General features: G+C 42.3%; 2 protein-coding genes across 2 annotated transcripts; one reads left to right on the plus strand and one right to left on the minus strand.

Moving 5' to 3' along the window:
• Positions 1-1,998: 1,998 nt before the first annotated feature.
• On the plus strand, positions 1,999-14,702 carry ggctb (gamma-glutamylcyclotransferase b; the record flags this gene model as incomplete). Its single annotated transcript, XM_080858660.1, has 5 exons — positions 1,999-2,071; positions 12,581-12,702; positions 12,896-13,041; positions 13,307-13,439; positions 14,538-14,702. 5 exons carry the CDS (start codon positions 1,999-2,001, stop codon positions 14,700-14,702), a joined length of 639 nt encoding a protein of 212 aa, XP_080714786.1.
• A 14,295-nt stretch (positions 14,703-28,997) lies between these two features.
• LOC308380603 (uncharacterized protein) lies at positions 28,998-30,415 on the minus strand (the record flags this gene model as incomplete). Its single annotated transcript, XM_080858012.1, has 2 exons — positions 28,998-29,081; positions 29,852-30,415. 2 exons carry the CDS (start codon positions 30,413-30,415, stop codon positions 28,998-29,000), a joined length of 648 nt encoding a protein of 215 aa, XP_080714138.1.
• Between the last annotated feature and the right edge of the window lie 21,916 nt (positions 30,416-52,331).

The raw sequence follows: 52,331 nt of genomic DNA on the forward strand, positions 1-52,331 counted from the left end.
AGACAAACTTATGTAACTGTGCCTCTTAAAGCTGTTTTTACTTAATGTGTTTGGACGTGACCAGACAATGACTCTTCAGGAGAGCCCTGACCAAATGTCCTTTCAATCAGCTTTCTCTTTTTCCTTTATTTTCTAAATTGATTCATAATTTTCAAGCCAGCAGAGGGGAGGGAGACTAAAACCGGAATGAGGCTGGCAAAGCCTTTAACTGTCAGCGGAAGTGCACCTGTTTACTTATCCCTCCACCTGCAAATCCAGCCCCTCTGTCAGAAGGGTGAGAGGAGAGTATGTAATCTTGGCTTGACCAGCGTGGGAACAGAGACCTGTGTCGGTGCTGCCTGAGTGAAAAACAGCCTGTGACCGATGTAGCCCCGAGCAACCATGACAGCACCCTTCTCAGCCAGATGAAATAGAGATGTGTGGCAGTGGTTGGGCTTTTTTGTGAATGAACAGAAGCACTCCAAGCACTGCAAGAGCACTCTTTGTGAAAGAGGTTGTGGGAGATTTAATAGGCTGTCAGCCTTTATTTACTTGCAGTAAATGTAAATGTACTGGACTCAAAACTCAGCAACAGTTAAAATTCTAATTCAGAATGAGATTCTTGATGCGAATATAAAATCACTGAAATGATATTTGCCCAGTTAGGACTGATAAATGAACTGGTTATAATGTGTTACATTTACAATACCTTGAACTGTGCGACTGCAATTAAGGTGCATTTGGTAATCATGCTTTATCACTTGCTCACTCTCTTGACACAAGCAGTTGTGTAGTACAGTACAAACACAACTTAGCACTGCCACCAACTGGCTGAAGACGATTACAAATCTCACCACTAAAGAAATCCAGCAATCATCAAAAATAAAGTCATCATTGTAATTTGCTCAGATAAATATATATTTAACTTGTAAGTTATAGTTTTAAATGTTAGGTACAGGTATTTCTGAGTAATTGTAAAATGAATGTGTTTGTGTAAAACTAACAAATAGAAAAAGATAACCGGAATCTAGGTAATTCTTTTAAAAAGGGTAAACATTAAAAAGTATCTGACAACAGACAGTGGGTATTTAATGACTGTTCGCCAATAGTTCTATGTGTCAAGTTAAACATGAATATAGCTCAAACTACATGTTTTTACCCTCATTATGAATCTAAAGATGACTGACTATGAACTTGGTGAGTAAGTCAGAATATAGAACAAAGACACCCAACAACTCTTAACTGAAGGCTGCATTGCTTTTCAGAGAATCAGTAAAGTTAGTTTTTTGTCACAGAACACGCCTGTATCCTGTGTGTAAGCTTACAAAAAAATATTTCCACTCACTATATCTGAATTTATATGTTTGGAAAATCCTGCCAACAGCATTTGTATTTAATCAATGCCGCCCATTGGGAGAGAGAAGGAATGGACAGATGATGGTGCAGTTAAACTAAAGCAGTTGGACCAGTAAAGACGCATACAGACTGCTGATCCCATTAAAAGCAATGACACTCATGAACACCATACCACATTAAATGCATTACTATAAGTTGCATTTACACTTTAAAGTTCTTGTCAATCTTGCAATTCCAATGCAAAGGGAGTAAGAGAGTTAATCTTGAGGAATGCCACTTAACTCTAAACAACATTAAAACGAGCAATACAACTACACTTACTTTTTTTATTCTTGTAAAAGGACATTTATTTAAAGATACTTAATTTAAATGAGATTTAATCAATATATCTGTCACAAGCCTTCAGGCGAATTGAAATGTCAGGAGTGTAGTTTCCCCTCAGCCCTGGTAAGTAATCTAGACTTTAAAAAGGGGGTTGGATTCATTGGTGTCAGTCTTTAGGATACCACCCACCCAGCGATTTCCATTGGTGGATAATTTCACCCCACGGGGCGCCGAAGACACCCAGATGGATAAACGGATCCGCCTCCCCGGCCATATAGGTTCCCTTTTGCTGTCGTCCTCCACCTCACTCAGGTGAAAAGCACTCCTGAGACAGAAACGATGTTCGCCGGTAATTCACGCATCAGCTTTGCCATGCTGCTGGCACTGGGACTTCTGTTCGTGCCCATTTTAGGTGAGTGACTGTCATGCGGCACTTTTTAAAGCATTTTTAGCACTTATCCATACAGAGACATATGGAAACTACTCAGTTGCAGTTGTAGGCTACCTCAGGCCTGCCCGCAAGAGGCATTGCAATGGGAACACTGAAAAACTAGAACTAAAAATTCTTCTTTTATAAGTCTTTCCAGGTGCACACTTGCCAAACCTGTTCATCAGCAAAAGTGTATTGTAAACATCTACAGCAGTAGGCAATATTGATGCCTTATCGAGTAGTTGGTAAACACGTCTGGTATTTATGGAATAATTTGAAATCTTAGATTTACTGTAGCAGGCAGTCTATAGTTCGTGAGGCTAGAGCTTTTAAACTTAAAATCGTCTGACAACAAATCAAACCACCATCATAGCAACATCTTAAGAGTTTTGGAAATAGGACTTCAATTACAACATTACTTAACACTTAAACTATCTATAGATAAGTGTAATCACGAGGGGAGAGACAACTCCGTAACCATTGATTAGGTCAACATACCAGCATAATTGAATTTCAGTCTTCCTCCCGTGGCAGAGTTCCAATTATTTGTAGATTGAAAGAATAAGAACATCAAGATGTAGGCTAATATACAAGGCAGGGTTTTTCCAAAGCTTTCTTAACGGGACGTCATTGTAAATTAATTTATACCAATTTGTACATTGACGTTTCAAGGTGTTTCCCAGGACCTCCTTAGCTAAGTAGTCTATAGCCTACCTTCTGTAAGAAATACTTTTGTAAAGTTGATCTGGACCATTCAGGTCTTTGTGCTCATGCACATCAGATCACTGTGGGAGGGAAATTTTCAGCATGTGGAAGTCCTCACACAGCCCTGGATGTGATACAGCTCTGGGCATTGGGTGGAAGAGGAAATAACTGCATGGGAGATGTGGATTGCCTTCCTTGAAGTAACCCAAGCCTTCAGTGAGCTCATGCAGATGCAAGGGGATGTGAGTGAGTGAGCTGTCCAAGTCAACGTTGGAGCGCTTTGTGGTGCTGATGAACGTCAGGACAAAAGACACCATTGAGGTGAATTAGAAAACACCTCTTCACCCAGAAATCCAGAGCTCTGGGGAACATCCCACCCTAGAAGTCTGTGCTAGAGCAACACATTAAGCGGGTCACCTATCAGGCCAGTGTCTGGAGCAAAGCTTTAGTGCCTGACCCCGACTTGCCTTGATTGGGTGACGGAAGCAACAGTATGGCAGCCTCTGTGGACCACCCCACCAGAAGCCTTACAGAGCTGCTTCAAACCTATCCATTGTGGCTGCTCCCCCATTTTAGCTATAGTGTTCCTTCACACAGTTTTCAGATTAAATAAATGTTATAGAGCCTAAAAATGTTGTGTCAGTGTCTAGACTTATGCACTGACTGCGATGCCTTACCAAGATATGAGTTGCATTACATTTTGTGCTTCAGTAGAGAAAAATCGTTGTATAAATGAATAAGCTACTTTTTCATCCTTTGTGAATACAACCCTTTCAGTAACATCCCTAAGGGACACTGTTCAGGCAACCCAGTCTTGGAGTATCTTCTAATCCAACAAACTGGGGTGGGTTTACCAATTACAATGTATCTTAGCATTTTACCATGACTTGAAAGGTAAGTCTTACTAAAGTTGTTTTCTTTACACTTTTCCTGTGGTTTTCCAAGACATTTCTTAAGAGGTCCCCTAAGATAACAATTTTACCTTAAAGGGGATGTGCTGTACAAACAGTGTCATTTTCTACAGTTTCTTTACAGTTATTGAAGTAAACTGTCATTGGTGAAAACAAGTGGTTACTTTGAAATGCTGGATTTCAATCGTCAATTATCCTTAGAAAAGGTTAATACCCCAAAAGATCTACAAATAGGGCCAGGTTGAAAAATCCTGAAGTTTTCCTTTAACAGGCTGAATCCTGTTTCTGGGATCACTTTTTGGCATTGCCGTAGTTTTGACCATGCGTGATAAATCAGATTGGAGGTGACACAGGAGACTGAAGTCAAAAAGAGAAAGAAAAGAAAACACAAATTGAATATGTACTCAAATAAATGTGAATATATAAGTAAGTGAAGTATAAGTTTGGTTCGTGATAGCAACCAATCCTTATGACTGCAAACCATAGCAACATTAACAGACAAGCTAGACACACCGTGCAGAAACAGTGTTTTTAATAAGGTGTATTTTTTACTTCTAAAACTCCTTCAGCTCAACAGTGTCAACATATTAAGGGACAAGTTATGTCAAATGAATAAACTAGAAGAGCTCTTGGAGAGTGTACCTCTACCAAGGCCAAGTGAAACTAAATTTGTGCAATGGATTCTTGTAATGGAATGTAACTTGGCTCATGCTACACTTTTCCATTAAAGAATTTCCATTAAACAATTTGACATTTTTCCAGGTATGGTTTTATAGGCAACTAGTTTTGGTACCATCCTTTAATTCTTTTAATCTCCCTCTGGAACGAAATACTGTTTTCTGATTGGCTAATGGGGTGTTCATTAAGTTGACAACCAACGTAACGTTTTTTGTTTTTTACAGCTAGGTAGTGGATACATGGTTTCAATCTAGTTAACATCGAAAACAGAAATGGAGGATTTTGTAATTAACTTTAATATTCTCGGGAGCAAAACATTTGACCAATGTTGGAGGAGGAATTTGACATTTTTGGGTGTTGTAAACGGGAGATAAGCGGGATAACGGCCTTCGAGCTATACAGTTCTACAGAGATAATGGACTTCGCGGAGAAACTGCACTCCGCTGCGCGTCATGGAGTTCTTTGCCCCGCATCGTCCATTATCTTTGTAGAACTGTACAGCTCGTCGGCCGTTATCCCTAACTTGATAGCATATGGTCATGTAAAGGACATATAAACACCTGTGTCTTTGCCATTAGCCATCCAGGATATGCCCTATGTAGTTCTGTGTTCTGGCCTGAACACCCTGCAAAAATGGAAGAACCTGACCTTGCCAGCTATACTCCCAAAAGACACCAGTTAGTGTGTTCGCAAGCGTCTATCAGTGTCAACTGAGCTGTTGGTGATGTTTGCAAGGTTTTTGCATGCCCTTTAGGTAGTTAGCGTGCTAGTTTTGGAACATAACTCCTTATTGCTGCCTGAAGTTTGATGAAAATTGTGCTGCGTAATCCTGCATACAAACAAACTGAAATGAAAACTTATCTCCCTCTGGAACGAAATACTGTTTTCTGATTGGCTAATGGGGTGTACATTAAGTTCGTATAACCGGACACCTTGGACAAAGTCCCAGTAGAAAAGTTAAATCGCGTTCCATATCAATGCTCTTGAATGGTTACCATTGACAACCAACGTACCAGGCACTACTTTCTCACTACTTTCTCTAACGGGAGCACTAGGCTTCAAATCAAGAATTCATTAGGTTATTATGCATATTAAGTTTCCTAAAGATAAAGGAAATTCTAAATAATAATAATAATAAAATATAGCTGCAAGCAGCGATGGCGGTTTCCTCCTCCAAACATTACGAACCAGGGAAAAATTTAATTTTGTGACAATTTGTCACTGTATAGAAAAATCCATGCTGCAGACTTGCCAATGGGATAAAACATTTCAAATGCAATACTGTGCTCGAAGGCTGTGAAATTTGGCACACTCATTAAGGACAGTCCCTTCTTTATTCACACCAAGTTTCATGTCTCTCATTAGATTCATGCTGCAGACTTACCAATGGGATATTACATTTCAAATGCAATACTGTGCTAGAAGACTGTGAAATTTGGCACACTCATTAAGGACAGTCCCTTCTTTATTCACACCAAGTTTCATGTCTCTCATTAGATTCATGCTGCAGACTTACCAATGGGATATTACATTTCAAATGCAATACTGTGCTAGAAGGCTGTGAAATTTGGCAAACCCATTAAGGACAGTATCTTCTTTATTCACACCAAGTTTCATGTCCCTCATTAGACCACTCTAGCGCCACCAACGGGTCAAAGTTGGACTTGTGTTAACACACGCAACTTTTGAACCGTATGACCGATTTTCAAAAATGAGGTACCATTGGATTCCCTGGATCAAGACAAACTAGAATGCGTTTCGTGAACGAACTGCGAGAGTGTGCTTGCTCTGTTGCTGCCTTGACAGAGTGAACAAGTGCCTTGGAATTGGGGCAGGTGTCAGCTGTGCGCGCCTACCACACACACTCTCCCTGCTGGATGAGTATGCACAAATGAGTGCATGAGTGAGTATGCATGAGTGAGTATGCACGAGTGAGTATGCATGAGTGAGTAAACATGAGTGAGTATGCATGAGTGAGTAAACATGAGTGAGTATGCATGAGTGAGTATGCATTAGTGAGTATGCATCAGCGAGTAAACATGAGTGAGTATGCATGAGTGAATATGCATGAGTGAGTATGCATGGGTAAGAAAACATGAGTGAGTATGCATGAGTGAGTATGCATGAGTGAGTATGCATGAGTGAGTATGCACGAGTGATTATGCATGAGTAAGTATGCATGCGTGAGTGAACATGAGTGAGTATGCATGATTGAGTAAACATGAGTGAGTATGCATGAGTGAGTATGCACAAGTGAGTATGCATGAGTGAGTATGCATGAGTGAGTGTGCATGAGTGAGTAAACATGAGTGAGTATGCATGAGTCAGTATGCATGAGTGAGTATGCATGAGTGAGTATGCATGAGTGAGTAGACATGAGTGAGTATGCATGAGTGAGTAGAGCCCTGGTATGGAAGGTGTCTCTTAATATTCCTAGTTATACAGATGAATGGAGAGGGACAGAGAGAGAAGAGGAGCCATGAGACCTTGGCGCAGGTGTCAGTGAAGCACAGGTGCACGCCAGTTTAATGACCCTATTATGATGTCATAATGGCACAGAGTTCTGCCATGCAAGTCTATGGGGAAAAAAGGTGATTGAAAAAGAGGAATAAAAAAGGAGTGGCAAGGCGTACCGTCACGAAAAGATATAGCAGGTTGCACCGGATCGGGCCGGACGTTTCGGTGTTTGAACGGCTTCTGTACCTCGAAAGGGCGAGACGTAGTTAGCTGCAAGAAAAACGGGGAGAATAAAGAAAGAAAGAAAGAAAACTTGACAAGAACAATACTGTGCTTCCCTTCGGGCAAGCACACTAATTAAACACACTCTATGGCGTCAATTTCACTCAAATATTTGCGGACATATGACTTCACTTCCTGTTTGGCGCCTTTTCTGCTGAATTTGAGTGGCTATACCGGACAAACGGTTGTGAGGATTAAAATTCTGTTTGATAACTTTTGTGAGGCGAGGTCTGAAGATCCTCTCTGGTGATTTTGAAGAGGATTTGTCAAAAATTGTAGGAGGAGTAGGCTTCCAAAGGTTTTTGATAAAACCGGAAATTGAAGATAATCCATTTAACCTGAAATTGAAGCCAAAGGATGTATGTAATTCTCCTTGATCCAGGGAATCCAATGGTACCTCATTTTTGAAAATCAGTCATATGGTTCAAAAGTTGCGTGTGTTACAAAAGTCCAAGTTTGACCTGTTGGGGGCGCTAGAGTGGTATAATGAGAGACATGAAACTTGGTATTAATAAAGAAGGGACTGTCCTTAATGAGTGTGCCAAATTTCACAAAAAGATCTCAAATATTTGCTGACATATGACTTCACTTCCTGTTTAGCGGCTTTTCTGCTGAATTTGAATGGCTGTACCGGACAAACGTTTGTGAGGATCAAAATTCTGTTGATAACTTTTGTGAGGCTAGGTCTGAAGATCATCTCTGGTGATTTTGAAGAAGATTTACCAAAAATTGTAGGAGGAGTAGGCTTTCAAAGGTTTTTGATAAAACCGGAAATAGCGGAAAATCTATATAACCGGAAATTGACGTCATGGGGTGGGTTTAATTCATCTTGATCCAGGGAATCCAATGGTACCTTATTTTTGAAAATCGGTCATACGGTTCAAAAGTTGCGTGTGTTACAAAAGTCCAACTTTGACCTGTTGGTGGCGCTAGAGTGGTGTAATGAGAGCCATGAAACTTGGTGTGAATGAAGAAGGGACTGTCCTTAATGAGTGTGCCAAATTTCACAAAAAGTAGGAAACCTAAAAAAAAAATTGGGAGATAAGCGGGATAACGGCCTTCGAGCTGTACAGTTCTACAAAGATAATGGACTTCGCGGAGTGGAGTTCTTTGCCCCGCATCGTCCATTACCTTTGTAGAACTGTACAGCTCGTCAGCTGTTATCCCTTACATAACCTCCTTGGTGGAAGTCATTAAACATATAAGGGTTTGGTTGTGGTATTACTGCAATCCTCAAGGTAAGGAGGAAAGGTGGTAAGGACATTTCTATACCACTGCAGCCCTAGTCTAGGACATTTCTATACCACTGCAGCCCTAGTCTAGGCCATCCTTATGAAAGTATGTCTTACAGGAGGTAGGATACCTTAGCAAAGAGCATTCTGGAAAACACTTGGAAATGTTGGAAATGTTGGAGCTGAAGGTATAACTAACGAGTGGCATAGCATTAAGAAGGCTATGGGAAACGCACCCCTGAGTTAGATCTGCCCCCACCAAAAAACTCTACAGTGCCGCTTGAAAGTATGTGAACCCTTTGAGCAGTTTAGAGTTTTCTGTTGTTTTACAATGATTTTTCAATTTTTTCATCACCAATTTTCCATAGATGAAATGATATTTTTATCAATTGCATGCTCTTGTTTAGAGGTAATTGTGTGAGTAGCCAAAAAACTACATTATTAGTGTAGAAATTAGTGAAATTAGTGTATGTGCAAAAGTAAGTGAACCCCCAGCTGCATTGGTGAAGTCAAGTAGGTAACAGATTCGGTGGAACACATTTGGGTGCTTAATTAGTCAATTAAGCAAACCAATCAAATGAGACATCCTTAGGAAAAGGGTTGGGCAACACAGATTACAAGAGAGAGGAAACCAACCAAACTACTGTAGCGCCAAGGTGTACCCACACAGACCAACAATGTCGAGAGGAAAGGTGATATCCGAGGACATCAGGAAGAAGGTACTGACAGCCCATCAGTCTTGGGAAAGCTATAAGACCATCTCCAAAAGATTCCAGCTCCATCCATCCACTGTAAGACAAATCATTTACAAATGGAGGGCATTCAACACGACTGCATCTCTGCCTAGAAGTGGACGCTCATCAAGACCATCACCAAGAAGCACCAGAAGAAGAATAAATCAGGTAAAAGCCAACCCACACATCACCTCTAAAGAGTTGCGGTCCTCTCTGGCAGCATCTGGGGTAAATGTACATGCGTCTGCAATCAGACGGAAATTGTTGTCTTTTCTCCAAACAAAGCGGTTTTGATCGTGACCAAATAATTCCATTTTGAACTCATCTGAATGGACTTCCAGAAGGCCACTGGATTGTCCAAGTGCTCTCTTGCAAAGTTGAAACGGGCAGCTTTGTTCTTTTTGAGAGCAGAGGCTTCCAAACCCAACCATGAATGTCATGTCTATTCAATTGTCCTCTCTCTTTTAATTTGTGTTGCCCAACCCTTTTCCTAAGGATGTCTAATTTGATTGGTTTGCTTAATTGACTAATTAAGCACCCAAATATGTTTCTCCGAATCTGTTACCTGCTTGACTTTACCAATGCAGCTGGGGGTTCACTCACTTTTGCACATACACTTAATCTATGTTTTCATGTAGTTTTTTGGCTACTTACACAAATCCCTCTAAACAAGTACATGCAATTGATAAACATAAACCTGGCATTTCTTTTTTGGAAAATTGGTCATGAAAAATCATGTTAAAAGAACAAAAGACTCTTAACTGCTTCAGGGGTTCACATACTTTCAAGCGACACTGTATTTAAATGCTGTATTTCTGACAACTTTAAACCCACTATGACAATTATGGGGTGCCATTACATGCTCTGTTATCCTGCTCAGTTTCTGCACATTTAGCAAAGCCAAAAAATGGACTACACTTTTCAACGGTTACTTTTTCAAATACCTAAAGAGAAGTTGATACAATAACTTTTTCAAGAGTAATGTTCTGCATTTATGGTAAATTATAAAATAAAATCGTGTTAAATGTGAATGGTAAATGTTCAATCTAAATGTAAATTCTAGATATAAATGTTTTATGGTAAAAGTTAAATGATCAATCTAAATGTAGGACTTGGTTTAACTGAATAATACATCAAATATGTGTGTAACTGCCATTTTTACACTGTTACACAGTGGAGGCGCGGCCAATTACCGTATGTGCTGTAATATTCAGTTACATCAAGTCCTACGTTTAGATTGATCATTTAACATTTGCATTTACCATATAAAATTTATATTTAACATGGCTTTACATTTGTATTTTACATTGAACACGTATTGCAGACGGCAATATATTCTTTCATAATTTAACATCACTCCAGAACATTTCTTTTTGAAAATAATTTCCATGAATTTCTCTCTAAATGCTTGAAAAAGTGCAACAATTTACAAATAGCTCCCCACTCACAATATACCCACATCTGAATGTATGTTCAATTACGGCGTGTGTAGGATTAAACATGCGCTTACCCAGTCTGGTGCTACATTTGACATTATTATCGACTACGGATTGAGTAACCCACACAATATTAAACTAGAGCTATGAATTTCCACTAAACCGAATGACAGTTCAACGACAGAATATCACTAAGGAACGCATGGCTACGCACGTGATGGCGCCCTCAAGTGTCGCATCATACCCACTTTATGAAATTCCTCCGATGAGGACACCAGATAACCAAATTACTAAAGGCTGCTATTATTGGACTAGTAGGCGAAATTCAGAACCACACAGGTGTGTTCAAAATAATGGTGGCGCACTTTTGCGTCATAATATAACATAGTATAACCCATAGTCTAGCTGGTTCAAGAGAACTTTTTGAAAAATCAGCTTACCTCCAAGTTGAAGCATGAAATCCAGAAAATAAATATCCTTGTAAACTCTGGCACATCAGCAGTTTCGTGAATTCAGAGCTGTTAAAATGTGATAAACTGGCAAGAAAAACGTCAAGTTAAACATTATTAAATAAGTGCTTTTGTTTCCTTAAAATGTTTACTAAGTTAACTACTGCCACAAGGCAAGGTGTCCCACCAAGTCCGCCTCTCTGAGATTTATGCCACAGTTTATGCTTTCTAAGCTGATAACAGACCGCGGAATATTTTTGGGGTTTTTCCACTCTCCCCGGCTGCAGAAGCACATGCGTTATAGCCATGAAGCTATTGGTTCCTTCGCTCCTTTGCTTCATCATTGAAATGCTCTGTACAGTAGCCTACACACACGCTTGACTCTGTTGTTGTGGTGGTAGGGGGCGCGGTCTCTCATTTGGTGGGAGAGAAATAGCGGTGGTTTCTGATACCCTTCGTTACATAACTCGGTATTATGACAGGCAGGTGAACAAAAGAATATGGGCCACGCTGTCGCTGGTGTTGCCCGGTGTAAACAAGGCTATTTGCTATACTTGCTCATTTATACAAAATGTCTTGCCCTTTTATTTGTTTTCATACGGAGACAAGAATGTAGGCCACTATTGTCATGTTTATTTTTGGACTCTTGTATTCATGGGATGGTTCACGTGGGACTGTGAACAGTGCTATTTTTGCGTGTTCATGTTCAGTGTATGCAATTTACCTTTGTTTTCCTCTGACCCAAAATAACGAGGGGGCACTCCTAAACAAAGGGTCAGATTAGCATTACTGCTATTCATTTAACTGTCTGAGCTGAATAAAAATACAAACAAATAGATCATAAAAACTTCACAAAAAGATGCCACAAGAATAGAGGTCAGAATTTATACTTTATAGGCTTTATGGGAATTTAGACATTCTAAATTCAGAATTTAGGTAGACTGTTATAGGAGTTGGTGCATTTAAAGCTGGTGTGATACTTCTTCACAGCACCCTGAAGTGAGATTACCTCATGAGCTGTCGTAGTTTGTGCAATCATGCGAATAAACTGACAGCACTGATCTATATTTGTCTTGGTCGGACTATATTTGGAATATTTGAAAGGGTGTGTTTTACACAGCCAGACTATTTGTGCATTCCTCAGAGAGACAGATATAGCCCCAGACACAGACAGAGAGACATCACAACCCAGGACTGCAGTTGCTCACTTGTCTCCACTAGAGGCCCAAAGTGACTGAGCACAAATTACCTGCCTCATTCAGCCCTTGTACAGACAGGCAGACATGGTGCAAAAGCCACTGTTGGCTGCCCAGCACATTGTGCAGTCAGGGGTCAGGCATTGTGGATTAGCATGAGAATGGTGCGTCAGGGACACGTCAGTATAAAAGCAAGGGAACAAACAATGTTTCATCTTTGTCTCGCAATTGGTGCTCCATGTCCTCGCCGGCTGGGTGTGCGATAGCCACAAGCCCTGCTAATTGTGTGGCTGCTGACGCCTCTCTCTCTCTCCCTCCTCCTCCTCTTCCTTCTCCCTCTCCTTCACCTCTGTAACATTCTCACCCTGTCTCTCTTCCTCCTCTTCATCATCCTCCTCCCTCTCCCTCTAGAGGCCTCTGGTGAGATGGATAACAGCACCTTCTTGTACTTTGCTTATGGGAGCAATCTGCTTAAGGAGAGGCTACAGTTGAGGAACCCCTCTGCCACGGTCCACTGCATCGGCAGGCTGAAGGTAAGGTCTTGGTTTTTCTTCTTGAAAGTGGTGGGATTTTTCATGAGAGAAATCCCCCCCCCCCCCCCATCCCTTCTGCTTCCTTAAAGTTTTCCCCAAGACTCCTTTCCCTGTCCGGAGTGCCTGTGACATGACTGTATTAAATGCAGTGACGTTGTCTTTTTCATATGATCTGCTTTTCTTCTTCTTCTAGGACTATAAATTGGCCTTCGGTAACCACAAGGGTTTGGCCAGTGACCGCTGGCATGGGGGTGTGGCCACGATAGAGCATAGTCTGGAGGATGAGGTTTGGGGGGTGGTATGGAGGATGAACATTTCCGACCTAGAGTCCTTAGACAGGTAGGGCTCCTCCGCATGCTCCTGGTTACAAACCTCTACACCACCGGGGATAACTTAAGAGTGATTTTGAATGCGAAATGTCAACTGCCTCGAATAAACTTTGAGCTGATTATAATTAGCATGTTGCACCCTGATGAATGAGTTTCATGACGCAGGTTAGGCGCGTTAGGTGCCTAGCCGGCTCTGGAGCACCCATAGGGGCTTTGTGATGTAAGGTGGTCTTTGATGTATGTGTAATATGATGTAACCCTGTGTGTCTGGTCAGGCAGGAGAGTGTGAAGCTTGGAGCCTACAGCCCAGCGGAGGTGTCTGTGTGGACCCTCGGACAGGAGCTTAACTGCCGGACGTACATCATGAACAGCTGTGTGTACGCTCCTCCCTCTCCACAGTATCTGAAGGTAGTAGTCGCTTCGCTGTCACTTCGTCTGTTTCACTGTCACTTCACTCCTTTCCAGCCGTCACTAGGGCCCCTCTCCACTGGATGTCTTGCCGAGGCGAGAGGCGGTCAGAAGTGGTCTGCTTGGAGGACTAGGCTAATCATTGATGGTTTATGATGGTTCAGTTCTGAGACACAGAACAACATTCTCTGTAATGTGACGTCAATCCCTTAAGTTGACTGTCAATAGACTAGACCAGTATTAACACTGCTGGAAAAGGACAATGTTCCTGTACTTTTTTGTTTTGTTTCTGGTGTTTGCCCCTGTTCGGTCTCTGCTTTTGTGGTGGATGGACAAAAGGGCACAAATTGCAACTGGGACATTGGCTGCAAGGGAGGGGGGTCTGGGGTTAGTCATTCAGCCAAGCCCCACTCCAAACATCACACCCACTGCATGCTGAAGCCTCTGGAATTTGCATTTTGCTATCATATTTGGATTTTAGCAGCACGTCCCAAGCCTTTTTTGCTGACTCTTTAAATTGTTGCCAGCAATGGTACACGCCAATCCATGTGTCTGATTGCCCAGATAAAAAAACGGAAAAGGGTAAAAAATATGACCTTTCTGGAAATTTCCTTTCCAGTTCCTCTTCATTGGGATTTAAAAGTGCCAAATAATCATGGCAGCAAGAGTGGCAAGCCTGGCTTTGTGTAGCCAGCTTTGTGCTCTATCGTGTGCATGCGAGACTCATGCGGCGGACGCTCACATATTGTTCTCTCCCTTGTGTTCTGCTGGTCTGGGTATGTGCACTGTACGCTCGCATGAAATGCATATTTATAGGCATGCGGTCGCCACTCTCTCTCTGTTTTGTTTTCCGTTTTGCATGTTTGTCTGTGTGTCGTATTTAGTGGTCATACTTCAACATTTATGTGAAGGTATGCAAACAGGTTTATTAAAATGACCAGTATGATGTTTCTACACACATTAAATACATTTCATTGAATTCTGCTGAACTTGAGAATCAGGATTATGTTAAAAGCCTAGAGATAGAATATTTACTGAATGTGAATCTATTGCCATTAGAGATGATTAAGCTGCAGCCCTTTTCTTACGGTCCCCTAGGTGATCGTCATGGGAGCTGAGCAAAATGGCTTGCCTAAGGACTACCAGGAGAAACTCCGATCCATTGAGACCAACAAGTATGAGGGGCCACTTCCCGTGATGATGGAGGTCGAGCGTGCCATGAAGAGATCAAAGGAGAGAGCGAACCATCGGTCAGATGCGTAGCTCTGCGATCAAGCACATATCCCTGTTCACCAGTATCCAGAGAGAGAAACTTGAGCGTTTTAGTCAGCACTGAGAAGTCTTTTTTCAGGGGAAACACACAGAGAACGCTGGCAGACTTTTACGTAATTCTTAAATTTGTTTTAAAGTGTCTTAAAAAAAAAGACCTCTCTGAGGCACAGAAACCAGAGGGTTCTTGCACAGAACCTTGATTCCATGTACATTTAAAACTGGGTTTAAAGGGATTTTCTTTCTTTTGAAAAGGGTAAAAACAGATCTTCCATCCACAGAACCTTTGGCTTGGTCATAATAGCCTGGTCAGGAACGCAAATGCCAATCAAACCTTTGTATACTGTAGTAGTAAAGTAAAAATAAAGTATCATAGGATGTTCTGTCAGTAAATTAAGTGTCTATTGTTGCTTATCAACTTTACATCTTCAGAGGATCCTGATAGACAGCATCTCTCTCCCTCTCTACCCCCCTCTCTCTCTCTTTCTTTCTCTCTCTCTCCAGTGAGTATTGATACATTGCACTCCATTCCCATAAGTCATTCTGCACAGATATTTATAGTTCTGTAAAAAAAAAAGAATAATATGATTGTTATTGTAACACTTGTGTAGAATATCTCTAGTCAACATCAACGTTTCATATCAACCAACCAATTCTACTACTTGATATTGTAACAAAGCTGGCTCTTGGCCTATTTACAAGAACTGAAAGTACACCAATTTACCAAAAACACAAAGGTTCAATAATCAAAGTTCAAATTACCACACCGGTCCAATTCACACAAAGTTCCAATAAAAAGTACAAGTTTTCACAAAGATCCAATACATGCAATCAAAGTCCGCTCTCGCAGTACATGCAGTCAACAGGTTACTATCTTGCTCTCTTTCTCTCATGCTCCCGAACTCTAGCCTGGTGACACCAGCCTACGTATTTCCGCCTGAATTGATTTCAAGCTCATACTCAGTCTGGCCTAACCCCGTTGACAATCGTCTCCAGGACTCAAAATTTTGTAGGACCAATCAGCGAACAGTTCAGAGCTGTGACGCAAAACTCGCCTTGGAGGAAAAGACACGAAAAGCTATCGGAAAAGTTGTCTCAACTCTCGAGAACATCAGAAAATTAAAAGGAGAACAAGAGTATTTTCTTGTAAGTTTTATGATTGGAAAGGACGTCGTAGCTCTTCTCCCAACTGGCTTTGGGAAGAGTTTAATCTACCGAATGCTTACTAAACGTTGCTGATTGGTTAAGGGAACTCCAATGATTTTAAACCTCAAGATAAGCACCCGCCCATCTCGGAAACCAAAATGCATTGGGTTGGCCCAGACTGAAAGACGGAATGAAATGGCACCTGGAAGGAGAGAGAGTGAACCACAGCCTGCACAGCCAATCAACCAATTTACACACAATCATACCGACAAAACAGGCAGAACAGATGAGCCCAAAGGGGTTCGTCACAATATACCTATCTAAAAGGTCCTTACTTTTGTGGCAAAATGAATGATTGCAATGTATCAACATTGTTTGGCTTGCATTGCACCTACAGTAGTGTTTCTCTGGTGCTAAGAAAACTGTTCTTGCACTAACAGCTAGAGGTGCTGTTTTGTCTCTGTTGCCCTCTACAGGTGGAAAGTTTGCATTACACCAGTAATGGAGTGGAATTTTCCATCAGAGGGTCTGTGCCCAATATTATCAGAATAGATTGTAATTTTATCCAAAACGGTTCACACAACCAATTTTAAACATTGTTGACTATTTTAATTTAAAATTTGTAAAGAACAGATGAACCCATCTACGTCAAATTTGTGGAGAAAGACATACAATCATACTATACTATAGCTATATAGACTTTATCATTTCATTTAAAAACCTGTAAAAAAATTAAATAATCTAAAACTCGGTGAAGAGCAGCTAGTGCCTTGGAATAGATCCAAACAATTAAAAGGAACAAATAACAAGAATGACTACAGCTACAATCAGTGTGTAAATCTAATCAACGTTTCAGTAGCGTTCCACTGATGATTCCTCAAGGCTGTGACAGGCATGTGTTCCACACATTGCGAGGTAAGGTGCTGCACAATGACTGTTGTCAGCTGTCAGTGGAGCAGTACATAGCCTCATAAAAAGGCTGAGTGTGTTCAGGGTCCTTACTGAAGAGTCCATTGTCATCCGCTTGTACACTTAATAGCCTCTTTATGCCCCCGACGAGGTTTTGTCACAATACTTCATTGTGTTGCCTTGAAGAATCCACACTCTGTTGAAAAGCACAGTGCAGACCTCTGGGATAGAGGAAGTGCTGTGCGGATGGTCCCTGGAGCTCATAGATTTATGAGCTATGTGTTACATGAAGGCTGGAGCATGTGTTGGTACATGAGATACAAATTGTTCTTTTTTTTAAACAGCATTTGGTGTAATCACATACGAGTTCAACATTGTACATCTTGTGCTATCCTATGGGTTTTCCATCACAGGGAGATTAATATCTAGGACTTTTACATGTCACACTTTATGCTCTGAGCATTTCAGTGTAACATATCACACTCTCTGCTCTGAGCACTTGCTTGCCAATGAATCATGCTATTATGTGATTCATGAAGGCTTTACCTGTGGCCTACTCGGTGAGATCCACTAACTAGATCTGTTTATAGAGAGATGAAACACATTAACATAAATGTTAAATACAGCAAATTCTAAATAATTATGCATTCCAAGAAATAAACTGAGCTTCCACAGATCAATGAAATATTCAGCCCTAGAAACATTTAGAATAATTGAATACACTTTTTAAAGCATTTATTATAAGTTAACTAAAGTGTGTTAACAAAGGAGGGTAGCAATTAAGTCTTCTAGTTACAATTGGTATTGGGAGGATCTAGTGTATTTATAGGGAATCCTTTTTTCAACTTGGGCCCTATTTTTAGATCTTTTTGGGTCCAAATGTTTACTAAGGACAATTGATGATTGAAATTGGAAAGTTAAAACATAAACGCAAAACTGCTACACAATGGAATCCTATGAGGCAAGCCAGCACGTCCAAGTAAACCACTTGTTCTCTCCAATGACAAGCTCGTAAATATTACTATATGGGTCTAACAACATGGAAAGGATCCCTAAAGAATCGTACCACCTGCAGTTTTTTACTGCGATAACTGCACAGAAACAGCTGGAAATTACTGTTTGACTATCTTGATTATCTGGTCTCTGACGTAGCACCCCGATGGACCTGTAGTCGATTGTCGAAGGAGGCGCTCTCCTTTGAGTGCCCAATCCATCATGGCATGGTAGGCCAATCGACTACAGGCACTAAATGAATCTAAATACGTATTACAAAATAGAGTTTCTGAAGAGTGCCACAGTAATCTGCAATCAACACAATGACAGTTCTTTGTTTTTTTCCCATTATATCCGTGTGACTTTCTCAAGGGTGTTTTAAAGCTGAGGTGTCTGTGTGTGTGTGTGTGTGTGTGTCCCAGATGATTGCTGTTCCGCAGTGTGGGGGCAGACAGACACCCTCAGAGAAGACCAGTGGCATTATGGGAAGACACAGTGAGAGTCCTTTTCAGTCAGTCATACTTCAGTAACACTAATGACATGGTTCACATGGAATTAAATGAAGCGTGGCCCCTATATAACAGCAGATATGTAATAATAGCCTTTCCGCACGCATGCTTTCATACATTCAGAGTGCTCAGTGAGAGAGCGCGTAATCCTTCCCACCTCACAGCCATGAGCAAAACAACATTTTGAAGAATAGAGCAAGAGACATAATAGTGGTGTCCTCAAGAGAGTGGAACAACATTATTAGGTCAGTAGTAAAGATTATTTTTCTATAAATACTGGGCCAACTCGATAAAAGCCAACAAACTTGCCTTGGAAATACAAACAACAGCACAGTCAGAACTAATAAAAGCAACATTGTATGCTGACCAGCTGTATTTTGACAGAATATTAGCAGTTTTTTGTAATAAAAAGTTTTCTTATGTTTTTGTAGGATTTTGTTTTGGCACACACCATAATGAGAAAAGCCAGGGAGGCTAGAGGGAATTATTTTCCATCAAAATTAATTTGAAATTGTTATAAAAACTAGTCCCCAAACAGTAGAAATAAACACATAATGTGCCTACCAGGAAGCAATTTTGGACAACTTTCCCTCATTCAGAATCCCCATAAGACATATCAAGATGTTTAGGTGCATTGAGAAAAAACACTGGCAATACCTAAATCCTCCGATGGAGGGCAGTGTTGCTCCACACTGTGTCTCCCCTGCTATGATGTCCTCTGGTAGAGGAGCCCCTGGCCCTCATTGTGAGGGGATCAGTCCTAATGTAATAAACTGTGTCCTCTCCCTGTTCTCACAGAGGTCAGCACCCACACGTTACTCATTCCCCTTCGCCTCTCTCTCTCCACCCAGCCATACCACCTTACAGCGGGCTACTGTGGAATGTGTGTATTTAGATGCTTGCGTGTCTTGATACACCTCTACGACCTGACTAATATCACCTGTACAACAGGCACGCTTACAGCAGAGAGAGTCACTGGAAGTTCCAGACAGAAAATGAGAAAAGGTGGTTTCAGCAGCAAATTCCTGATCTGGCATTAGCATAGTCATCAGATCTCTCAGATCACTTCAAACTCCTCAATGTGCCCGTTGAGATTACGAGTCAGAAAAACGGCAACATCAAACGCACCTGGTGCTCTGTGACTGGTCTGTTTCTGGCTCTGTGACTGGTCTGTTTCTGGTCCTGTGACTAGTCTGTCTCTGTCTCTGTCTGTGCAGCACTGATGAGGCATCAAAAGCTCAGTCTGCATCAGAAGACGTGCCCTTCAGCAAAGGTCTCCAAGAAAGCAAACAATGCATAATCTTCTATTACTGTGAGCACACTGAGAGTGTGAACGCCCTGAAGGCTATAACATTAGGATACAAAAGCAATAATGTGCAATCTCTCAACCCCCCCTCAAGCCAATCGGGTATTCATAGAACACACCACTTACCCCATCTGCACCCCCCACCCCGACTTTTGTCTTTGGCCCCATATTCCTTTCACTGCTCTGATGGCGTGTAATTTCTCTGGCATTAGTCCCCCTGATGGATGTTGAATTAAAGGACGGAGAGATGGAAGGATGAAGAGGTATCAAAGGCCTCATTTGCCAGAAGCCAAGTGTCTTTAAAAGTGTGTGGGGAGGACCACGTTCATCTGTCTTTCGATTTGCTGTAAATGAAAGTCTAATGCTTTCTAATGATGGCTGCTGTAGTGGCGACGCAACAGACACCACTGCTGGGATGAGATAACAGCATGAGTGATTGAGATGCGGTTGCTGGCTAGATTATACCCCACAATCCGTCCCCACCTTCACAGGTCATCATGGAAATGTAGAAGTGTCCCTGACAAGTGTCCACACATCCACACTAACACACACACACATGCGCACACGCACGTGCACGCACACGCCCACGCCCACGCATGCACGTGCACACACACACGCACACACGCACACGCGCACACACGCACACTCGCACACACACACACACACACACACACACACACACAAACACACACACACACACACACACACACACACACACACACACACACACACACACGCACACACAAACAAATACACACACATACACATGCATGTGAAAACAGGAACTCAAGCACGCACACTCAAAATCGCACACACATGTACATCACAGACACGCACACACACACACACACACAAACACACTCACACACACACACACACACACACACACACACACACACAGGCACATTATACTCACACAAATGATCCTCACTGTACACACACCCCGTCACTTTGTAATGAAGCCAGCGTCCTCTCCTGTCTCTGTGACATTGGGCTACACTGGGAGTACTGATGGGTGATGCCCAGACAGATCACCCACCCACCGCAGTCACAAATACACACCTCCATCTAATTCATATGCACGCCAGGGCCTGTTTGCATGTGTGTGTGTGTGTTTGTGTGTGTGTGTGTGTGTGTGTGTGTGTGTGTGTGTGTGTGTGTGTGTGTGTGTGTGTGTGTGTGTGTGTGTGTGTGTGTGTGTGTGGCAGATTGAAAGTGAGTGTTGGGCTGGGGACCTTGCTTCCTTCATTGATAATTGGGTTGACCTTCAGTGGGGCTTTTGAAGCAGCGTTTTCCTCGGACTGCTCTAACATTGCACATCCTGTTTTGAACTTCGCTGCTGCGATGAATACATGACTCTTTACCAGCCGTTGCAGTTTGAGACATTAACACATCACTCCAGAAACGTCATTACTCTGCTGAGCCCCGTCTGGTGTGCTTTAGCCTCTTGTTGCTAACAGAAGCCAAGAAGGTGGAACGTAAGGGAGATACCCTTTCCAAAACTTGTAAGGCCGTAATAACTAGTTTGTGAAAGACCCAGAGAAACACAAATATCCGACGAGGCAAATTCCTGGTCGATTTGGGAATCGCTGCTGCACGCATTTTTTAGGCCTCGAAAAGAGGACATGTCCGGGTAAAAGAGGACGCCTTGTCACCCCATGTTAAAGCCAAAGCCTGTTCATGACACAACCTCTGGCCTTTCTGAAGCGCTGAAACACAGGGGGCCCTCATTTCACTGGAAACTGGCAACAAGCAAACTAACTAACTAAAGCTAATTTAATAACTAATTTAGTACCATGAGCAGGATCCAATGTGCAAACATGGGTGGGTCAGCGCAATGCTCTCACATGCCACACGATAGCTTTCGTTCATGGGCGACGGACTTCACTCGTTGCTTGTTGCCCGTCAATGAAATAAGGGCCCTTGAAGTGTCTGAGAGCTGAATAAGGCTGAGCGAGTTGCCACGCTCTCTTCACAGGAAACGTTTGAGAAAATGTTAGTAGACAATTATTCAATGGTGTCATGTACTGAGACTTCAGGAGGAACTGGATGACATTTGTGAAGTGGATTCAATGACATTACAATGTTCCCAAAAAGCATGTTTGACCACAGAGGTGAATCATAAACAGCCTGATCTCTGAAATCTCTTTGGAAAGACATTAATAATCTTATCTCCATGACCATAGCAGTGTCCATGACTACCTCTCGAAGGTAATCGTGTCTGTTTCAAGAGGTTAAAACAGCAGTTTAGGTGACACTGAAAACAAGGCATTTGGGCAATTAAGCATCTGGATGTTACTTCGCTTCATTGTCTCCAATTGACTGCCAGACATGACTACCTGTTACCTGTGAGGCTATGAAATCAGAGCTTAAATGGATAAAGACATGAGAGGGATGGAGGAGACAGACAGTGAGTAAACTGGTGTGGGAATATCCTTCAAACCCTGTTGAGATTTCATGGAGCACTGCAATTGAAGATGAGGTTGTGCTGAAAACTTGATTTATTATTGAACAGCATGTCTGACAACACAGCGGATGGGATGTCAGGGCTGTTTCTCTCTGCCCATCAGTGTCTTCACTCCTGACCCCGGCAGGTGTTGAGCGAGTCGTCTGGCCCGTACAGGGCGACCTGGCAAGGGGGAGCTCTGCTCTGGCAGTCTCTCCTGCTCATCGTCTGGTCCCAGCTGCTCCCTCTGCTCCTGATCCTCTCTCTCTCTCTTTCTATCTCTCTACACCTCTCCCGTCCCTTTCTCTGTCTCTCTCTGTCTGTCTTTCTCTTGCTCTGCAGACAGTGATGTCCCACCTGTGGATGTTGTCACATTAGGAAAGCACTCAAAGTGAAAGTATGAGAAAAGCGGACTGTCTCTTTCCCTCTCTGTGTCTTTCCCTCGCTCTCTCTGCCTTTTCCTCTCTCTCTCTCTCTCTCTCTCTCTCTCTCCCTCTCTCTCTCTCTTAGTTATGACCACTTACTCCAATAATACAATAATGTCTTTCCCCTTCCTCCCCCCTAGCTTCTCCCCTCCTTTCTGCAGTCTCCCTCTCTCCTGGATGATTTTGTCACAGCTGGGTTCAGGCTTCTTCCCTCTCCCCATGGGGCGTGTTTTATATGCATGGCACTGTCATTGTTACCTTGCGCTGTATTTTCCCACGTGCTGACTCAAACCTTTGGTAGCATCGCAACACAAATCTCATGCACCACTGACCATGTTGCAGTGAGCTCATGCTATTTGTATTACACCTTTACAAAATGGAAGACTTCTAGTCAAGGACACATGTTAAAGGGTAGAGGCTCCTGTGGATTAGTCACACTGACTGGTTTGAATGCTGGGGTGTCCAAGTGTACATGGTAAAATGTGTGTGTGTTGTCTGTGTTTACGCCTGTTGACGCACACTGTCACTGTCGGCGCTAATGCCTGACAACGGTATTCCCCGCTTACTGCAGTATTTATATAAAATATTAAATCCAATTTAAATACAAAATTGCTCAATAAAATATTAAGCATGGTGTAAATATTTAATAAGAGCCCTTTACCATAGGCTAGCGTTCATTACCCAGCAACCCTTAGAATTTAATGGGCTTCTCCCCAGAGGATGATGGGCAGTTGCAGGAATTACACCCTGCCATCAAAATAGGCCACTAAAGACCTCCCAGACACCTAGTATGACTGTTTATTATGCGAACATGCCCCACTATGTGTATTCCTGAGAGATAGAGAAAGAGAGAGAGAGAGAGAGAGAGAGAGAAAAGGGGCAAAAGAAGGGGGGAAGTAGCGAGAGAGAGAGAGAGAGAGAGAGAGAGAGAGAGAGAGAGAGAGAGAGAGAGAGATGTTCTCAGAAGAGCTTGGCTCTCTTTGTTTTCACATTATCTACCTTATTTTGTTAACATATTGATTTGGTTTCTTTTTCACAATAACACACAGCAAAAAAGCTAAAGTAATGTCATTATTGTGATATCATTAAAACACCTAATACTGCCTCAGCCCTGGTATATAACAGCTGATAGTGTCTTTCTGTCTACAACTCCAGCTGGCATCCTCTCCTCTACCACGCACATTGAACATGCTGTTCACACACTGGCCAGTAGGGGTCAGAATAGCACTACACTGGGAATGGCGGCTTCACCTCAGTGCTGCTCATCATCTCTCCCTGTTGTATCTCCACACGCCGGCCGCTAATCCTCTGAGCAGAGTCAAACCTCCCAGGCAGCACCCCAGACCCCACCCGGCCTAAGCCTCTACAGCCCAGGGTGGAGTTGCCCGAGTGTAAGCATGTGAGCCTATAAATCACACACACACTCACACAGACACACAAAAAGAGAGAAAGAGAGCACGAGAGAGAGAATCTCATATATACCATAAGAATGCCTGCACGCGCGCACACACACAGCACACACACAGCACACACACAGCACACACACAGCACACACACAGCACACACACACACAAAGAGAGAAAGAGAGAGCAAGAGAGAACGAGAGAGAGAATCTCGTATACCATATGAGTGCATGCATGCGCGCACACACACACACACACACACACACACACACACACACACACACACACACACACACACACACACACACACACACACACACACACACACACACACACACACACACACAAGCATTATGATTCTCCTTGGCAAGAGGAACAGTGGCACATGTCTCCCTGTCCTTTCCCATTCCCTCCACGTACCCCTCAGCTCAGATTTGATCCGCTCCCCTGTGTGGGTTTACACAGCGGCGCTATGCCACCGGTTAGGGAATAAAGGCAATACATTTAAAGATGTATTTTAAATGAAATTGTTAGGAAAATAATTAGGGATGCACCGATATGGACATTCTTGGCCGATACCGATACCGATGTTCAAAACAACAATGTAGCCGATACCGATACCGATATTATAGGAAAATAATGAAATCATTATCTAAAAAGCAATGTGTTAAATTATGTCAGCCCTTTATCACTCTTAACTTTGAATGAGCACAAATTCAATCAGATTTATGTAATAATATAATATCACCAGGCATCAAGACATCATTTCAACTGTAAACAGATGCTTGCAATGCAGCCTTACAAAACACAGGCATAAACCCTTAGGGAATGCCATATAAATTCAAGATTAAAACGAATATAATACAATATTTTTCTTTAAAAACTGCCTGCCATAAACATCGGCCAGTACCATCGGTGAAAGTCAAATTTATTACCGATAGGCCGATAACATTAAAAGAGGCAAACATCGGCCGATACCGATGTACGGCCGATGCATCGGTGCATCCCTAAAAATAATCCTTTATGGTATATAACAGTTTTATAGACCAAACATGATGGTGAATATGAACCTACGTTTGCACCTATGAATTGAATGATACTGCTTTGTTTTTCTATACTGACATACTTTATGTGAAGGGAGCAGTTTCTCTTTCAGCTGAGTCTCTCCACATAAACTGGAGCTCATGTGGTCTCCAGGCACCTCCTGCTTTATCCTCATCAGGCATGGCATCAACCCCAACCTGCTTGCTTTGTCAGCCTCCACACCTCCGACCTCAATCTCCTCCATCTCTTCAGGCGGGACAACACATCTAACTCTTTGATGGCTTCCATTCTGCCTCTTCTTGAAGGCCATTACTTCATGAAACATGCACCAAAGCTGTTCCTGTCTGACTGTAGTATCATCCAGGAGAGTTTGAGAGCTCTTTGTAGCATTTGTCCTATTAGTTCTCCCAGGGCTGCCATTGCAAGCTTTTACATGTCCAGGCCCAGGGGCCCATGGTTTTATAATCCGTCCATGACTCACTCACCTCTACCCATCAACCTCACTCACCTCTTCGCCATCAACTTCACTCACCTCTCCCCATCAACTTCACTCACTTCTCCTCCATCAACCTCACTCACCTCTCCCCATCAACCTCACACCTCTCCCCATCAACCTCACTCACCTCTCCTCCATCAACTTCACTCACATCTCCCCATCAACCTCACTCACCTCTTCGCCATCAACTTCACTCACCTCTCCCCATCAACCTTACTCATCTATCCGCCATCAACTTCACTCACTTCTCCTCCATCAACCTCACTCACTTCTCCTCCATCAACCTTACGCACCTCTCCCCATCAACCTCACTCACCTCTCCCCATCAACCTCACTCACCTCTCCTCCATCAACCTTACGCACCTCTCCCCATCAACTTCACTCACCTCTCCCCATCAACCTTACTCATCTATCCGCCATCAACTTCACTCACTTCTCCTCCATCAACCTCACTCACCTCTCCCCCATTAACCTCACTTCACCTTTCGGCAGATGGGCCCCCCCTTATGGGCTGCGGTTTCTTCTTGATTAACAGGGAGTTTTTCCTTGCCCCAGGGCCCCTGTTCTGAGGGGGTTCAGGCCCTGGGCTCTGTAAAGTGCCTTGAGACAATTGTATTGTTTTGGCTATATTAATACAATTTCATTTAAATTAATTGAATCAAATTTAATTTAATTTAATTTGCCCCATCAAGTTGTCAACTACAACCACTCCTCTTTTTTCTAGCAAGAGTGTGAGCTGGAGTTGGTCTGTGAGCATTAGAGCTACTGTACAGTTCAAAGACATTCACTAAATGTGGGAGTGACTTAGAAATGTGTGAGCAAGAGTGATGTTGGGTGAGGGAAAGAGAAAGGAAGGGGAGACACATGTGAGATAGAGAGCGACTTAGAGAAGAAAGGGGGAGTGGAAAGTGGGGAAAAGTGTGTGGGAGAGCACAACTAAATAAAAGGTTGTTGATAGAAAGGGCGAGGGAGAATGGGGACTGGAGAAAAGGAACGATAAGAAGATGAACAGACTCAGAGGGAGAAGCGGGAAGAGGGGGGAGGGTGGCTAAGATACGTGCTGCTGTTGGTGGGGCTCAGAATGAATCGGAGGATTTGCAGAAGATGTACAGACTCAGTGCAAGCAGAGGAAGAGGAAAAGGGGGAGGAAGGGAAGGAGGGAGAAGGTAAGATAGGCACTGCTGTTGGTGGGGCTCAGAAGCAAAGAGGTGTGGTGTGTACACACCCACACACACACACACACACACGCACACACACGAACACACACACACACACACGGTTTAGAGGCAAGGCACATTAATCATCCTGAGACATCTGCTCATTCTGCTTCTTTACAATTCTGTCAAAGGCTCCCCCAGTGCTTCAGGTCGGAAAAAAAAGAAAAAAGACAAAATAGGAACAAAAACTGTCCTCTGTTAAGCTTGGTCAGTCACGGAGTGAACCATCAGACCTATGGTCCAGTGGGCCCTCATTTTAATTTAACTTAATTTCATTACCAGTTAAGGGTATGAGGCGGATTATATGAGCTATACACAGGTTCTGCTGATGGTGCTCAAGACGGGTTTGTGTATGAGTGTGCATGAGTGTATTCACATGTAGAGACATAACATGCTGACGCAGACACACACACACACACACACACACACACACACACACACACAGAAGCAAACATGCTTACTCTCTCTCTCTATTCACACATAAGGACAGAACATGCTGACAAACACACACACACACCATATATTCACACTTGATTTTGTTGCGATATGATAGGTTGTTTGAGAACTAAATTTTAGAATACTGTTCCCTCTGTTTTGTACTGTCATTTCATACCTCAAGAAGACATTCTTGCATGCTTACACATACATGTTTTACTGACTTTTCAGTTTACAGGTAGAAAATGACAAGAGACAGCCTAATAATTTAGTGTGAAGACCTATACATGTGACAATATTTGGAGCATATGGCAACACAAAAAAAGATTTATGCACAAATAAGTTTAAGCATAAGATATTGGATAAGAGTCTTGCAAAATGCGAGAGGGATGGAAAACTATATTCTTTAAAAAGGAATATATCTTATTAAAAGCATTAAAACCATATACTTACAAAGAAACAAAACAAAAGTGGACAAACAGAGTAAATGTTTTCGGCTCCTTTCGTCAGTATAAACAGAAATGACCTGGCATATGACTCTGTCTGACTCATTTGAGACTTACCCATTATACCACACTGTTTGCCTACATGAAAACATTGTATGCCAGGTCACACTGACACGAGACATGGGCATCGCCGGTTACCAATAAACAGAGAAAACATTTACCAGTTTTTGTATGTTTACATTTCGTGTGAACAGAATATCTTTTGAATATCAAAAAACATGTCAGCCTGTGAGGAAACCTGTGAGACAGCCTTTTGAGAAAGCTTCTTATATCCATCAAGCCTTCAAGTCTTAGCTAGCTACCATCAGATGCCATGCCAACAATGACAACAATGACAAGCCCATTCACCGATCTGCTCTCTCTCCCTCACTTTCTCTCTCGCTCTCTCTCTCTTTCTCTCATGCTCACACAAATGCGTGCGTGCAAAGTATTGTGAAGAAGATCTGCAGCTTGAATGACACAGATGACCAAAAACTTACCAATCAAATTATCAAATTATTTTCTAGGCCTTTAATGCATAATCGTAATGACAGATGAATAGATCCAGGTATATATTTGTATAATTCTTTTTTTTTTTTAGATTTCCATTTTTGGAGAATGTGAATCATGTTTGTGTTTCAGACGTCAAATTAAAGGCTCAAAGATCAACACTACAAGAATCAAGGGAGAACCTTATCAGCTTGTATTCTGCAGATAAAATAGCCACAAACGAGAATTTCAGGTCATGATTCTGTTTGGGGATCCTAATGACATATTCTTGTATCAGACATCATTTAATTCCAGCTTGCAGAGTAAGTGCCAGGTTGATATCAAATTTCTTGTCTAACTCCAATTTTGACAACTTCCAACCCTCATCTTGGCAGTCAGTCTCACATCCAACTTTACTATATCAAAGCAATTTTTAAAAGTGTTCTTTTGAAGTGAGTAGGATCTTACCAGCCTGTATTGGTTTGAAGGGCATTTGTGATGACCATACAGACCATTTTCATAATTTTGCATCAAATACCTTTTCATGTCTTTGATGAGTGTATTCACAGCATTTTAATATGAACAAAAGATCTGTCAGATCGTAAAAGTCCAACTAAATAGCAATTTATGTGATCAAACATCTAAGCATAATGAACACCTTCTGTTGTGTGGGTAGTTACACATAAAAGAGCACTGCCTGTCTCTCTCTCTTTAGTGCTGCCTGTCTCTCTCTTTAGAGCTTCCTGTCTCTCTCTTCAGTGCTGCCTGTCTCTCTCTTTAGCACTGCCTGTCTCTCCTCTCACTGCTCAAGATAGAAAAGGCATCCGCCTTTTTCACATTAATTGCTTTAAGCACAAACACACGTTAGTCCAGATCGCCTTCTATCCGATGATCGTTAAAACCACGAACCTGGTGACGTTGTTCTTTTGAGCTAAATGAACATTTTTTTGGTAAATGTTTTGGAAAACAAGAACAAGCCCTTCTCCCTAATCACTGTCCTCTTTGTCCGCTGCATCCTTACTGCGCATGTCCTGTTGGGCTGCAACCCGCAGCTGCTGCACCTCTAGGGACTTGGTGAGACCACACTCAAGGAAACACATATGTGGAAAGACAGCGAACAGTTGGTGGAAAGAAAAACATGACAGACAGATTTGCTCAATGAACTGGTTTCAGAAGTTTTAGTGGGAAACAACAGCAGAGTAGGAAACAATCCACTGGCTCTAGCGCTCATTTTTAATGCATACCACCACCCACAGTCACTACCACCAACACCTCTAGTCACTTAGTCATGACAGGTGGATAGGATCAAGGATCAAGAGAAATGCATCACCGTTTCCAGGCAAACCTCCAGTGACAGCATTCTCTCAATGAATAAACAAGTAGCTCAGTCATCAAGTCAACCTGTCAATTAAAGACTGTTCCTTCAGAGCTCTGGCTGACGGCTTTAGACTCCTGAGCGAGAGGCCATAAATTCTGTTCGCCTCTGCACATATTCAGAAGTGAAATTGGAAGTCATGGCTCGGTTAAACTATAATATATCAGCGTACCATTTGAAATGAGCATGACAGATAACAATGGAGAATAGGTAGCACAGTTCCAAGCCAGGGTCTCAACAAGCCCATAAAAGCAAAGCATTCCATCCTATTAAAGATGTTAAGTCATTTATATCAAAATTTGAAGTGAAGCATAAATGTGTTTTCCCTCAGTCCCCTCAGACTTTTGTGACTGTTATATTCTTTAAATATACAACTAATATGATATTGTTATGAAAAACATTCTTCAGAAAAACATGTCCTGTCAACTATCACATAGTTTAATTGTTGTGATTTTTCGAGAGAACTATTGTTTTGTGCCACTGGTAGATTGGTATGATGTCCAATGGTTTCTTCCTGAGTTCTGAAATGAGAGACGATCCGATCAGGTAAGTCTTTGAGCTCTCATAGTGAGCTGAGACATAGATCTCCTCAATGCGCTTCTTGTTGACGAAATACTTCACCAACAGCCTGTCCATGTTGCTGACCTGGTCGTGTTTATCATAGTATCTCCTGACCTCGTAAGGCAGGTCCTGTGCCTGCTTATAGCGGTGGGTGTTGAGATTTCCCAGGCTGTAGTAGGTGTATCCGTCGTGCTCGTCCAGTTCGGGAAGCAGAGAGCCACCCTTTGCTTTGTTGCCAAAATAGTGGAACCCATAAGCACCAGTAGTGGGGTCGCAGAGGGCCACCATGTTGTTGTCAACGCAGTTCTGCGCGTACCAGACCAGGAGTACGTAGCCGTGCCTGGGTGGAGGGCGGCCGAATCCTGTGTCATTCAGCTGCTTCTTGGTGTCCAGGGTCTTCAGTGAGGAGGCTGCCGCAGTAAGTGACAGCAGGACACAGATGAAGAGAGCCTCCCGATTTACAGCCATCCTGTGTCAGCAACTGAGAAAATTATACATAGGCTTGGTTTTACAGGGTACGCTTGGTGGGGTTTCATTTTGTGGCATTTATGTGACCTAACAAGATCTGTGTGGGTAGAGAGGTCTCAGTCTCTCAGGGACAGAGATCATTGAGAAGAATTCTCAAGAAAGCTTTCATGAACAATTATTCAGGACCACTGCAATATTGTACTTACATGTGCTATAACTAAACAAACCCTTATGTTATCACATTATCTGTACAAGTAAAGAGTTAAGTTAAGAATGTGCTCTTACACATTTCATTCAGTTTTAATTAATAATGAAGTTAAAATGCACTAAGGGAACAATTACATAAAACGTCATCTCTGTCTCTTACCTCTATGTTTTAGTGCAGGTCTCTGTCTTTTCACACTGACTCTTTGAACTGGTGGCTATAACCTTGGCTGAGGTTTCTCTTTATAAACCAGCCTACTGTCTCACTTCCCTTTTCCTCTAGTGAGAGTCTCACTTGTTTCTTTCACTCTGTCATAAAATAATATGTCTGAAAGTTGTGTTTCTCAGCATCAGGTGACCGACAGCATAACACAACTCTCTGTCGCTCCCCTGGGTGGAAACCCTGCAATCTCTAACAAAAAACAAAAAAAACCTCTAAAACATCTTTATTTGTCAAAGCAGTCTATTGCAGCAAAGGAATGCTAATCAAGATGATGAAGACGCCAGAATATTATGTCCTCCCAAATGTGTCATGGGTGTGTGGATGAGGCAAGTAATGAGAGGCACAGGTGCAGAGCCGAGGAAGGGACTGAATTTGCATTTCTGTTCAGCTCGAACAGATATGAGCACCAGAAGACTTGATTTATGTTATATAATATTTTGAAACATGCTTCTAATATGGCACTGCTCCAGGGAGAACAACAAGGCTCAGATGGCAGGGCATCAGGAGGAGGCTATGTATGTGCTTAAGTGATAGATGTACAACAACACCCTACATGTTTTCTACCCCCGGTTTCACACTTTCATGCCATGAATAAAATATTAACTCTTCCTTTGTGGCACTTTCATGTAGATATGTGAGGGAAAGTACACATTTGGAGAGAGAGAGAACATGAGAAAAAATGAGAGAAAGAAAGAGAGAGAGAGTGGTTTTTCCTCTTTTTTTTTCCTTTACAAGAACACTGTACGCTTGTGCTTCTTACTGTTAGCTCATTCCCAAATCCCAGTATCATATCAAAGCCTCTCCACTACGTTATAAATAGATTATACTTTTAAATGATCCCAGTGGTGCAAACAAGCGAGGCTCTTGCACAGAGATGGAAGGGAAGAGGAAGGCATTAGCATTTCATTTGCAAAGATTTAACACCAAATTATGTTTCGTCTGGCTGCATTTATTTCCTTCCCCCTTCCGTTCACTCTGTTTACACCGATAGGTAATCACCACAGCAACAGGCCCTTGTGTAGTGTCTTTGAGTTGACTCCTCTGAACAGAAGAGCAGCATCTCAGGACTGCACAGTGATAACCCACTCACGCTCTCCTCCTGCCTCCCCCGTACCAGTCTCAGCCTCAGTGTGTGTGTGTGTGTGTGTGTGTGTGTGTGTGTGTGTGTGTGTGTGTGTGTGTGTCTGTCTGTCTGTCTGTTTGTTTCTGTGCGTGTGTATGTGTGTGCGTTTGTGTGTGTGTGTTAGTGTGTTTGTGTGTGTGTGTGTGTGTGTGTGTGTGTGTGTGTGTGTGTGTGTGTGTGTGTGTGTGTGTGTATGTGTGTGTGTGTGTGTGTGTGTGTGTGTGTGTGTGTGTGCGCCTGTGTGCCAGTGTCAGCCTTCCACCGTGGGCTTCAAGGCTTCTGGTGAAAGTCTCACTTCTGTTTTCCTCTCACTGTAGGGAAGAGAACTGAGGACCGCAGAAAGTCCACACAGCTGGCAGGGGCTGAACATCTGCGTGTAAATATGAGGCCCTGTGGGAGGGTTAGTTATACAGCACAATTGCCTTTGCTCCTCAACTATAACTTTATAAGGGCTACAAGTAGTCTTGGTCCTCTTGAGAGGAATGTGGTAGAAACCTCTACTCAATATTTGTGCACAATAAAAGAATGCCAAAAGCGTGGATATATTGCAACAAGCATTCTCTTCACAATGCTTATCCTGCCTGAATGCCATCATATCTCTGTCTTCTCATGGATTTGACACCTAAGCCACAAGAGTAGGCTGATACACAATACGCATGGAAATGAGAGTACGCTGCCGAGTGATAACTAACGTGTCTGTGTGGGCTCTACTCTCACTCACATCTCCCCTCTCTCTCTCTCTCTCTCTCTCTCCCTCTGCTCTTTTGACTTTCTATATCTCTTCTTACTAATATCCCTCAGTACGATTTTACAGAAAAAAATGTTTTGGTTTAGTATTTCATTTTGGGTTATAGTTGGTGTGTAAGGAACATGTATAGTATTTTGGCTGATTAGTCTGTACAGGTGGACTTACTTGTGTTGTATATGGCCATTCAATTTTGCAAGTGGAAAACTTGACATGGTAAGCTATGGAGTTTGGCATCTGCTAAGTGTTTAGTTATTTGTTCTTATTCATTACCTGACAAACAATGCCAGATCTGCATTTGCTATAAAGTGAGTGTGCTTTAGGATAACCAGATTTAACGGTCTCTGTGCTTTATGCCTTATGCTGTGCCTGTTTCTGTGGGCCTTTCAGAGGTAGCAGTGAAAAAGGAAGAAAGCAACGTTATGAATGTTCATTACCCCACAACCTGTCATGTGACAGCAGAGGAATCAAACACTCTGCTTTTTCACGGCCAGTTGCTCCCTCTGAATGCACTGATGATAAATTACATCATCAGCACGACTACAAAATTTCATTTTATTTCCCATTTAACAAAAGGGTTTATGGAAATGGATTGCAAGACAGGAAAAGGTTATTGCAGAACAAATAATGTGTGTGAATATAACAGTGCGTGTGTGTGTGTGTGTGTATGTGTATGTGTGTGTGTGCGTGTCTGTTCGTGTGTGTATGTTGCAGTGTGTGTGTGTGTGTGTGTGTGTGTGTGTGTGCATGTAAATGCATATATGGGAGTATGTACCTTTCTTCACCTTTTCCAGTTTGTACAAGAACACATTCTAAAACACAATTGAATAGAATTTTCAAATATGACACTATTACTGTAATATACAAAATATCACAGCATTGTATACAAAGCATTGCTGATGGACAGTAATATACTGATGCTACTTTTCCGTTTCTGTAGATAGAGGGTCACTTTTCACTATATTGACTTGAGCATAGGATGTAAACTTTGGCCCCTTCCCAGCATCTAGCATCTTTCACCAGCACCTGACATCTTTTACCAACTTCCAGTAAGCATGTAAGAGCAAGTCATGTTGGGAATCAGTGGTTTTGTGTGTTTAACAGAATGTCTGTCTAATTCTCTTTTTATAAAGTTTATAGTCTATTAGCCCCGATTGTTCTTATTTCATATGTTGAACATCGACAAGAAGAAATGTGTTGATCCCGCATGAAAGTGCATGTGGGCATTCACTCATGAGAGTATTTTTGCTGCATGTGTGAACATTTGAAATCTATGAAATGAAGGTTACGATTACTGTCATCAGTATCACTATGTTCACTGATGTTCAGCGACAGAAGCAATAATTTTCCCTTGATTAAGCATACTGTAATCCTTTTATGAGCTATATATAAAACACTGCTGGCACTCTTTTCTTCATATGTGTAGTTTTGTAGTCCTTTCCTTGGTAGGCAGTTGTGTTTGTTTTCCCTTTGGATTCCTGGATGTCTTTTCCCGACCCCCATGGAGCTAAAACAGAGACTTTAAGTTTGGCATTGAAAAAAACTAGCACTGGAAAAAAAGGATTGCCGTTGAAACACTTGTATGAAGTTGACTTTGGGCACTGAAAAGATGTTCTGATGTTTTTTTGTTTATCCTGATGCTTTTTCAATGACAATCCGTTCTTTGTTTCTTCATGTCAGCTTTTTTTCAGTGCAGGTGTTTTTTAGTTTTTTGATTTTTATGATGTCAGTACTTTTCAATGTCAACTTACTGTCTCTGTTTTGGTGTGGAGGGGTCAGTGTTTGATGGGAGGGACAAGAAATACATTATTTTTGGAGATCCGGTGAGCAGCGCATCTTTGAACGTGGGCGTGGCTGGATTGTAAAAAGAAGAAGAGAAAATCCAATAAAAGACATTCAATGGCACTTCTCATCCACAAAGAAGAATCTTCAGATCATTTAACACTTTATGAAAACTACAAACTGGATACTTTCAGAATGAATTACTGACCATTCATTGTGTATCCTTGGTGAAAATAATGCCACAATTTCATCCCAAATACCCATCAACTCTATCCATCTAGCTAATGTTATGATAGCAGATTCACGTTAGCGTTTTCAGAGATTGGCTTTATTGATTAGTTTACGAGGTAACACTAGCCTTGTTTACTAGAGTGTTTCTGGTATAATGCCTGGTTAGCGGAAACAGTAATTTTCCTGCCCAATTTCACATGAAATTTGGTGATATACATTGAAGGATAATTGTATTATCTACTCTTGAACGTTGTGCAATAGTGCCTAGCATAGACTACATGTGTGCAGTTTGTGAAACGGAAATATTTAATCCTTAACAGATCAGAGCCGTGCCTCTCATGGCTATGATTCAGACATCAAATAGTTTAGAGCTTAGATATTTTTAACAAGGCACTGCCCACTACCATTCCCTTAGCCGCACGTCGAGTTTAGGACAAGAATCTATCCGTAGAAATGGCTTGGTTTTCAGGACCATATTATTACCACACTGTCACTCTCTGGCCCTGGTGGATTATGGGAATGACCTTTGATCTTGGGATGGGAGGGAATATCATGTGATGTATCATGGATTAATAGGTGGATCTGTTGTTCGATGGATGGATGGATGGATGGATGGGTGGATGAATGAATGGATAGATATCAATCATTTTATTAACAGTAGTTATAGGAAACTCCATTTCTAGTTTTAGGCTTATGCCATCATCATGCAGTCAGAGAGCAGAGGTTACATAAAATGAGTAGGAAATCTTAACTGGTTTGTTGTATAGCAAGGTGGAAGAAATGGCTGGAAGGGGGTTTATATGTTTATAATATGGTGTGTGTGTATCTATAATATATATATATTTTTTTACATATGAAGGTTTCATGCCATCAGTAGGACTGTGATGCTGTTATAAGGCCAGTTGGTTGGAGAACTGGACTGGCAAATATTTTCTTGTATTTGTTTGTCTTAACATCATCATATATGTGTGTGTGTGTGTGTGTGTGTGTGTGAGAAAGAGAGAGAGAAAGATGGAGAGGGAGAGAGAGAGTGAGAGTGTCAGTGTGTACTAGATGTTTCCGCAGCACTGAATTCATACAGTGTAATCCCACACTCATGTCTTTCCCATTAGTTCCTCAGGGCGGCCAATGATGAGACAGAACACACACACACACGTGTACACACAAACATGGAGGCAAGGACACAAGTGCACGCACACACACAGATACACACACACACACACACACACACACACACACACACACACACACACACACACACACACACACACTCACACACACACAATCCCCTGGCCAGCCTGTGTGGAGTCTGCAGGGGCTGAGTGGCAGTAAAACCTTGCCTATAAGCGTGTTTGACACTTCCATTGAGGTGCTGCCAGAGGCTGTGAGCTGTGCTCTATACTTCATCCCCTTACTGCAATGTCAGCCCGTTCGGGGAGGCACTTTTTAAATTGCCCCTCATGCTCGATTTACACACTGTTTTCCCCCAATGAAGCGGCCACACATTAAGGGTGCTGCGGACGCCACATTCAATAATGAATGGCTTTTATATATCCTATCGCTGGGCCGCAATGTTCCTCTAAAGCGGTGCTTTGTCTGCTTTCTGTTGTTTTGCAGGAAAAATGAATGTTTGAGATGTGAGTGTGTGTGTGTGTGTGTGTGTGTGTGTGTGTGTGTGTGTGTGTGTGTGTGTGTGTGTGTGTGTGTGTGTGTGTGTGTGAGACATAGAGATGGTTTGTGTGTGTGTGTGAATGAAATGGAGAGAAACAGAGAAAGGGCACATACCGAGTGTGTTTGTGAGATATTCAATGAGCATGTTTGGGTTTACCTGTGCCTTACTTGTGATTGAAAACACTGCAAGTGTCTGTATGTTTGTGTGTGCGAGAGATAGAATGCAAGGGAGGGAGAGTGAGAGCGAGAGCGAGAGCAAGAGAGAGACAGTGAGATAGACAGAGTGACAGAGAGACGAAAAACAGAACACATTTTGTTTTCACAATGGACCTTATCTATAGGTAGTTTGTGATTGATATTGCTGTGAGACCTTCATCAACCTACCAGATTACTGAGGCTGAACCAATTTCATGACACTTTGTTTCGCAGCACACTGGCGTTCATCTGGCTAAGTGATCTGCTTTACATCCAGCCGGTCATTTTTATATGAGGGCTGTTATTCCATGACCCAAACTCCCCTGCAGCAGATTGCCATGCCACTTCTTATTTTCCCTGAGATGCTCGAAACCTTTCAGCATGCAAATGTGATACAAGCAGAAAAACGAAAAACATAAACCGATGTGAATGCTGTAATTGCAACTTGGAAAACAAGCATCGCTGTAATGAGGTGCTTTGAGAGAAAAAAACAACAAAGCGCCAACAAAATAAGTGTCATTTGCACTTGTAACCTGCCCATCTTTGAAGCGTATGTATGGACTTAATGTAAAATATGATCTCAATTTGTGGGACAATTTACCTTTTGTTGGTGTCCTTTTTTTCCCTGTCTAATTGTCAGTATTGACAAGCATGTGGCTTGTGTGACAGAAATGACTCTGTGTGTGTGTACCATGCAGTGTAACAGAAATGAATGTGTGTGCCATGCAGTGTGACAGAAATAAGTGTGTGTGTGTGCGCGCTGAGCAGTGTGGCTTGTAAGACAGAAATGTGTGTGTGTGTGTGTGTGTGTGTGTGTGTGTGTGTGTGTGTGTGTGTGTGTGTGTGTGTGTGTGTGTGTGTGTGTGTGTGTCTGTGTATATGTGCAATGCAGTGTACTGGTAAAAGACAGAGAAGACAGAAGAGAGTGTGATATCAGCTTTTCATTTAGAATTGAGATTAAGAGAAGTGGTCTATGAGAAGGCACAGTTCAAACTGGTCCAGACTTCTTCTCAATGGTCATGCAGTTTGCACAATAATAATAATAATAATCATAATAATAATAATAATAATAATAATAATAATAATAATAATAATAATAATAATAATAATAATAATAATAATAATAATAATGGATATACTAATAAATACAATAACAGTAACTATGTATTTCATGATGATCATTAAATTACTGATATATGCCAATTGCCATGTTTTAAGAATCATTGACGATTTGTGAATTGGCATGCAGATGCTTGCAGCCTTATATTTGAAAATAACTCCTTTTTTCTCATTATGGTCTCACAATCTAAGGTTCAGAAATTAATAGTAGGGTTCCAACTCATTAACAACATATATGCTTAAGTATATGTATACGCATGCTTAAATATGTGTGTGTTTGTGTTGTGTTTTTATGTGCATTCAAATGACCACATCATTATCTCCCTGAGCAATACACATTGTGTGTGTGTGTGTGTGTGTGTATGTGTTTACCTGTGTGTGGTGTGGACTTCCAACTGTGTGTGTGTTTTTTTGTGTATGTATGTATGTGCATGTGTGTGTATGAGAGAGAGAGAGGAAAAAGTGGGAAATGCTTAGTGAGAAAGAAATAGAGTGATATCGCTTTGGGACCCTGGATCATTAATTGATAGACTGTGCAGGGCTGGAGGTCTGCCAGGCATGTCGATCCCGTAGATAAAGGCAATGGGAGGAAAATGAGTGGCGAGCTTCTCTGGCCCCGGATCCACACAGCCATAAAGAAAGCAATGAAGACTAATGGGGTTATGATTGGCTGCTGAGACACAAATGGGAGGTTGGTGGAGGTGAGGGTAGGGGGTAGCTGAGGGGGTTGGGGACAGACATAGAGATACTTTGGGTCTGGTTGGTGTGTGTTTGTGTGTTGGGGGGCGGGGGGGGGGGGGGGGGGGGGGGGGGTGTAGTAATGGATTTAACCTCCCCACCTCCCCCAACACACAGACACACACACAGAGTGTTTTTGGTGATTAGAGCCCCACAGTCTACCCAGCGGGCGAGTAGGAGATCGGGCGGTTGGCATACTGACCTTCTGGTGCCTGTCCTCAGTCCTGAAGGGCAAGGCCTATTCCAGCTCAGGCCAGTTGAAGCAACACTATGCAACACTTTTTGTTTTTGAGATTTAGTGAGATCCCTGAGATTCAGTGACACGTACGTGAGACAAGACATTTTTTGAAAAAAACGAGACTTGATGCTGCTGCTTTTTTGGTTGGGTAGAAACAAACATTATCTCTGTTGGTCCAGTTCATTTGCTCACTTCCATAGTGGTCGCATGTTGTGTTCGCGTACTTATCTGGCACCCTAGGTAGGTTCTGGAGAAATGGGCAAAGGGCGGAATCACAGGCCAAAACATAAACGGAAATTTTAAAAGGAGAATATACTGGCTGTAGCATTGTTGTTGGAAAAACCAGTATTTCAATTGAGCATGTTTCCTTAAACTATGACGAGAGCACTTGTCACTTGGACTATAAACTGACCTTAAGTAGAAGTTATCTTTCTAGTTTTTAGACTAAAACCCTTACTAGGAAATACTCAATGATAACCAGACAAGAAACCTTGCTAGTTTTTATTGGGGGTTTTACTCCTTAAGGTTACTGTAGAAGAACAAGAACATGTTTTTGGCCACTATCATAAATGCACTGCTATTCATATCCAATTGCAATCAGTGGAGGATGTGGATTTTTCTCAATTCATTACTGAAGAATAAATATGTAGTTTCTAACATGCTTGTGTAACTATGCAGGGATCAGATAGTGTGAGAAATTGTATTACAAGTACAAGCAAATAATCTGTGATGTAAAGCCAAAGCTCATGATGCTTAATCAGAAACTAAAATATTACCAGGCAGTTGAAGCTCGGCAGCTTTTTCCTGCCAATGTTTCGCTCGTTCAAATCGATCGTGATAGGAGGAGGTGTTTGCCACCTTACACAGGCACACTGAGAAAATGGCACTGAGTTTGAGGAATCGACTGCTTCAACTGATGATGCCTGACAATGACCAACCTAAATCTCTAACATCTCCGTAATTCATGATTGATGGCTGATCGGGAGTGATGAAGCTGAAGTTTGGTCCGACTCTCAAATGAGTTGTTCGGCTCAGAAACAGGTCTCAAATCGTATTGTGCATGCATGGCCTTTCAACATCAAGGAAGCCGTTGCAATAAATGAAAACAAATCTGCTACCAGTAATACTGAAGCAAGTGACAAAACATCCAAACAGAACATTTCTGTGATGCTGGTAATTACACTGAACATTTCTAATGTTTAGCCTTGAACCTCATCCTTCTGGTACTCAGTCATTCATTTCATAGCCCGCCGAAGGCTACTTTGAGTTAGCATTTCTCACCACTTTGCTTTAATAACCGGAGCTGATATACTGTAGTAATGTGATGTTGTCACCCCCATTCTGGCACTTGGTGGTACTTTCTCAGCAAGATTTTTTTTCAAAAATGTATTTCAGAACCATTTAGTTCAAGTGGCTCTCTGTCTACATATATGTGTTTTATATTTATAGTTTTTCCATCACTAATTTTGGTCAAATTTGATATTTCTGCTAAATTGTTGAAGTTGTAGAGCAATACAGAATCAATTCAAACACTTTGATGTAGCTGCTTCAAAAGTGCTTTTTTCTGTTTAATAAAATCATTGCAATATGTTGCATTAATAAGCTCTCATCCATTGCTGAAATTCACGTTGACATATAGACATGTCACATATAGAGAGTCTTGATAGAACAACAGCTCTTAGTTATGCACTCTTTGGGGCACATGCATTTGATTGACAAGAAAGCAGGGGTTGTCATCATGAATCATTTAAAAGAAAGTCTCTAATGTTGGTGAAGGAGACCCTCCAATTGAAGCTGGACCTTAAAAGCATGTATACCTTTTTCCCATCGCCACAGAAGCAAAAGCGACATGAGGTTATTGTCTGCCACTCTCAGTCTCTCTCTCTCTTTCTCTCTCTCTGTGGCCATGACAGAAGGCAGCCTGCTTATGGGGATGAGTCCTTCTCAGTGGTCATTCAAGACTTCCTTTCAGGCCACATGGAAATCTGCCACCCATCTGACAAAAGCTGCTGCGAAATCACTGAGCATTCCCCTCACCTGGTCATGCTTGTGTTGCCCTACACTTATGATGTTTGATGATATATTCCAAGAGGAGTACAGACAAACCAGCACAGACTGCTATGACTAAATGACGCCCTTTTATGGTAAAATCAAAAGCAAATCCAAAGGGATGCTGGGAGGCAACTCAGAGCGATAGACTTCCTGTATACATGGCTTAGGGCCCGTCCACACGGAAACGGGATTAGCCGAAGACGGGCAATTATTTTGTCGGATCTGCCTTTCATACACACAAACACACAAAAAATAAGGGAATTGCTTAGCATCTTCACCATGGCTGAATGCAGTCTGAACTGTATTTGACCTATGAGGTCATGAAAGGCACTGCTAGTGGTGGAGGTCAGGGGATGAAGTGTAACCCAAGAGTATAAACACAGCTGGTGTTCTCTTTCCAAGCCAGGGTTAATTTACAGCCAGCAGGGGTTGTCCATTCAAAAAGCTTAAGAGAAAATGAAGAGAATAAGAGATGACAGTGAAAAACACACATACACACACACATACATACACACACACACCAAAGCAGCTGAACTGAATCAGCCATAGTCATACCTGCTGCAGTCTGATGCATCAGCTGTTCTGTAAGCCTGTCATTTAATAGCCTCTGTAGCAGCCTCCATCTGCACCCCTTCTCTTGTTCCCCACCTTGTTGATCCATTAGCCTCCAATGTGAGCGGGAGGGGAAAATGCAGTGCCAAAGTCCTGTCTCCACACCTTCTCTGCTAGCCCCTGTCTCATTGCAATGCCAGGTCTTTTTCAATAGATCAGGCCCGTGAGAAATAAATAGAGGGAGTGATGGTAAGCCAGAGATAAGAGGGGGACAGTGACCATGTCATCATGCCCCACACATCAGGTCTGGCAGCCAACTCTGAAAAAGACAGATAAAATGACAGAAAATATGGATGGGGAGAGAAAGACAGAAAGAAAGAAAGGAAGAAAAACAGATAGATAGATAGAAAATAAGGCTGCTGTCTGTTCTTCAGTCCTGTATATGTGGCTTAGTGCATTCTCCTCAGGCCTGCTGTCCTGGTGCCTGCAGACGAGAGGAGACGGCAGTGGGAGAGCCGCTTCACCATCTCAGCTCCGCGGTGGGAGACTGGCAGCACAGCACAGTCTGCCGGCGGCATCTCTGTCTGCTCCGTCACCACGAATCTCCATCACATTACTGCATCTCTGCCACATTACCGTAGCCAAACGTGAGCTGGCGCTAAATACGCTCTGATGGTAACTGACCTGATTGCAGAAATGCTCCTCTGAATGAAGGGCAGGAAAATTGCTCAGGCACTTGGTTTCATGGCCTATTTATTTATGTTGTACAGCCTCTTCATGCAATGCAATCACTACACCCTTAATCCTTGTTACACATCTGTCTGTCCTATTATTCACTCGTTTATTTGTGATCTGCACTGATGGTGTGTAAACAAGCTGTGCTAAACTATGATCGCCTTGATCCATTAGGACAAGATATAATATAAACGGGAAATATTGCTCTCTGGGAAATTTTTCAAGGACCGTGATACATCATTCTGACGACTTCATTTTATTAATGTAAACTTTTTCAGAAATACATATTTTGCAGACATGTTGCAACCACATAACTGAACATAACCACATAACGCAATTATCGTTTTGTTTACTTTTTATAAAATTTTCCTTCAATACTGTTTGCCGTCCAGGCTATTGATGAAAGGTGCAGAATCATATTCCTCTATGTCCAAACTGCAGGATGTATTAGAGGAGAATGAGAATCACAGTGGAAAGGCAAGTGCTCAAGACCCCTCAATCAAACCAAAGCGAACTTAATGATCGAAGAATCCCATCAGGACTTAATGCCTTCCTGCGGCCACCCGCCACTCAACATCCCCCTCGCACCAGCATGTTTCATCTCCCACTAGTTTTAATCTATGATCAAGTGATTGCTTCCTCAACTGAATCTGATCTTAACACTGTAGCATCTAAACCAGGGAATAAGAACTGTTAGTTCCTCCGCCCTTCTCAGGGGACTGCATTTATTCAAAGACTGTAGAGAGGGAGAGAGAGAGAGAGAGAGAGAGAGAGCAGAGAACTGAAAGTACGCAAGTACGCAGACACGGGACATTAAATCTGGTCTATCAGAGCAGGGTTCTGAGTGCAAGGGTAAGAGATGCCGTCCACATTCTCAAGGTTAAGCGCAAATAAGGGGAAGGATGGTCCCTCATGAACACTGGGAGAATAAGGAGTCCATCTGTTTTGTGGAAACAAACAAAGCATGGTGGAAATTCTCACTGCACTTTCTGGTAACTGTATACTACCTTTAGGCTAGGATGACCAACAATATTATGAAGTACAGAGTGCCTAAAACCAAAGGTCACTGAGGTAAAGAATACATCTAAATATATGAAGCAGATAACAAGCAGATGAGGTGAAATAAGCAAGACCACAAACAGTACATTCACCATCACTGCTGCTAAAGCTGCATGCAGCAATTGCTCAATTTTGAATTTAATATTTGGCATCTGTTTAAAAAAATCTTTCGGACACTGAAGAAATCTATAAGCAAAGTGCTGTATTGGCCAGTTCAAGACTATTATAGAGATTTCCAGATAAGCACGAAGCTTGAAAATGCACTCATTGTCAGTTCTACTACAGTTCCCAGATCTGTTTTTCTGGTGTTTGGTCATTTGAATTCTTCAAAATCCCTTTCAATATGCTTAGATTATGGTAACAGCTTTTTTTATGATATGACAGTTTTGTTGGGTGCCTTTCATATACCAGCTACCACTGCTGCACTGTAAATAGATCTTAGTATGTATCTACCATGACATGTACTATTATGATACTCTTTTTCATCATGCTATTTCTCCCGAAAAACTTTCTGATACTGAACAAACATTTAACTTTTCAAAGATTTTTTTCAGAGAACAGGGGGGTTATTTCAGTTAGCGGTTACCTGTGCAGCAATTTGTGGTTTGCAGGTCCAAAAATCCATCTGGGCAATGTTCCAGAGTCTGTGTGAAATCCTGGGAGACTGAAGAGTACTTTAGGTAGTGGGTGATGATCAAGTTCTATGGGCCAAGTCTCACGGGGGATACTCCAGACCCAGCCTAATGCACATACAATTCACCTTCCCCTTTGCTGTGGTCTGGTAATGTTTTTCTTCCCAATTCAGCAGTGCTTTTTCGGTTGATTAAAATCCACTCCAAGCTACATTGCTTTCCACTCAGTGTGGGGTTATCACAATAGTGTGTTTATACCCCTAATATTGGAATCTATCATTTCATTCTACGTCCTAAAGTCTGCTGGCTCTTCCTTTCAGGGTTGCTCACACACACACACACACACACACACACACACACACACTACACACTAACTCAATTTCTATTCCACACTCTCTCCATTCAATCAGCATTGCTCTTAGTAGTCAAGGAGACACTATAATCATATTGGTGTTCGTGTTGACAAAATGGACTGTCCATAGACTTGCACTGCAGAGATTTGTACCTGAGATGGAAAGTATTTGTCAAGGATCAGGCTTATACTTGAAAACTTTGGAAAATGTGCCACCCAATTTTGAGTCTCAATGTCGTCTTTCATAAGTCCTGCATTGCACAGTCAACTTGACTGTCTTATAGTCACTTAAGTGGATGGATCAGGAAGGACCAAATTGCATGTAACAAAAACACACACACATTGTACCTTAGAAGAATAGAAGTGTCAGCTCCATGTTGGTAAATAGGTTGTTCATTCAATTATTCAATCTCAAACTGAAGAGATCATTGGCTAGTTTTAATCAGAACATTCGGTTAGTGTTTTTGGAGCACCAGTTCACTTCAAAACTCTCCTTAAGGGTGTATTTAAACTATACTTCTCTCTTTATGTACTCAGCGGTGAAAAATGTAATCCCTCCTAGTCTGAGTTCGGTACGGCTGGGCTAGGAAGCCCCCCACACCTCAAAAACACCTTCTGTGGATCAGCCCTGGGTTTTTGTTTGATTGGGTTTGATTAGCAAGAACACCTGTTTCTGAGACAAACATGAGGGAGAGAAGGATTGAGAGAGAGATGAGAGGAGAGGGAGAAAGAGAGAGAGACAGAGAGAGAGAGATTAGTCCCCTATATGGTAGAGAAGAAAAAAAGAGATTCTAATTCTCATCTGAGAGCAGACAGAGAGTATGCAATGGATCCTTTTGAAACACACACAGACACACACACACACACACACACACTAGAGGATGGATACCCGACCCGAGCCCGTCGGAACCCTTCATGTCGGGCCAAGTTCGGACAAATATTTAGAAATTTGAGCTCGGGACGGGCTCGGACACATCAGCGCGATAATGCATTGAACATTCCATATTTAAAATATCTTGATAAATAGTGAAGTCAACTGTCTGCTTCCATGATGCAGAAGTTCTTTTTTGAGAATAATATTTACACATTTAGGTCCTAAATTTTAGGATAACAGCCTTTTTCCCGTCGTGGGAATTTGTTTACGTCCGTGACAACGCGATTACAGGTGGCACAATGGCATCACGGAAGAAGTGTCATCTGGAGAGTTTAAAATGATAATAAACGTAGGCAAATCTACTCTATGGAGATATTTCTGCTTAGTAGTCGGTGCAGATTCGAATTATGCTGTTGGATATGTCCAATGTAAGTGTGAAGTTTTAATGAAATATGATTGATGCAATCCTCGTTCTCCACAACGACATGGATTAAACCTCGATGGTTGGATGTAGATAGTTTAAATAACGAATGTCGGCGTGCAAAACGATCTTAGTAAGACTTGTCTGTTGTGCCTCCTTTGGTGTAGCATAAAACGTGAGTTTTATTAAAGCATAGCGTGTGTAATGTGTACTAGGCTATTTCATTCCGTTTGTTAACCTTTCCTGCTGTCTGTCTCTGACCGTATAGCTGGAGATTGCAGGGGAGTAAAATGCTCCAGGGCCAAAGTATTACACGTTTTTAACTTCGGGGTTTATTCCCTTTCCTTTCCATCTCCTGCTGGTTGGTAAGCAAATGTCCACTGTAATCTTTCTGCGGATTTATTCTTCACACACTGGTTAACACTATTACAGCACATACATTTTTGTAACTACATCCAAACTATTCATAAGCTCACCGCTCTCCCTCTTGAGCTCTACGACACACATACTCTCAAAGGAGCCGCACCATTTTACAACACGTTCTTGCAATGTGAATCATTTAATTTTAATATCCTTATTGGCCTTGTGCACGGTTGTGCGTTTAACAGTTATCTGTTGATGCCCCAGTTTAATAAAGCCAGGCAATTCGGCCCGATCCATGCTCTAATACCCACACACACACACACACATCCACACTCCCTCCAAAGAATTGAGACTTCAACTTAATTTTATTCCTACTCCTTTTTTGGGCAATTACCTGCTCTATAGACATCATCAGATGTCATAACACTCGGATAACATTCGGATTTCCCCATATCCTCTGTCTGTTCCTCTGCTGTTCACGGGCAGCATATCCATCTGGACTAGGATACTGGAAAGGCAGGGAGGGCTATGTTAGGAAACCTCTCTGGCTAGCTAAACTGAACAGCAACACGTAATTACAAAATGTAATGGAAATCAAGAGAAACACAGTTCACGTTCATTAGTGTGTTAGCTAGCTAGCAATTAGATGCTACACTTTATAACAAAAGCTAATAGTTGCAAGCTGGCTAACTAATGTCCAGCCTACTTCTTTAGTTTTACCCTGTGAAAGGGCAACTCCGGACTCCGGACAATATCCAGACCTGATTGTTTGGACTTTGTCGGGAGTTCATATGAGAAAAAGGCTTCACACCTTACACCTTCCCTCTCACAGACACTCAAAGCCTTAATATGTACTGTTTAAGCATGTATCGATTAGCCTGCAACACACAATGAAGTCAGCACAAAAGGAGAATGCTCCTCATTGATGCTTCAAAGCTGCCTTAAATTGTCCTTGTGAGTGAAGCTGTGACTGACAGTTAGAACTGGTCCATAGAGCTGCTGTAGCGTATCATTTTATGACATCGATTTGCTGAATGAGAGGCAATTACAGGCTCTTGTATCTTGCCTTGAAAACTCAACTCTGTCCTTTTGGTTGTGCATTATTACAGAACTGGTTATTAGGCGCAGGAACAGACACTGGTAATGTTGGGCTTTGCGCCTGGGGAGAACTTTTGTCACAGAATGGCAGCCATCACTTACAATTACTTTATTTAAGGATGTGGCACTGGTCATTGAAGGGTATGGCTAGAAAACTGGAACATCTCTAGTCCTAGAGGATCTACACATTTAATGATGGAACTTGTGATAAGGATCAAGTGTTGAGATATATGTCAACAGACACTGATTGAGCAGCCCGTACTCAGCAGTGCTGAACGGATATGTGTGTGGACACTATTACAACAGAAGTCTATTAAAGTACTTCATAGTGTGTGGTACCTCCGGAACCATTGTGCTCCTCAGTGAACTCATTTTGTGAAAATGAACCATCTCCCCCTAGATGCATTCTGTCAAGATCAATGATCTAATAGAACTATATGAGAATTTCTCATGTTGTTTTTTAATTGTTTTGATGACAATAAAGCACTGACAGAAGCATTGTTCTCCTATGTACATCTTAGAACGCTTATTTTCGGTGGCGGTTATAAGAAAATGGTTTAAAAAAAAAAAAACACCCTGCCTTTCATGTGCCTGTTTCACTTCAAGTGTATGTAGTGTGTATCATAGTTATCAGAAGGCACCTGAGATCATAACACCTCTTTGAAGTTATATAGACAAATCTGCTCCAACTATGGGCATTTGACTGTCTTTTGAGTTATTCATTTTGTTCACTGCAGAGTTTGTTTACATGCAAGGTCACACAGCGTTTTCATCATTCTTTATTGCAGGGTGAAGAAAATATCTTTACAGGCCGGGGGATACAAAAATGATCGGTGTGTTTTGTGTGTGTGTGTGTGTGTGTGTTTGTGTGTGTGTGTGTGTGTGTGTGTTTGTGTGTGCAGATTAAGTATTCCATTGTATGTCTCCCTCGACTCTCTGACGTGGAAACGGAGTGCGGCCGAGGTCAGACAGATGGCCTGGGCTGCTGGACTCGTCGAGCGCCAGTAATGGCCTGTTAGGAGCACGGCTGAAGACATTTAGGGGAGACCCCACACGGCTTCTCCCAGAAACACTCATTCAACTTGTTCTTAGTGAGCCCTCTCCTGTCACAGGGACACCAGGGGGTGTGGCTGCGCGGATCAGAGAGATGTGAACTGGCAAGGAGAGCAGAGGAGAAACACGTCATTAAGCAGAGGTCTTCCCACTGACTCTCTCCCTGTCTTTCTCCTTCTGTCTCCAGAGGTTAGATAGATGGGGGAAGCACAACAGCTGCCTTTCCACACAATAGCTGTTGGGCCAGATCCGTGCCAACTAACTCACGCCAAGGCAAGCTGCATTTCCATTGTCTCTTCTGGGGCTTGATCAAGTCTCCTCAGGGTTTCTTCGGGGCCAGCGGCCAGCGGCCAGCGGCTAATAACTAACTAAGGCTAAAAGCCAATGGGCCAACTAGGCCGTGGTTAGCAGTCAGTAAAGGGGGGGTCCATACTTTGGATTACTTCAGCGAGCCGTTTCTTAACAAGAGGGGCAACTGAGATATTACCCATGAGTGGTGCGTTTGCTTACACACAGGGGTGTAAAAATGATCAAAGACAAGATAATCCACTGTGGCAGTGATGCACATTAGATCAAACTTAATGGTACATTACAGTTGTTCTGAGGGATTGCTTTCTCCACACTGCGTAGAGTTGTACACTTTAGAGGGTCTGTTTCTACAGAGACTTAAAAAATTTACAAATCCTCCATCCTGGTCCCTCCTCATGTGTCCTCAACACTTCAACTTTTTTTTAGCAGAACAGGACTTTAAATAGTTGCTTGTGTTTTCTGGTGAGACAGGCGATTTCATAGGAGAGATGAAAACATTTCTGTTTCAGGGGCTTTGCTACGTCGTGTGTCAGAGCTGAGATATGAAACGACAACACGGGAACGTTTAAGGGGATTAGGAACGCTGTCAAAACTGACTGTCATGACAGAGGATCCCGCCTGTGCGCAAACAAACGGTGTCTTCCGGAATAAAGCGAGGAATGCTTTGACGGGTAAAGGCACAAGAGGAACGACGGAATGGCTGGGAGACAGACGCGGAGCGGTGTGGAGGCTCTTTGTGTGCGGCAAGCGGAGTTTGTCACAACGTGACAGCTCCCTGTCGAGTGAGTCCTTCTCCCTTCACTCCTCGCCTCCTAGGGGAAGGAGCGACCCTGCTGAATTGACTGCAAGATGAAAGAACAAGATCACGTATCAGAGGTCTTAAACTTAAAGGTGCGGTCTGCGATTCTAATCCCATACACTCTTTTACAAAATTCAGCGAATTGCTTCAGTATCGGCTCTCCAAAACTTTTTTTCATACACAGTCCTGGCTCTGTAAACAGGAAACAAACATCATGGCTTAGACCGAGCCACAAACACAGTGCTCGAGGAACACAGAAGGAAGGGGTGTAATTTGATTTGCTGTTAAGAACAAATATCAACAACCTTTCGCAAAACAGAAACTGTATTGCATTGCAGAGTGCATCGTTAAGAGCTGGCATCCTAAAGTGGCTACTGGTTAAATGTTATAAAAAATTATATATGATATCATCACGTCATCACATAGAAGGTGTTAAGTGGTTGTATAGAGTGGGTGGTGGATATATTGACAATTGCATGATTCTGTCATTCATAAGGTGGGCTTAACACGATGAAGAACTACAGACTTTTATTTTTTAGTTTGGGTGATTTCAGAGGGATAGTTTGCATGCAGACAGAGGGCTATTTCCCATGTGTGAAAGCTAGAAGTCCTGTGGCACATCTGTATTGTATCTTCTTTTCCTCTCTGCGTCATCAGCCCTTATCACAAGAGACACAAAAAGAGGCACCAAACTACACAGTTAACCTTTCATAAATGTCCAATTAACCTAATAATTGTAACTGCTGTGTCTTCACACCTCCTCTTAATACTCCTTTTGGAGCCTCAGAGCAGTGTGTGTCAGTTGAATGGGTGCAGTGGTTGAACTTACCCTGTAATTTTGACATTCTTATTCTGTTACCATGATGTTAGGTGACACAAGCACTCTAGATTGTTCTTTGAGAAAAGCAAGGAGTCTTCAACCAATAGAGGAGAACCACAGGGATAGAAGGAACAGTGAAATAGTCAAGACCTGATTCATAAAATTGCCCTGGAAGTGATGGGCACTGGTGCTTAGTCGATAAATCCTATAATGTAGCCTATATAATAATATAGGAACAGAGAACAAATTCCTAATTCCAAGATTATCACCGTATCAGAGCCATTCATGTTCCAGGGTTGTACATGGTCTTGATTTCTACAGTAAACTGAAGCCAAACGCTGATGTCTATATTGTGGTGGTATTCTGTCATTCTGAGTGTAGACAATGTTTGGTAGGCTTGGTATTTGGTAACCTGGGCTAGTCTGACAGGGTTGAAACCTATGTCTTGACAAAAGACTAAATGAAGAAGCAGAATTGGCTTGCCAGTGGGTTTATCAAGGACTATACTTTATTTAAGGGAAAAGCTGCCTGCGGTAGACTCTCTACTCTACTCTTCTCTTCTCGTCTGTTCTCATCTCTCCTCCTCTCAATTCATCTCTCTCCTCTCTTCTACTCTACCCTCCCCTTTTCCTGCTCCCCCTTATCTCCTTCCCTCCTCTCATTGTCACCCCATTCTCCTCTCCTCTTCTCCACCTCTCCTGGGTTTCCTTGTTGACAGATCAGCCATGTTTTTGAGGGGGGTGACACGCCTGTAGGGGAGAAGCGGGCCACCTTGCCTAAGCAGGTTACGGGACATTTCCTCCCAGTGCAGAGAGGTTAGGGGTGGGAATGGCCACATATTAGATCAGGAAGTGGGGTGGGCGGGCCGTGATTAGATTTTCCTCCCCGCACTGAAGGTCCTTTCAAGAGAAGAGCGTCTCGGCTGTGGGTTTGTGTGCTGACACACCGAACGACCTCCGGTGAATGACGGCATAGACCGAGACTGCCCTGGCAATCACCTCCTGAATTCGTTTCCAGTGAATGGCCAATTGCTTTGCATTGTGCTGATGGAGCGAGGGCTTAGAGTGGGTAAACTGTCTAAAATATGCACACCTACTTTATTATAGCTCTTGCAAAATAGATTGAAAAGCTCTGCAGGGACTCTGAAACATTAATAGATGCTGAAACAGTAAAAGGCACAAGCAGGAAATTAGGAGTATGAGACTGCCTTCCCCGGGTGTAGATGGCAAGTGTTGCATCTATTATTGTGTGCTGATAGATGCGTGTGCTATGTGTGTGTATGTGTGCCTGTGTTTATGTTCTTGTGTCCTAACTGTGGTTACAGTAGGTGGGTGTGCATGTGTCTTCAAGATTCCTTTATTGTTATATCTCAGTATATAGGAATAAGAGAGTACAATTCTTGGGGTTTGGCTCCTCAACATTGCAGCAATAAATAATTATAGTGTGTATTATGTGTGTATTATGTGCTAATGTACATTGTTTTCATGTTTGTGTACGTGTTTGTGTATGCTCAGCTACGACTGAGTGTGTGCGTGTGTGCGCATGTGTCACAGGCAGACAGGCAGCAGGTCATTAGTGTCCATAGTTCATAAGCCTGGTTACCTGGTGGAAAAAACAATCCTGGAGCCAGCAGGTTTGGGCCTTGAGGTGGGGTGGTTGTTGTGGGGTTGGGGTGGTTATGTGGGTGTTGTGGGGTTGGGGTTGTGTGTGTGTGTGTGTGTGTGTGTGTGTGTGTGTGTGTGTGTGTGTGTGTGTGTGTGTGTGTGTGTGTGTCTGTGTGTGTGTGTGTGTGTGTGGAGTGTGCATGCATGCTGATATGCTTATATGTACCTGTGTTTAAGTGCGCATGTGTCAGGATGTGTGTGCCTCGTTTTTCTCCACGTTGTTTTGGGTAAATCTCCTGATGAAGTTGTGTAGCGGGGTGACAGTTCTGGCAGCGCAAAGCCAGACCTGTGCAGGATGCCACCTCTGTCCCCTCCTAAAGGTCACAGACCTGGCTCATCAAGCCTTTCTCTCCCCTCCCCTGAATGATATGGAGCCCAGAACAGAGCTGTCTTTTGGCAACAAAGAGACGCAGGAGTATGAAAGTCACCCAGTTGAGGAAGTCATTTACCCACTGCACCATACTCCTGGCCTGCCGTAGATAACCCGAAGATGCCAATGTCATGACGGACGCGTGGTTGAATGGGAAAGCTTTGGTGCATGAATGAATCATGTGCTGTGTCTATTTCAAGAGTCCACGGTGGTGGAAGAGCTTTCAAATGTTGCTACAGGGCTGTGCCTTTCATTCTGCCAAGAGTAATTAACCGTGAAGATTTCACTCAGCTGACAGATTTGAAGCATGCATAGCCTTTTATGATTACTATTAATTTGAATAGTGTTCAAGGATCATTTTCATTTTCTACTATAGAGTACCCCTTTGATTGATTGTTTTGGGTTAGCAGATTTGCAAATTGGACAGTGTTCTAAAATGTTCTACAGATGCATGGAATATTGAGAATTCTATGCTTTCCTTAATCAATCAAGTA

Source organism: Sprattus sprattus, assembly GCF_963457725.1.
Source record: "Sprattus sprattus genome assembly, chromosome: 19".
In the NCBI taxonomy this organism is placed as follows: domain Eukaryota; kingdom Metazoa; phylum Chordata; class Actinopteri; order Clupeiformes; family Clupeidae; genus Sprattus; species Sprattus sprattus.